At 48.6% G+C, this 71,400-nt stretch overlaps 10 non-coding genes across 10 annotated transcripts; all 10 read right to left on the reverse strand.

Annotated features, from left to right (window-relative positions):
* Nucleotides 1–24,759: 24,759 nt before the first annotated feature.
* Trnar-ucu (transfer RNA arginine (anticodon UCU)) lies at nt 24,760–24,831 on the reverse strand. Its single transcript has one exon. It is a non-coding gene; the product is annotated as a tRNA-Arg (tRNA).
* Nucleotides 24,832–29,080: 4,249 nt separating this feature from the next.
* Nucleotides 29,081–29,152, reverse strand: Trnat-ugu (transfer RNA threonine (anticodon UGU)). The gene has a single exon. It is a non-coding gene; the product is annotated as a tRNA-Thr (tRNA).
* A 1,850-nt stretch (nt 29,153–31,002) lies between these two features.
* Nucleotides 31,003–31,074, reverse strand: Trnar-ucu (transfer RNA arginine (anticodon UCU)). Its single transcript has one exon. It is a non-coding gene; the product is annotated as a tRNA-Arg (tRNA).
* Nucleotides 31,075–33,885: 2,811 nt separating this feature from the next.
* Trnas-uga (transfer RNA serine (anticodon UGA)) lies at nt 33,886–33,957 on the reverse strand. Its single transcript has one exon. It is a non-coding gene; the product is annotated as a tRNA-Ser (tRNA).
* An 888-nt stretch (nt 33,958–34,845) lies between these two features.
* On the reverse strand, nt 34,846–34,917 carry Trnat-agu (transfer RNA threonine (anticodon AGU)). Its single transcript has one exon. It is a non-coding gene; the product is annotated as a tRNA-Thr (tRNA).
* Nucleotides 34,918–50,369: 15,452 nt separating this feature from the next.
* On the reverse strand, nt 50,370–50,441 carry Trnar-ucu (transfer RNA arginine (anticodon UCU)). The gene has a single exon. It is a non-coding gene; the product is annotated as a tRNA-Arg (tRNA).
* Nucleotides 50,442–51,817: 1,376 nt separating this feature from the next.
* Nucleotides 51,818–51,889, reverse strand: Trnar-ucu (transfer RNA arginine (anticodon UCU)). Its single transcript has one exon. It is a non-coding gene; the product is annotated as a tRNA-Arg (tRNA).
* Nucleotides 51,890–55,180: 3,291 nt separating this feature from the next.
* Trnat-ugu (transfer RNA threonine (anticodon UGU)) lies at nt 55,181–55,252 on the reverse strand. The gene has a single exon. It is a non-coding gene; the product is annotated as a tRNA-Thr (tRNA).
* A 1,847-nt stretch (nt 55,253–57,099) lies between these two features.
* Nucleotides 57,100–57,171, reverse strand: Trnar-ucu (transfer RNA arginine (anticodon UCU)). Its single transcript has one exon. It is a non-coding gene; the product is annotated as a tRNA-Arg (tRNA).
* Nucleotides 57,172–59,018: 1,847 nt separating this feature from the next.
* Trnar-ucu (transfer RNA arginine (anticodon UCU)) lies at nt 59,019–59,090 on the reverse strand. The gene has a single exon. It is a non-coding gene; the product is annotated as a tRNA-Arg (tRNA).
* Nucleotides 59,091–71,400: the final 12,310 nt, after the last annotated feature.

The following is a 71,400-nucleotide window of genomic DNA, read 5'->3' on the forward strand; positions in this document are numbered from 1 at the left end:
TTCTGGGTGCCACATAGCTCCCCTTCTTTCAAAAATATATTTTTCCATTCAATATACCATCATTACAAGATTTGGAATGCATTGTAAGAAAATCGAATAAACCAGGATGTAGTCAAAATATACACAGTTTTCAAAACAAACGGTTTTGAATTTGAATCTTTTGTTGTATGCCCAGCAGCCGCGAGGTCACATCCTACCAGGAAAAGAGCCTCTTAATAATGTGTACTACAGCCACTCCTGCGCTCTGGCGCCTTTGTTTTATAGCTGGGCACTAGAGGTGACGAAGTAAGAGGGAAACGCGGATTTTCGTAGGTTAAAGAAGATATTTTCTACCGCGATTAGGAAAAGACAGATTTGGTGGATGGATAAAATAACATGGTGTTACTTGAACAACCCCTTTTGCAATCTGTGGGGCTTCGTTATACATGATCTTGCTGTTTTAACCACATTGATTGCAACTCTTGCTGACAAACATATTTTGTGTACTCTCTGTGTAAGTCAACAAAAAACATTTTCCGTTTGGTGTTCCTGGGTGGCGCTGTTGGGAAAGGTCTTGCAATGTTAGAACTTTAGAAGTATCTCTAGCAGCAGCTCAAGTATTGGTGTAGAAGGAGCTGCAGTGGTTTATATAGGTTCCATGGAGCCTTCTGACCTGTGGTAAAGCTCCAGCAGACGGGCTCCCTTTCTGTCTACCAAGCCAGTAGCTCCGAGACGAAACACATCAACAGGCTAAATTCAATTCAGCGAAAAATGCATTAGCCCTGTACGGGGCACTTTGAGTAATCTTGGTGACGGTGTTGGCGACACCGCGGACCTCGATCCCTCATACTCACGCTCTAACCGACCGTGGCAATGAGTTCTAAAGTGAAAGGTAGAAACCTCAAACGGTGGCCGTCGGATTCGTGGTCAAGCTCCGGCGGATGGGCTCCCTATCTGTTTACCAGGCAGAGAGCTCCAGGACCTCTTTGACCATCAGGGTAAAGTCAAAAAAGAAAATACCCCCGTCCCCTGCTTTATACTATGGCGCATGGTATTATCTAAACTCCTTCTTCAAAATGATTGGTACCCGAAAAGGGCCCGCACCGAAGCAATCTTTAAACCCCTACCGAAGCTCGCCTTCAATAACTCTGACAACTTTACTCGCTCCCTAGTTATGCAGACAGTTGACAAAGCCACCCCAATAACTTCGAAACCCGCGTTCCTGATCGCCAAGTTCATTGAAGGAATAGTTGGGAAAAACTATGACGCAAAGAAACTTCCATCTGGTGACTTGCTAATTGAGGTCCGAACTAAGGAATAATCTGCTAAACTTCTAAAACAAACAAGTAAGGAGTGACTGGTGTTAGACGGATCACATTAGGTGCGATGGAAATGAGATCAAAACCAAACATATCATCTTGACTTTCGATCGTAGTACGCTCCCCGAATCTGTGAAAGTCTGGTTTCTCTACTGTCAGATAAGGGTGTACATCCCAAACCCGTGACGTTGATTCAAATGTCAAAGGTGCGTGCACAGTAGCAACAACTGGCGAGGGCAAAACACATGTGCAAAGTGCTCAAAGCACGACCATGAGACAGGTGCAATGCAATTTCAGATGCAATGCAATTTCACTGTGATAACTGTGAAGGATCCCACCCCGCGTACTCCCGTTCTTGCTAAAAATTCAAAAATGAGAAAGAGATCACAAACCTCAAAGTGCCCCACAACCTGTCTTAACCAGATTCTCGAAAAAGACATTCTATGCTTCCCTCAGGAAGTTACGCTGACCCTGCTCACCGGGGAGTGAGGAGGCGTCAGGTTTCGGTGGCGACCCATTGCATCAACACTGACCCGGTCCCACCCCCGCCCCCTACTGGGCTGGGTTCTGCTGCCCAAAATGTTGTACCACAGCCTGTGGATTCCACTGCGGCTGCCCTGGCACCGCACACTGTAGGTGTAGACGGCTTACCTTCTGCTATTCCTGCGCTGTCGCCTTTGGGCACAGTAGGCAGCGAGGTGGGGATACTTGTAGCCACATATGCACGCACAACGCGCTGCAGCCGTCATTGGCTCTCACGGCAAACACGAGTGCAACTCTCCGAGGTGCACAGCAAACGGAGGGAGATCCTGCATTTACTCCTTTGCCGTCGGATGAAGAGATGGACGTAACACCCACGCCAGCTGGTGCAGCTGTTCAGCCAAACGAGCAGCGTGGCAACATCGGCCGCGGTTAAAAACCAACTCCGCACATAACTGGCCCTAACGCAGGCTCAGTAACATAGATAACACCACCCGTCTGCAACACGCAGATACACGCTGCACTCTCTCTTTAAACACTTATGGTAAAACAATGCATTACGCAATGGAACGTCCGGGGCATAATGAAAAACTTCGATGACATATACGAAATTCTTCATAAAAGGTGACCACTTCCCTGTCACTTTTAAGTGTATAGATACACTCCCTGACAATTTATTTACCATAAAAAGTTTTAAGAATCTCGTGCACACTGGGTGGCTTTTAAGCCAAAATTACAGCTGTCCTACACATTCATAAAACGCCTAAATATCAATGAAGCTTGTAAAATTGTCACCGCCCACATTATAGAGGCTGCGAAGAGTTCAATCCCTCAAATCTCCGGTACTCCTCAAAATCCCAGAAGGCCGTGGTGCAATGAGGAGTGTCGAAATGCACAGAAAGCGCAAATCAAGGCCTGGGGAAACTTCCGAAGGTACCCAACGGCACGGAATCTAATTGCTTTCAAGCGGGCCAAGGCAGTTGGAAGGCGTATTCGCCGCAAAGCCAAAACCAACAGCTGGAGGACTTTTGTGGCTTCTATTAACTCTTACACTGACACAAGCAAGGTGTGGAACCGAATAAGAAAGTTCAAAGGGGACAAAACAACCTTACCCCTTGTTAGCACCACTGGCACCACATTCGAAGACTAGGGAAACACACTAGCCAAACACTTTGAACTTATATCAACCTCTTCACATTACACATACAGATTTATCAGGTACAAAAGATCTGCTGAACGTAAATCCATTAGGGACATCAAGCAATCGTCACAAGACTCTTAGAACTGTCCATTTTCCATCCACGAGCTTAAGGTTGCCTTGGCGACTTTTAAGACATCAGCACCAGGTGCATACCAAATCACATATACAATGATTCAACACCACCATGCAGACACCCTCGAAACACTCCTTTATTTGTTTAACAAGATATAGAGTGCAGGACAGCTACCACGGGCTTGGAAAGAGGCAATTTTGGTACCATTACTTAAAAAAGGAAAAGATGCCTCTTCCTCTTCTAGATATCGGCCAATAGCGATTACCAGTTGTTTTAAGTAAACTGTTTGAGAAGAAGGTCAATAGAAGGCTCATGTACTTTTCAGAATACCGCGGTATTCTAGATAGCTGCCAGGCAGGTTTCCATTCGGGAAGATCTACAACCGACCAGCTTGTGGCCTTGAAATCATACGTTAAAGATGCCTTTGTGCACAGGCAGCACTATATGTCTATTTTCTTTGACGTGGAGAAGGCGTACAATACTGCATGGCGCTATGGCCTCCTGCGTGACCTCAAAGCTTACAGTGTATCTGGAAATAGGCTCAACACTATAGAAAGCTACCGGTCTGAGCAAACTTTCAGCGTAAGGGTTGGAGCATCACTTTCTAGAATACACACAGAAGCAAACGGGGTCCCGCAGGGTGGAGTATTGAGCTGTACACTTTTCATTGCCAAAATAAACTCACTCCAAAAGGCACTGCCACCCAACATTTTCTACTAAGTCTACGTTGTTAATATTCAAATCAGCTATAAGTCTTGTAATCCCTTAATCTGCGAGCGGCAGTTACAACTTAGTGCTAATAAACTGGAAAAGTGGGCCGATGAAAAAGGTTTTAGGATAAATCCTGAAATTACCACATGAGTACTGTTTTCTAGGCAGCGTGGAGTCGTCTTACCCTGAATTCCGTATTAATAATGTCACAATTATCCCCCACATAAACAACTCAAATCTAAGTGCACCAAAACCATGAACAATTTAAAAACACTATCCAACCAATCATACGGCACAGATAAGACATGCTTGCTCGATCTTTTCAATAGTTTAGTGTGATGGCGCATATACTACGGCAGTGTGGTTTATGGTTCTGCTCCAAAAACAGCTTTAAAATGCTCGACCCAGTGTTGCATTAAGTGCTCCGCTTTGCGTCTTGGGCTTTTCGGACAAGCCCTATAGAAAGCCTGTATGTTGAAAACGACCACTGCTGCTTAAAGCACCAACGCACATACATGGCACTTTAGTACTGCGTGAGAGCAACGTCGTTGAGGAATCACCCGTTTAATACTATTGTTCTAAATACATCTGAAAGGTTGATTATGAGCCGTCCTTCACTCCCTCTGCCTTTTTCCCTCCGAGTGCGAGCAGAGGCAGAGTACCTTTGTGCCACCAGGACCGACACCTAGAAAACAAACATCACTGGGTTTATTGCACCTTGGAATCTACTCCCTGTCATCTGGACGTGTCTTTCAAGGAAATGTACAAAATACACGCATCAAAGGAACTGATTTTGCAACACTTTCTACACTTAAAATACAAGTATACCCGTATATTTCATTTTATACGGATGCCTCAAGTCTTCCACTGCAGTGTCATGGGCGGCACATGATCCACACTTTTCCAGCACAAGAACGCTTAACAGGAACACAGGTTTCTTTAAGGCAGAGGCACACGCAATATTAATAACTGTAGAACACACAACACACACAAAAACATAACAATCCATTAGATTGTTATGTTTTTGTGACTCCTTAAGCGTTGTAACACCATTACGCCCTGGCAAAGAAAGCATAAATGCGATATTGAACGTGGTGATTAAAGAAATCATGTCAGCGTATGGTTTAAAAAAAACCATAATAGTGTGCTGGGTGCCTGGACACTGCGTAAACCTGGCAATGAACTCGCTGACCAGAGCGCCGCCGCAGCAGCACTGCGCTGTGAAATCGATGTTCCTCAGCTGTCCTATCTTGACATAAAACCGCTCATTCGTAAGGCACTACTGAAACGCTGACATCAACGTTGGGGCCACAGAGAGAAAACAAACTCCCTACTATAAAACCCCAAATTGGCAGCTACTACACAGAAAAACATCACAGAAAAACAGAAGTGTACATGAGCAGACTACGTATAGGTCATACATATGCCACTCAGTCCCATCTTTTAAATGGAGCCCCACCGCCACGATGCAACAGTTGTGGACATCAACTGTCAGTAATGCATGCTTTCATTGAATGTCTGCACTTCCACAGAGCGAGAAATAATCATTTCCGGGAACTGTACTCCAACATAATTCCAATTCACCCATCATTGTTTTTAGGCGATAAACCCTTCATTCCAAGTAATTCGCTCTTTGCTTACCTTGGAGACATTGAATTTTTAAAATACATCTCATACCACATATGTTTGCAAAGCACCTCAGTGGGGGTAGCTTTGATTGAACATTCATTCTTTAATCTAACATCATACCCATCTGGCTCACTCCAGAGTGTTTTTTTAAATAAGGGGCTCTATACACCCCGCAGTAGTCTATCACATTTCTATTTTACCTAACCTTTTACACCAGAAACGACACAATCATTGTGTTAGTGCTCTTTGGCCTTCGTTGCCCTTGCGCAAGAAAACAAACATCGTCATCATCATCATCAAAATGGTTTAGGCTAATTTTATTACAGGCTACACAGGCTAACTAAACTACCCGAGTTCCTTGCAAATTCAAAGCCGTGTCATTTTTCTTAACTTCTCTAGTCTTAATGGTGCGCATTGATTGTGCGTGCACCAAAACTGAGTTTTCTGTTCTACTACACGAGCCCACTGACAATGACACTGCTTCATCCGCTGCAAAACTGGTAGCAGCCGCCGACAAGAACATTCTTGCCCAGACCGCCGTTATTGTGCCACTCTTTTGTAATTCTTTCGGGGATGCAACTTCCATTATCACTCCAACCCAGGTCTTCCTCCGCCACAGATGCATACCGCTGCCTTTCGCTGTGCTGACGATTCATTCTCGCAAAACTGCCATGACTGTTACCCACCCATCCGCAAGGCCGTTGTCCTTGCTACGGGGAGAATGCTTAGCATTATCGAGCTCATGGACTCCTGTCGGGTCGTTTACGTCTTAGACAATATTCCTGATCACGCCATTGCTGCCCTCACCACTTCTACAACTACAGAACTTTCCAACAACGTGTTTCGTGCTTCAATTGACAGCGCTCTCGAGCCCGCGCAGTAATGTCAACTTCTAAAAATCCTGTACTGTTTCCTTTCGTAGTTCGACGGCACACAACCCTCGCTTGGCGTTATTTCTATCGTCACCCATTCCATCGACACTGAATCGCAAGCGCCACTGCGGCAGCGACCGTATAGGGTGTCTCCTACCGAGCGTCAAGTAATAGATGAGCAAACACATGTCAAGCTCCAAAGGGACATCATTCCCCCTTGAACAGTCCGTGGGCCTCCCCCGTTGTTCTAGTAAAGAATAATGATGGCTGGATTAGATTTAGTGTAAAATATCGGCGCCTAAACACCATTGCGCGCAAGGACGTATATCCTGTACCCCTCATTATTGATGCCCTGGATTGCTTACGAGGAGCTGAATTCTTTGTAGGTGCACAGTAGCTTAGGACCACACAACCTCCATCCACGTCCGTGTGGAGAGCTTTTACAATCGCAAAAAATAACACAGGCACCGGCAAGATTCGAGCCTGTGTCTAGTAGACCAGACAGAGTTAGTGTCCGTCGTCTTATCCATGGGGCTACTACCATAAGTTAGTACCCGAGAGTGAAAAGGCTTACTCTCTCCCCTGTAACGGTGCGAAGTATCGGAACACCTCAAAATGTCCGGCCGCAACCCACCTGCGCGCACCACCATGAAGCGAAAATGAAGCGAAAATCGATTTGAGCCGTGAGTTGCAGTTTCAATAAAGGATTAATCAAGGTGCAACTCATGGCTCAAATCGAATAACGGTCGGGGCGCAAATTGTATGTAACTCGGGACGCAAAATGGATGTCATTTGGAATCCCCCTACTCTTCATCCTCGCCATCATCCACGGAGTGGAGATTCTGCCATTTTCTCATCCCTTGACTTACGCCGGTGATCTATCGGCCAGGTCGCCAGCGTGCGAATATGCATTCGCGAACTTGGGACGCCTCCTTCTTTCACCGCCTATCCTTCGTCACTTCAATCCGGGCGCTCCCACGGAGATCCACACTGACACCAGTGGAGCTGGCCTCAGAGCAGTGGTGGCACCACGGAAACCTGGGTTCAGCTAGTAGGTTCTCGCATATGCGAGGCACACGTTGACAAAATCGGAATACAACTCCTACGCGACGCAAAAGGATGTCTGGCCATTGGACAGCCGCATGGAAAGTTTCATCCATATTTGTACGGCCCACCTGTCTACGTCGTTGCGGACCCCCATGAGCTCTGCTGGCTGTCTTCCGTAGACGATCCAACTGGCTGCCTTGGTCAATGAGCTCTGCATCTTCAAGAGTTTGACATGAGCGTCATTTACCGGTCGGACCAAAAACATCAAGACACTGACGCTCTGTCCAGATCGCCGCTTCATCCTGAGGTTTCCTGTATTTTGACTGATGATGGTGTTCTTTCTGCTTTCTCCTTGGCAGATTTATGCACTGTGCAACCAAAGATGAAGGCATCTCTTCTATTATTTCCGTCCTCTCTGGTCTGTTGCCTCATCAAGCATCCCGTGCCTATCGCAGACAAGCTCCCCAATTCGCACTCCTTGACGGCCTTCTCTGCCGCCGTAACGACCACAATGGAGGATGGAAATGTAATTATTATCCCGCGTACTTGTCATGCCACGTACTTGTTGTCCGACGTCATTATCGTGCTGAAATTTGTGCTTCTCACGCCAACCCAACCTGCGCTCACGCTGGGGCCTTCCATAGGTACCATCGGGTCCGTACGCGTTGTTACTGGCATGGCATGTACAACCTTATTAGGAAGTACGTCCATTCATTGGCCATGTGCCAGCACCACACGTCTACACCCGTACTTCAGTCAGTCCCTTAGAGCCACTACCGTGTGCAGCGAATCCCTTGGATCGTGTCGGCATTGACCCCTGTGTACCTCGGCAGGTACCCCCTCTGGCACCCGGTGGACTACTGTTGCTATCGACAACCTGACGCGCTATGCCGAGACTGCTGCATTGCCAGCGGTTGCAGAAAGAGCCGTCGCTTCTTTTATTCTCAGTCACTTCATTTTGCGACATGGAGCTCCTCGCGAGCTTCTTAGTGATCGAGAACGTGCGTTCTTGTTCCAAGTGGTTGAAGCACAGCGGAAGGCCTGCCGCATGGTGCATCGCATGATGCGGCATGCGGCCTTCCACCCTACGAAAAACGGCCTGCCGTAGCCCTTCAATCGCACACTAGGGGACATGCTTGCCATGTACGTCGCCGACGATCACCAGAACTGGGACCTCGTACTACCCTATGTCACCTACGCATATACTACCGCCACCCAAGCTACGACGGGTTTTTCTCCCTCATTTCCCCTCTATGGCAGTGAGCCCTCGTGCATTCTTGACACCATCCTGCCCTGCAGACCAGATTCTTCAGAGTGTACTTCCCTTTCTGAAGCCATGAAGTGCGCAGAAGATTGCCCACAGCTCATGCGACGTTTCACTGCCGAAGAACAGTGGGGACGAAAATCTCGTCATGATGACGTTGCTGCAGCCACGACAAATTTACCTGGCTCCCTGGTGTGGCTTTCGGTGTCATCTAGAACACTGGATTGTCGAGCCAGCTCCTGCCGAAATATCATGGACTTAACCGTGTCATTGAACGGGTTTCCCCAGTCAACTAAGTTGTAAAGCCTACGACCCTTCTGCGCACCTCCGAAGGCGTGGTGGTGAAACTCTGCATGGGCAACGTTTGAAGCGTTATCACGAACCGAAGGTTTCTTCGGCGCCATTAGGTAATAGCCAGGATGGCCATCTCTCCTCCAGGGGGGCAGCGGGGCAGATAATTGTAATAAGAATTTTGTTCAACCACTGGCCAACCAACCCGTAAGGCAACTCATCCATCACTGTGATAACCTGCCCTCAGCAATCATCGCTAGCAGTTGCTGCGAAACAGAAGAAGCTGAAGGCTAGTCTGTCCGACATACCCTGGTCTACTCATTCCGGTGGTTGCACTTGGCTACCAATAAACCCCGTTGCAACATATTTTTATAACGTGCTCACGGACCTAGCCGCAAAGGGAAATGACGCGAGGGGGGGGGTGTTCAGCTTTAGGTATCACGAAAACCCCCCAAGATGTTTTTAATGTATCGGCCTTATGTCTCTCCTTTTCAATGCCACATTTTGTTTAAACTGCTCACACTCCGCATAGGTATAAATATACAGTCGAGCCCCCTTATAACAAACCTGATCGTCACGCGGCCTCCGTTCGTTGTATCCCGAAGTCCGAAGTAAATGAACCAGAGTGAAAAGAATAAGAAGTCCATACACAATTTATTTTTTTGCCAACACGTCCGTGATGCCTGTTTCTTTCTGCAGTGCAGAATTGATTGGGGCGGTCTACAGTTTATTTAGAGCAGCCGTGTGATCTCCGCCGATGCCATTCGCGCAAACAAGTTTATTAAGGTTCTCTATGTAGCTCATTGAAACAGGCGTGCTTATAAAAGCAGGCTGAAAAGTTTCTTCGTCGTCGGCGTCTGATTCCTCCACAGCGCCCTTGCAAGGCACTTCATTACAATACCCTCGTTCGTCCATGGTTCCGCAGTGTGAGCATCTTCATCGGCACAAACGAAATCGTCCCAGCCGATGTCATGGCCATCATGCAGGAGTCGATAACTCGCTGCCACAAATCGCCGCCGGTCTGACCATCGGAAGCATCAGGTTCGGCTTCACGTTGTGTGTCGACGAAGCCGGCCCTGCGTAAACACTTTCGCACGCAAGTGGCTGTCACCTCCGACAAGGCAGCTTTCGCGACCTCTACAGCTGAATACAGCGAACCTGGAAGCGGCAAGTTGGCTGCCAGGCGGTCAACAGCTATGACCAAGTGCTCCACAACGCGGCGCCTATACGATGCCTTGAAGACAGGTATTATTCCCAAATCAGCGGCTGCACTTTCGAAGTGGTATTGGGTGGCAGGACAAGTACGGTCACTGACGTCAGGGAAGTTGGCACGTGGTGAGCTGAGCCGTTATCCATTCCGAGCAACACGCGCCTGCCTTGACTGCATGTCACGTTCGAACTCGCTCGGTCACTCCGTGAATAAATCTCGCATCATCCACGCCTTACCGTTGTTCTTGTAGCACACGGGCACTAGCTCCAAAAGCAACCCGGCTTCGACTTTTCGATGACAAAGGGCACGCGGTGGTTGCTGCTATCCATGTTAGTGCACAGAAGAGCTTTGACGCGCACTTTGCTATGCTTCACGCCAGCCATGTGTCGCCTTTCATAACGTACTTTTTTTCGGCCACATCTGGTAAAATAACGCAATTTCATCTGCGTTGTAGACGCAGCGCTCCGCATAACTTGAAATAACATATCCGTTTTTCAAAGCCACGCTGCAGCATATTGGTCACTTGCGGATTCCGCGTCGCCGACAATTGACTTCAAAAAATGCCGTGCCGCACCTTGAAACAATGTAGCCAGCCATTGCCTCGGCAGAAGTCGGGAAAATCCCGGTTTGCCCGTTACGCTTGCGAGGAGGTCGGGAAAGTGACCTGCGCCAGCAGCGCTGGAGAGCTGACGTCATTTCGACCCACACCGCGGCCGTTCGCTGTAACGGATCGGCAGAGCTCAAAGACATTCGTTGTAAGTGAGACTTTATGCCATTGAAACAAATTATATTTGTATGGTCATGCGGGTTTTTTTCGTTGTAAGCCAAAGTTTGTTTTAAGTGGGGCTGTTATATGTGGGCTTGACTGTATGTAAAATAAAATAAGTAAATTTTGGTAACTTACCATAAAGTATTGTTTGCTTGCAAGCTATCTTTCTTTTGAAATTTTTTCGGCGCCTCTAACCCCTGATAAATATTTGTGGGGCCCACGCTGCTACCCCCACTTTGCAGCTGCTTTAGTTCAAATCAAATGATGGTAAACGCTTTATGACGGCGATATCTAAGCTTCATCACCCTTTTCGGTGAACTGTGAAGTGAATCGAGGTATATTAACGCATCTTGGCCGCCGTTCTTTCTGCGCAGCTTAGTCTATTTTTGCAAAGCAGGAGAAACAGCAGAATGGGGTCGACACAGCTTCCCCCCACGCTGACAGCGGCTTCCAGGAAAGAGCGAGTAGCCGGATCCACGCTGTGCTAACTAGTCTTGGATCGCACCGTAAGGCAAAGACCAGTAAAATATGTACATATTTTATTTAATAGAAATCATCTTCATCCTTTTTGTCGTCATCTCTCGAAGTCAAATTCTCTTGGAGCGCGTACTCGCCTAAATAGACCTTCATGTCTTCATCAGCTGTCCCGGTGACCGTCTCCAAGGTGAATAGTGGAGGGATGGCTTTAAGATTCGTCGTCATCATCTCCGGCGTGGTGAACGCATAGCTCGCCGGTCGCTACACATCGCTGACGGTGAAGGCGGCAGTTCCTTATTTGGTGCGCAAGCCTGGACAACGCTGAGGGGTGGAGGGGGCGCCGCAAGTGGCGGGCTCCGGACCGCTTGGTTTTTTTTCAAAGCCACAACGGTAACGTTGTGCCAGGTGCCTCCCGTCGCGGCGGCGTGCCGCCGTATCGACACACGCGCTCACATGCGTTCAGGGATTTCTGTCACACCGAACAGGCATGTGTTAGCCTGAACAGCTGCGGTGCTCGAATGTAGGTCCGGTTTGCGAAAACGTTCCATACTGATACCTTTTGAATTCGCAGTTCCATAGGGTCCGCTGCAGTTCGGAGGACTGAAATATGGCTGGATACATCGTAGAAAGGCAGGCAGAACAGTCGTTATAAATGGTATCCCTGATAGTCCCATTAAAATTCACGCTAACCTGGTGTAGCATAAGCGGAAAAAGGATGTTAAGAGTGCATTGCACCTCTTTACTTGAATCTCAACCCCTTTTTCTAGCTCTACACACTTTTTGTGTGTTAAAAAGGGCGTTGATCAACTTCCACACCCTGGTTTTTTTTTTGAAGGGGGTGGAAAAGGTGTTCAGCTGTTCATTGAATAAAGCCATGCGTGCATGTTTAATTCAATTTTAAAGAACAAGACATCCCCTCATAACCTCCTGCACAGGAAAGAAATGTTTAAAAGCAAAAACATTTTTCGTCTGCAATGATCGCTCATTTCCATAAACGGTGCGCCCCATGCCCCAAGTTCAGCTTTCGCACATAAATTATCCATTGGAAATTTAAAATTAGAAAATGAACTATAGTTCTTTAGCAAAAACAGTGTCGAATGACTGCAACACGCTTGGCTTTCTCTAGCGGGACGCCGTCTTGAAACAGCGCAAAATAGGTGTTAGTTGCAAAAAAAAACAAAGTGCAGCTGCAGCTTTGCCTAGTTTCATACCGGTTGTGGTCATATTTATAAGGTCTACTATGCTTTGAAATGTTCTTGTAAGCCAGGATAGCGGCTTAGGAGGGAGGCCATGTTGAACCGTATTTTACAAGGCTGTTCCGGTGTGTCAACCACACAGTCAGCGAATCCAACAAGAAAACGAGCTAGGTCGACTCCTAGCTATGTAGTAGCATAGCACCACCGTTGCAATCTGCGGCAATGTTTTTGCGTTTTAAAGTCCCAAAAAGACTAGTACATTTGAAATGATATAGTAAAAGGGGCGTATACTGCTTGCGCTTTCTATGATCACACTAGAACAGGCTCTAAAGCCGCCTTCACTGTTTTAATAGCTATCTGTGGTTGTGCACCGTTTACAGGGGGAGCACTTCTTTTTCTGTCTTTTTTTATAACAGCACCGAACCTAGTTCAAGCTTCAGCAGCTGTACTTGTAATATATTATGCCAATTTATATTCTGTAAAGCATTGTGGTACAATGGTTCTGTCCACCCGTGTAAAGAAATATGAAATACCACCTGAGTGGGAGGTTTCTTACACCCTTTTCCTTCACTCCCCTTTTTTTAAGTTCCAACACCATAATTTGTAGGTGTACATCCTTTCGGGATAGAGGATGTTGAAATATTGAAGACGCATCTTGAAGGGTGCTTAGGTGGTAGGGAATATTTGTTTGGTATTTAATAAAATTTCACGGCCTATTGAACATAATGACTACCTCGCGATTGAACAGCCTTTGCAAATCCGCAAGAATAATTGTATAGGCTTACACTAAAATGCATAAATTTCAAATTTTGGTGCCCGAATATATAATTTTTGCGACCAGCTCACCGACTCTATAGGAGGACTTTTCTCTGCTGGCTGTAAAGGCATTACGAGCAGATGTATTTTTAAGTTTCATAATTTTCTTGCTCAATTGATTTGATGCTCAAGCGTCACTTGGGCGTGCTGGATGTGTCTGCATGTCATGCTGCACTCTTTGCCCATCCACACCGTCACACATAGCTCCGCTGCCCGCACCCTTATTGTAGGCTGTTCAACAATTTTACACCCGTTAATGGTGTTCACACGGTCACCTTTTTTTTTCATCCTTACACCATTTTTAGCCAAAACATCATTCAAAGATGTTTGCCATAGGACGAGATTCTTACACCCTTTCTGGCCGGAAATGGTGTAGGAATGTTAAGTGAGTTGGGTACAGAAAATCAAGGCTATTTAGAAATTTTTCATCATTTTACATTTAAAATACTCCTCAGCAGCGCAACAAAACTACCCATGTTTGGAGAAAGTTTGCCTCAAAGCCTTCGATTATAATATCTGATAGAAGCAGTTTTAAAGGTGCAACTTTTTTTGTTGGCCGGACACTAAAACCCATCTGTAATTGAACCGCTGGGCATTGTGCCGAAGAAAGAGACAGCAGCGGCGACACATAAATAAACCGACCAAAGGAACAACGTGAAGAAAAAACTGGGACATAGCGAGCAGGAAAAGGCGCTCAAGAGGAGGAAAAAAATCGGTCGTGGAATTTCACTCCCCGTCGGACGTCTGGTTCGACGAACGAAACCTCTGCGGCAGTCGACCGGACTGCCCGTTGACAATGCTGACGCCAGACAGAATGAACAGGTACAGCCTGCACAAATGGCGACCCGCACAGTGCTTCAACCAACACACCGCAATGAGCTTCGACAACACTGCTGCCTCCACGAATGCAATCTTCGCCACAGAACAAAAGCTACCAAATTTTGGCCTAAAAATCTAACATTTTGGTTGATCCAAGTGGAGGCCCGTTTTCAGCTCTGGCATATCACCTCGCAGCCGACGAAGGAACTTCGCATCGTCACAGCACTGCCCCCCGAAATCACAGACGCTATCGACGACGTTTTCGTTTCACCCCCCATGTGGTGATAGCGCCTATGCCGCGTATCGTGTGCCTGCGTTATCTGCTGCTTTCGCCCCGACGCGCCACGTGCAGTTTGTACGTGATGTCACTGGTCACATGTGTGTTTGTTATATATGTGCGCTGGTGGTATGGAATAGAGGTGTTCATTATTTCGCCCACATCGTCGGCGGCTCGGTCCATTTCTCCGTTCTTGCTGCAGCCCAGCTGCACTCGGCCTCCTTCGAGGCTGCAACACGACATTGTGTCAGAAGATTGCGTCTTCTGATATTCAAGGGGCGTTGCCCCAATCGTCAAGCGCCGCCATGTCAGAAGGCAACGTAGTCAAGTCATTCCACGGCATGTTCGCTGCTCCAGCTCCGCCAACGTTTGAGTTCGAGCGCACATCCGAATGGCCTACTTGGATGCAGCTCTTGAATGACTACCGCTCGGATTCGGGCCTAAATGAGCGCAGTGAAGAAGCACAAGTCCGGAGTCTGCTTTATACGATGGGAATGCAAACCAGAGGAATCTTATAAACTTTCGCTTTATTTGAAGAGCAACACAAGCAGTACGAAGTCGTCAAAAATACGTTCGACAGCCAATTCGTGTCCGCACGGAACCTAGTATATGAGAGCGCATGTTTTCACCGACGCATTCAACAACCTGGCGAATCAGTCGACCAATTCATCACTGCATTGCACACGCTGGCGGACGGGTGCGACTGCCAGGAAAAGAAACGCAAGATCCGCGACAGTTTTGTCGTCGGCCTCAGTGATGCGAAGCCCTCCGATTCGCTACAAATGGATGCAAGTTTGACACTCGCCAGTGCTTTGCAAAAGATAGCTTGAAGGAGACCGTCCAACGACAGCAGCAGCAGCTTCGAGAAACCAGCGACGAATCTTCGGCAGCGCCAGCCAGCAACCTGGACGCGGTCAGCAACCAAGGGCAGCCCCGGAAGATCTCTTCAGAACTGCGTCCCGGAAGCTCGTCAAGGAATAGTGCACCTGACATACAAGGTCAGCGCACCAGAGAACAGTCCTTCCAACCACGCACCGCAGGTCTATGCCCCAATTGCGGCCAAGGAGCACGCTCCAGGACCTTCTGCCGGAAAAAAGCTGCGAAATGCTACTACTGTGGTTGTTCCGGACATTTTGAAGTGGTGTGTTGGAAAAAGGCTGCAGGCGACCGAAAGGAGGTACAACGTTCTTCTCTTCATATGGACAAGGGGGCGTATTTTGTTGGCGCGGTGCACGGGGAGCACTCTAATTCCCGGTATGCTCAGGTCATCATAAACGGCACTCCAGTGTTCGCTAAACTAGACTCTGGTGCAGAAGTTTTCCTGGTACCCTCAACGTTTCCTGGATTGCCTACAAGGTTAGACAAGTGCGACAGAACCTTAACAGCACCCGCGAATGAGCCGCTTCATATTCTCGGAAACTTTGTTGCTAACATCCAGTGGAAACAACGCACGGTCCGACAGACTGCGTACGTTGTCTCACCTTACGCTCCATACTTTTGGGTCTCCCAGCTCTCGAAGCTCTCGAGCTTTTTATGTTCGCTGACTCGGTCAGTTGCACATCAGCTATCGAGGCTTGCTACCCGCAGCTTTTCAGTTCCGTGAGCTATGAAAGGCGAATACAATATTCGACTGAAGCCGAACACGATTCCCTTTGCAATTCAAGTTGCGCGTCGCGTTGCCTTGCCCTTGCGGCACCGAGTAAAGCAGGAGCACGAGCGTATGGAGCGGGATGATGTAGTCTGCAAAGTAGAAGAACCTACAGAATGGTCCTCGGGTATTGTGCCAGTACTGAAACCGTCTGGAGATGTTCGTATTTGCGTTGACTTGACGCAATTATGAGAAGTGTACTTCGCGAGCGCTATGTCTTGCCACCGGTAGAGGATAACATCGGTCTGTTAAGTGGGTCATCCGTGTTTTCAAAGCTAGATGCCAACTCCGGTTTTTATCAGATCAAAGTTTCGCCCGAAAGTCAATTGTTAACGACCGTCATAACGCAATTTGGGCGATAGTGTTTTCAGAGACTACCGTTTGGGATAACGTCAGCACCTGCATTTTTTCAAACGAAAATGTCGCAGATTCTCTAAGGAATCCCAGGTGTGGTGAACATGATGGATGATGTGCTCATTTATGACTACGACAAGGCTCAACATGACGAGCGTCTGCGTCTAACTTTAGACTTCCTCACGAGTGCTGGCGTTACGCTAAACAACGAAAAGTGTTGTTTTGGAGTAACCGAGATAAAGTTTCTTGGTTGTGTGATCAGTCGAGATGGAATCAAGTCGGGCCCTGAAAAGGTTCGGGCCATCGAAGAATTGGCGACGCCAACTAACGTATCTGACGTTCGACGGGAGCTCGTTATGACTAATCATCTGGCAAGGTTGGCTTCGAAAACAGTGCCCTTACGCCACTTGCTTTTGAGGGGTTCTGAATAGACGTTGGGACCAGCTCAAGAGCAAGCGCTGTCATACGTCATAGACGTTATCAGTTTTGCGCGCGTCATGGCTAACTATAATGCAAAGTACCCTACGATTCTTTCCGCTGACGCGTCATCATTCGGTTTGCCGGCAGTACTTATGCAAACTCAACCAAACAAAGAAAAACGACTAGTTGCATTTGCCTTGTACTCGTTGACGACTGCCTATACCAGGTATTGCCAAATTGAAAAGGAATGATTGACAAAGACATGGGCGGCAGAAAGATACGAAGGGTACATCAAAGGTCTTGAAAGTGTGTGTGAAACCGACTACAAACCACTTGTATCCTTGTTGGGAAAATCTCCTTTAGATGTTTTACCGCCTCGCCTTCAGCGTTTTCGCATGAAGCTCGTGCGGTTCAGCTATGAGGTTGTGCATATCCCAGGTAAAAGTCTTGTTACTGCAGATATGTTGTCCAGAGCCCCGATTCGGGGTAAACAAATGGATCATGCACTGTGTGCTGGTGACGTAAGCAAGCACGTTTCTGGCTCTTTGTCAAACGCCATCGAAGCTGACTTTTTGAAAAAGTGAAAGCAGAACAAGCAGCTGATGTCTGTCAAACACTCATGAGATTCAGCCGGAAAGGGTGGCCGAAGTTGTCGTCCCTTTCGACGGTTTTGCGTTCATACTGGCAGGAAAGAGCCGCGCTGGCAGTCTTAGAAGGCGTGCTACTGAAAGGTGCACGGCTTGTAGTTCCACAGAAAGTGCGAGCAGGCATATTGAAACGCTTGCATGTAAGTCACCAGGGAATCGAGAAATGCAGAGCTCGAGCCAGAGAGTCAGTATAGTGGCCTAGGCTGAGTTGTCAGCTGAGACCTTTGGTGACCGATTGCCGCGTATGCGCACAGCACAGACAGCAGTCAGAACCAATGATCCCGACAACCACTCCACAATGTCCTTGGCAAAAGCTAGGTGCTGATCTCTGCCGTATTCAAGGAAAATGGTATTTGGTGGTCGTGGATTATTCTTCTAGATACCCAGAGATAGCCTTGCTATATTCCATAACAAGTGCCACTGTCATCATGCACCCGAAAAGTTTATTTGCAAGACGTAGCATACCAGAGATCGATATGTCTGACAACGAAGCGCAATTTGTGTCGCAGGAAAACAGGTTTTTCGCTCGCAGATACGGATTTAGCACTGTGACATGGAGTCCCAGATACCCCCAAGCAAATGGGGAAGTAGAGAGGATGGTGCAAACAGTTGAATGTCTGATTACAAAAGCGAAGGACCCATATCTTTCTCTCCTAGCGTACAAAGACACTGCGGGGCCACAGGGAAAAAGCCCGGCAGCACTTCTAATGTGCAGGCAGCTACGCACAACGATACCTGTCAATCCAAAGAGCCTTCTGTCTCAGAACGTGAGCCTGAGCAGAATGAGAAACCACGATACAACCACTAGACAGCGACAGCGTACGTATTTCAAACGTCACCACAGAGCTACTTCGTTGCCAGCGCTCGAACCAGGCGCGGAAGTCTGGGTGACAGACTGCAAAGCGAAAGCGCGAGTCATGCATACTGCTGATCGCTCGAGGTCGTATGTGGTTAAAACTTCCACCGGCGTAGTTCTGGAGAGAAACACGAAACTACTTGTTCGCATTGTTTCGCAGCCGTATGATGGTGAGGACGATGGAGGAAGCTATGATTTCTTTCAGACAGACAGTCGGGTAGAAACCCAACAGGGATCGATGCGTGTTACTGACAGCACGGTACCTGACGATTCATCTAGCCCTTTATTACCGCGAACTGACACCCCAGACTATAGAACGCGATCTGGTCGTCTCGTTCGACAGCCAGACCGCTACGGTTTGAGTAATTGAATGTTATTTCCTTTTGTTGCGCATTGTTTCTGTCTTTCATAAGGTTCCTCTTTCGCTGGCGGTGCGGCTACGTTTCGTTGCAACTGTGAGCGTATTTTTTAAGAAGGGTAGATGTGGTGATAGCGCCAATGCCGCGAATCGTGTGCCTGTGTTATCTGCTGCTTTCGCCCCGACGTGTCACGTGCAGTTTGTACGTGACGTGAGTAGTCACATGAGTGTTTGTTATATATGTACGCTGGTGGCATGGAATAAAGGTTGTCATTATCTCGCCCGCATCGTCGGCGGCTCTGTCCCTTTCCCCGTTCTTAGCGGTAGCCCAGCTGCCCTCTCCCTACTTCTAGGCCTCAACAGACACCCCACACAAGGGGAATACGACACTCTCAAAAAAACGGTGCTGCACCGCCTGGAGCCGTTTGAAGAAAAAGGACTTAAGCAGCTCTTATTGCGCAAAGATCTGGGCGACAAACGACCTTACCAACTGCTGCACCGGATGCGGCAACAAACTCGTTGCGCACGCGCGTTAGGACGGCCAGCTCCTCCTTCGTGAACATTTTCTGCAACGGCTGTCGCAATCGGTGCGCGTGGCACTCGCGGGTTCAGATGAGACGTACTGTGATCGACTGGCGCAAGTGGCCGATGGCATCACGGAATACTCAACTCTAAAATTCGCGCCCAATGCTGCTACAAGAACAGACGAAAAACCAGATCGTCTGTCACGCCTTGAGGAGAAAGTGCAACAACTGACCGACACCATGCAGCAACTTTTGCTATCTGGCGCTCCCCAACAGGGCCAGCAACGACGCAACCAATCCCTTTCAAGGCAGCCAAGCTCTTTCCAGAGAAACCAGTCACGGGATAGCATGGACTTTGCTGGTACCATCGTCGTTCCGGCACGGGTACTAGCCGCTGCACTCAACCTTGCTCGTTTCTGAGAAACGCTCCGGCCCGCCGTTAACGGCGTCTTGCGACATAGGCCCTGCACCATGCCGCCTGTTCTTTCTAGTCGGCGACGTAAGCAACAACCTCCTGCTAGTTGACACAGGACCAGAAAGCTGTATTCTCCCGGCCACGCCCGAGTATCGCAGACGTAGCAAGAACATATCGTTGGTGCAGGCGGTGAACCACACTTCCATCGTTATGTACGATTTCCGCTCCCTGACAATAGAAGTCAGACTCAGGCGCCTGTTTCGCTGGGTCTTTGTGGTAGTGCACGTTAATTTCGCCATAATCAGAGCAGACTGTCTTAGCCACATCAACCTAAATGTGAGCATCCATGACCGTTGCCTCAAGGATAGTAGCACATCCCTCAAAGTACGTGGTTAGGAGTCAGACATCTGCTAAATCTGGCATCTGCGCCTTCCAGCTAGTATCTGCCTACCACCATATCTTGTCCGAATTTCCCTCTCTCAGCAAGCCCCGCAACACGGAACAGCCGGTAAAACATAACGTTACTCAACACATCATTACCACCGGGCCTCCAGTCACCGCCCGGCAACGAAGGCTGTCCAGCAACAGGCTTCAAGCTGCACGCAGTGGGTTGGAGCTTGTGCTGCAGCTGGGAATTGTTCGCCCTTAGTCTACCAACCATTCATCGCCACTGCACATGGTGAATAAAGACGACGGGGGAGACTGGCGTGTTTGCGATGACTACAGAGCCTTGAAAAAATCGACAATGCCGGACCAGCAACCTCTACAACACATTCACAATTTTAGTGCTCGTCTGGCAGGTACAAAATTAAACAGCGACATTGACCTCGTAGCGGCATACCACCAAATGTCCGTCGAACCGGAGGACATACCGAAAACAGCTATAACAACTCCATTCGCCCTGTTTAAATTCGTCCGTGTGCCCTACGGCTTGAAAAATGCCGCGCACACCTTTCAAAGGTTCATGGATGAGGTCACCTGGGGTCTTCCTTTCGTCTTTTAACCCTGGATGACATTTCGGCAAGAAGAATGCCTAGCAACCACGAACAGCACCTCCGCCAGCTCTTTCAACGTCTGGATGAGCACCGTCTGGTGTTCAAACCTCAAACATGCATGTTTGATGTCAAGGCTCTCAACTTCATCGGCCACAACATCACTGCTGAAGTCATTATGCCATTCGAATCGAGAGCAGGATCTGTGGATACGTTTGCTGCTTCTTTCTTCCGCAAGCTGAGGTCGTTCCTCATGATCTTAAAGCGCTGGACACATGTACGACTGGTACACGCGATTCGCATGCGACTGATCGTTACGATTGATCGTTAGGACCCGTTTTGGCGTCGATCGCTGGTCGGAGGAAGCTCACGACGTGCGTCTGGCAAGCCAGATGCAGTCGTGCCATCGTTGCAATCGTCGTGAGGCCACAGCCAATGAGAGCCCGCTGAGCCCCAACACCCCGCAACCGGCGTGCGTTGCTCTGGTCGGCTCGGGTGTTGGAAACTCTAGGCTTAGCATCCTGGCGGATATTTGATTGCCGCTATCTGTGTAACTGCGAATGACAGTCCGTAACAGAACTTTTCACCACACTATCATCCCTTTTCTCGCATAAGCTACTTCTTTTTAGCGATCAGAGTGATTCAGAAGAGCAGCGACAAGCGCGGTTGCTACCGTGGTCTGCGCCGGTTCGAGCCGCTGAGTGTGCCGAGCTGGCAGGCGCGACCGGCGTGTGCGCGGACTGTTTCCGAAGGCAGAAAACACTTCGCGATTGCCTGCTTTATCAATTTCTTGCGAACAAACGCGCGGAATCTACAAATTCAGCTCAGCGATCGTCGTAGTTGAACATCTGCGTAGCCTGTTTCGATGCTTCCGCGCAGGTATTGCCATCTCTCGACCGGTCGGCGCACCGCGCGCCGCGCGCCGCGGGGGCCGGTCAGCGTATACGCTTGCATCGCGGCAGATATCTGATCGCCGCTTTTAAAATAAGCCCTGATAACAATCCCAAGCACAATTTTTCACCACACTAACACCTACTTTCTCGCATGTGGAACTTCATTTTAACGACCAGATTGATTCAGAAGAGCAGCGACAAGCGGTTGCTACCGTGGTCTGCGCCTGTTCGAGCCGCTGAGTGTCCGAGCTGGCAGGCGCGGCCGGCGTGTGCGCGAACTGTTTCCGAAGGCAGGAAACGCTTCACGATTGCCTGCTTTATCCTTTTTTTGCGATTAAACGCGCGGAATCTACAAATTCAGCTCAGCGATAGTCGTAGTTGACCATGGAGCAAAAACGGTGGGCGGAGCGACGCCGACGACGCATCGCATGCACGCATCGGGTCATGTGTCTCAAATTCACGCGTACGACTAGTCGTGGTGACAGTCGTGACGACCAGTCGCATGCGAATCGCGTGTACAAATCGTACATGTGTCCAGCGCTTAAACCTCCACCGCCGGTTCATTCCGTCTTGTGCTCAAGCACTCCCGCCATTGACCGACATGCTGCGCCGAGACGACCAAAAGGCCCCAGAACTTTGTTGGTCTGACTAACACCCGAACACTTTCCAGAAAGCTAAGGACGAGCTGGCCGCGGCTACCTTTCTCATTCATCCACTCCCTGACGCGCCTACACCCTCATGGTGGAAGCCTCCTCCACATCCGTCGGAGCAGCGCTGCAGCAACAGGAGAGTACACAGTGGAAGCCAGTGGGCTTCTTTTACAAACGCCTTAATCCTCCAGAAGTACGGTACAGCACTTTTGGAAGGGAGATTCTCGCAATTTATTGCTCCATTAAGCATTTTAGCTACTTCATCGAAGGCGTGAGTTCTACATCTTGACAGAACAGAAGCCCCTCACCGACGTATTCAACACAACAGTTCCTCGTACTCACAACGAGAATTTTTTCAGCTCTCATTCATCTCTCAGTTTTCTACAGACAACAGCAACTTTCCCGGGGCCGAAAATGAAGCAGCCGACGCCTTGTCTCGCATCAACGCTACTGGCATAAAATCCTGGACTTCGAGGCGATGGCCGCGGCTCAGAGGGAGGACAATAAGTTGACGAGACAAAAAGATGGAGGATCTTCACTGGTGGTTTCTGAGGTGGCACTTCTCTACGTCCAGGGCACAAAAACCTGCGATACTGCCCAGGCAACCCCACGACCTATCGTCCCACTGAATTGTCGCCGAGTGGTATTCAACACTTTCCACTCCATCAGCCACCCTGGTGTCCGCGCCACCCAGCGGCTCAAAATAGAACGCTTCGTTTGGCCCGGCGTCAACGCGGACGTGCGACGTTTGGCTCGGACATGTGAAACGTGTCAGCAAGGGAAGTTAGCTCGCCATACTCGGGTTGCACTACAGGAATTTCGACTCCTGAGTCGCGGTTTGACCACGTTCCCCTCGACTTGGGGGGACCGCTACCGCCTTGCCAATGTTTTAGTTACCTGCTCACATGCATCGACAAATACAGCGGATGGCCCGAAGCTGAGATCGTCGCGCATGCCTTTATTCAGACATGCATGTCCCGCTTTGGCTGCCCCACCCGCATAACAACTGACCGGGGACGGCGATTCCAGAGCAACCGCTTTTCCGCGCTTTCGACCTTCCTCGGCACGAGGCTGCAGCATACAACCGCCTACCAACCTGACAAAAACGAAATGGTGAAACGCTTGCACAGGCAACTGAAAGCTGCACTTACAACGAAACTCAATCGCCAGCACTAGGTGGGAAAGCTTCCGCTCATTCTTCTTTGGCTACGCTATATTTGGCTACGCTATATTTATATTTACTAGAAGTGTATCTGATGCTTGAGGGTGGTATCCAGCGCCACTCTGACTACACGGGGAGAAGGGGACCTTCTTTGCTACCCCCGGGGCGTGACTCAAACGTCTAAAGCCTGTCATGAGCGGGTAACTAGCGTGAAGCCCTCTCATGCTACCTAGGCATCAAGGCTGCCAGAACCGAGACCCTGGCTAGGCTTTTGCAGAATAATATAGTAAGGAAATGAGGGGCTTGTTGAGGAAATACAGAAAGTTAGGTCAGCAGTCTACAACGCCAAAGAAGGCATAGGGGTGTGGTTAGGCTCTTTTCTTTTTCACTACGGTTAATAAAGTAAACATTTTTTTTAATATACAGAAGAAAAAAAGAAAGAAAAACACGCGCCCAGAGTGGGGACCGAAACCACACCTTTCGATTACATGTCGAATACCTTACCAATTCGGCTATCTGGGCGACAGTGTTCTCCTTCACTTTCTGGGGTATTTATATTTACTAGAAGTGTATCTGATGCTTGAGGGTAGTAGCCAGCGCCACCCTGACTACACGGGGAGAAGGGGACCTTCTTTTCAACCCCCGGGGCGTGACTCAAACGTCTACATCCTGTCATGAGCGGGTAACTAACGGGAAGCCCACTTATGCTACCTAGGCATCAAGGCTGCCAGAACCGAGACCCTCGCTAGGCTTTCGCAGAATATTATAGTAAGGAAATGAGGGGCTCGTTGAGGAAATACAGAAAGATAGGTCAGCAGTCTACAACGCCAAAGGAGGCATAGGGGTGTGGTTAGGCTTTTTTCTTTTTCACTACGGTTAATAAAGTAAACATTTTTTTAATATACAGAAGAAAGAAAGAAAGAAAACACGCGCCCAGAGTGGGGACCGAACCCACGCCTTTCGATTACATGTCGAATGCCTTACCAATTCGGCTCTCTGGGCGGCTGTGTTCTCCTTCACTTTCTGGGCTATTTATAGTTACTAGAAGTGTATCTGATGCTTGAGGGTGGTAGCCAGCGCCACTCTTACTACACGGGGAGAAGGGGACCTTGTTTTCAACCCCCGGGGCGTGACTCAAACGTCTACAGCCTGTCATGATCGGGTAACTAGTGGGAAGCCCTCTTATGCTACCTAGGCATCAAGGCTGCCAGAACCGAGACCCTCGCTAGGCTTTCGAAGAATAATATAGTAAGGAAATGAGGGGCTCGTTGAGGAAATACAGAAAGATAGGTTAGCAGTCTACAACACCAAAGGAGGCATAGGGGTGTGGTTAGGTTCTTTTCTTTTTCCCTCGGGTAATAAAGTAAACATTTTTTTAATGTATAAAAGAAAGAAAGAAAGAAAAACACGCGTCCAAAGTGGGGACCGAACCCACGCCTTTCGATTAGATGTCGAATGCCTTACCAATTCGGCTATCTGGGCGACTGTGTTCTCCTTCACTTTCTGGGCTATTTATATTTACTAGAAGTGTATCTGATGCTTGAGGGTGGTAGCCAGCGCCACTCTGACTACACGGGGAGAAGGGGACCTTCTTTTCAACCCCCGGGGCGTGACTCAAACGTCTACAGCCTGTCATGAGCGGGAAACTAGCGGGAAGCCCTCTTATGCTACCTAGGCATCAAGGCTGCCATGAACCGAGACCCTCTCTAGGCTTTCGCAGAATAATATAGTAAGGAAATGAGGGGCTCGTTGAGGAAATAGAGAAAGATAGGTCAGCAGTCTACAACGCCAAAGGAGGCATAGGGGTGTGTTTAGGCTCTTTTCTTTTTCACTACGGTTAATAAAGTAAACATTTTTCTTAATATACAGAAGAAAAAAAGAAAGAAAAACACGCGCCCAGAGTGGGGACCGAAACCACACCTTTCGATTACATGTCGAATGCCTTACCAATTCGGCTATCTGGGCGACAGTGTTCTCCTTCACTTTCTGGGGTATTTATATTTACTAGAAGTGTATCTGATGCGTGAGGGTGGTAGCCTCCGCCACCCTGACTACACGGGGAGAAGGGGACCTTCTTTTCAACCCCCGGTGCGTGACTCAAAAGTCTACAGCCTGTCATGAGCAGGTAACTAGCGGGAAGCCCTCTTATGCTACCTAGGCATTAAGGCTGCCAGAACCGAGACCCTCGCCAAGCTTTCGCAGAATAATATAGTAAGGAAATGAGGGTCTCGTTGAGGAAATACAGAAAGATAGGTCAGCAGTCTACAATGCCAAATGAGGCATAGGGGTGTGGTTAGGCACTTTTCTTTTTCACTACGGTTAATAAAGTAAACATTTTTTTTAATATACGGAAGAAAGAAACAAAGAAAAACACGCGCCCAGAGTGGGGACCGAACCCACGCCTTTCGATTACATGTCGAATGCCTTACCAATTCGGCTATCTGGGCGACTGTGTTCTCTTTCACTTTCTAGGCTATTTATATTTACTAGAAGTGTACCTGTTGCTTCAGGGTGGTAGCCAGCGCCACCCTGACTACACAGGAGAAGGGGACCTTCTTTTCAACCCCCGGTGCGTGACTCAAACGTCTACAGCCTGTCATGAGCGGGTAACTAGCAGGAAGCCCTCTTATGCTACCTAGGCATCAAGGCTGCCAGAGCCGAGACCCTCGCTAGGCTTTTGCAGAATAATATAGTAAGGAAATGAGGGGCTTGTTGAGGAAATACAGAAAGTTAGGTCAGCAGTCTACAACGCCAAAGAAGGCATAGGGGTGTGGTTAGGCTCTTTTCTTTTTCACTACGGTTAATAAAGTAAACTTTTTTTTAATATACAGAAGAAAGAAAGAAAGAAAAACACGCGCCCAGAGTGGTGACCGAACCCACGAATTTCGATTACATGTCGAATGCCTTACCAATTCGGCTATCTGGGCGACTGTGTTCTCCTTCACTTTCTGGGCTATTTATATTTACTAGAAGTGTATCTGATGCTTGAGGGTGGTAGCCAGCGCCACTCTGACTACCCGGGGAGAAGGGGACCTTCTTTGGAACCCCCGGGGTGTGACTCAAACGTCTACAGCCTGTCATTGGCGGGTAACTAGCGGGAAGCCCTCTTAGGCTACCTAGGCATCAAGGCTGCCAGAACCGAGACCCTCGCTAGGCTTTCGCAGAATAATATAGTAAGGAAATGAGGGGCTCGTTGAGGAAATACAGAAAGATAGGTGAGCAGTCTACAAAGCCAAAGGAGGCATAGGGGTGTGGTTAGGCTATTTTCTTTTTCCTTGGGGTAATAAAGTAAACATTTTTTTAATGTATAAAAGAAAGAAAGAAAGAAAAACACGCGTCCAAAGTGGGGACCGAACCCACGCCTTTCTATTAGATGTCGAATGCCTTACCAATTCGGCTATCTGGGCGACTGTGTTCTCCTTCACTTTCTAGGCTATTTATATTTACTAGAAGTGTATCTGATGTTTGAGGGTGGTAGCCTGCGCCACTCTGACTACACGGGGCCAAGGGGACCTTCTTTGCAACCCCCCGTGCGTGACTCAAACGTCTACAGCCTGTCATGAGCGGGTAACTAACGGGAAGCCCTCTTATGCTACCTAGGCATCAAGGCTGCCAGAACCGAGACCCTGGCTAGGCTGTCGCAGAATAATATAGTAAGGAAATGACGGGCTCGTTGAGGAAATTCAGAAAGATAGGTCAGCAGTCTACAATGCCAAAGGAGGCATAGGGGTGTGGTTAGGCTCTTTTTTTTCACTATGGTTAATAAAGTAAACTTTTTTTTAATATACGGAAGAAAGAAAGAAAGAAAAACACGCGCCCAGAGGGGGGACCGAACCCACGCCTTTCGATTACATGTCGAATGCCTTACCAATTCGGCTATCTGGGCAACTGTGTTCTCCTTCACTTTCCGGGCTATTTATATTTACTAGAAGTGTATCTGATGCTTGAGGGTGGTAGCCAGCGCCACCCTGACTACACGGGAGAAGGGGACCTTCTTTTCAACCCCCGGTGCGTGACTCAAACGTCTACAGCCTGTCATGAGCGGGTAACTAGCGGGAAGCCCTCTTATGCTACCTAGGCATCAAGGCTGCCAGAGCCGAGACCCTCGCTAGGCTTTTGCAGAATAATATAGTAAGGAAATGAGGGGCTCGTTGAGGAAATAGAGAAAGATAGGTCAGCAGTCTACAACGCCAAAGGAGGCATAGGGGTGTGGTTAGGCTCTTTTCTTTTTCACTACGGTTAATAAAGTAAACATTTTTTTAATATACAGAGGAAAGAAAGAAAGAAAAACACGCGCCCAGAGTGGGGGCCGAACCCACGCCTTTCGATTAGATGTCGAATGCCTTACCAATTCGGCTATCTTGGCGACTGTGTTCTCCTTCACTTTCTGGGCTATTTATATTTACTAGAAGTGTATCTGATGCTTGAGGGTGGTAGCCAGCGCCACTCTGACTACACGGGGACAAGGGGACCTTCTTTGCAACCCCCGGAGCGTGACTCAAACGTCTACACCCTGTCATGAGCGGGTAACTAACGGGAAGCCCTCTTATGCTACCTAGGCATCAAGGCTGCCAGAACCGAGACCCTGGCTAGGCTTTCGCAGAATAATATAGTAAGGAAAGGAGGGGCTCGTTGAGGAAATAGAGAAAGATAGGTCAGCAGTCTACAACGCCAAAGGAGGCATAGGGGTGTGGTTAGGCTCTTTTCTTTTTCACTACGGTTAATAAAGTAAACATTTTTTTAATATACAGAGGAAAGAAAGAAAGAAAAACACGCGCCCAGAGTGGGGGCCGAACCCACGCCTTTCGATTAGATGTCGAATGCCTTACCAATTCGGCTATCTTGGCGACTGTGTTCTCCTTCACTTTCTGGGCTATTTATATTTACTAGAAGTGTATCTGATGTTTGAGGGTGGTAGCCTGTGCCACTCTGACTACACGGGGCCAAGGGGACCTTCTTTGCAACCCCCCGTGCGTGACTCAAACGTCTACAGCCTGTCATTAGCGGGTAACTAGCGGGAAGCCCTCTTATGCTACCTAGGCATCAAGGCTGCCAGGACCGAGACCCTGGCTAGGCTTTCGCAGAATAATATAGTAAGGAAATGAGGGGCTCGTTGAGGAAATAGAGAAAGATAGGTCAGCCGTCTACAACGCCAAATGAGGCATAGGGGTGTGGTTAGGCTTTTTCCTTTTTCACTACGGTTAATAAAGTAAACATTTTTTATATACAGAAGAAAGAAGAAAGAAAAACACGCGCCCAGAGTGGGGACCGAACCCACGCCTTTCGATTACATGTCGAATTCCATACCAATTCGGCTATCTGGGCGACAGTGTTCTCCTTCACTTTCTGGGCTATATATATTTACTAGAAGTGTATCTGATGTTTGAGGGTGGTAGCCTGTTCCACTCTGACTACACGGGGCCAAGGGGACCTTCTTTCCAACCCCCCGTGCGTGACTCAAACGTCTCAGCCTGTCATTAGCGGGTAACTAGCGGGAAGCCCTCTTATGCTACCTAGGCATCAAGGCTGCCAGAACCGAGACCCTGGCTAGGCTTTCGCAGAATAATATAGTAAGGAAATGAGGGGCTCGTTGAGGAAATACAGAAAGATAGGTCAGCAGTCTACAATGCCAAAGGAGGCATAGGGGTGTGTTTAGGCTCTTTTTTTTTCACTATGGTTAATAAAGTAAACTTTTTTGAATATACGGAAGAAAGAAAGAAATTAATACACGCGCCCAGAGTGGGGATCGAACCCACGCCTTTCGATTACATGTCGAATGCCTTACCAATTCGGCTATCTGGGCGACTGTGTTCTCCTTCACTTTATGGGCTATTTATATTTACTAGAAGTGTATCTGATGCTTGAGGGTGGTAGCCAGCGCCACTCTGACTACACGAGGAGAAGGGGACCTTCTTTTCAACCCCCGGGGCGTGACTCAAACGTCTACAGCCTGTCATGAGCGGGTAACTAGCGGGAAGCCCTCTTATGCTACCTAGGCATCAAGGCTGCCAGAACCGAGACCCTGGCTAGGCTTTCGCAGAATAATATAGTAAGGAAATGAGGGCCTCGTTGAGGAAATAGAGAAAGATAGGTCAGCAGTCTACAACGCCAAAGGAGGCATAGGGGTGTGTTTAGGCTCTTTTCTTTTTCATTACGGTTAATAAAGTAAACATTTTTCTTAATATACAGAAGAAAAAAAGAAAGAAAAACACGCGCCCAGAGTGGGGACCGAAACCACACCTTTCGATTACATGTCGAATGCCTTACCAATTCGGCTATCTGGGCGACAGTGTTCTCCTTCACTTTCTGGGGTATTTATATTTACTAGAAGTGTATCTGATGCTTGAGGGTGGTAGCCAGCGCCACCCTGACTACACGGGGAGAAGGGGACCTTCTTTTCAACCCCCGGTGCGTGACTCAAACGTCTACAGCCTGTCATGAGCAGGTAACTAGCGGGAAGCCCTCTTATGCTACCTAGGCATCAAGGCTGCCAGAACCGAGACCCTCGCCAGGCTTTCGCAGAATAATATGGTAAGGAAATGAGGGTCTCGTTGAGGAAATACAGAAAGATAGGTCAGCAGTCTACAATGCCAAATGAGGCATAGGGGTGTGGTTAGGCTCTTTTCTTTTTCACTACGGTTAATAAAGTAAACATTTTTTTAATATACGGAAAAAGAAACAAAGAAAAACACGCGCCCAGAGTGGGGACGGAACCCACGCCTTTCGATTACATGTCGAATGCCTTACCAATTCGGCTATCTGGGCGACTGTGTTCTCTTTCACTTTCTAGGCTATTTATATTTACTAGAAGTGTATCTGTTGCTTGAGGGTGGTAGCCAGCGCCACCCTGACTACACAGGAGAAGGGGACCTTCTTTTCAACCCCCGGTGCGTGACTCAAACGTCTACAGCCTGTCATGAGCGGGTAACAAGCAGGAAGCCCTCTTATGCTACCTAGGCATCAAGGCTGCCAGAGCCGAGACCCTCGCTAGGCTTTTGCAGAATAATATAGTAAGGAAATGAGGGGCTTGTTGAGGAAATACAGAAAGTTAGGTCAGCAGTCTACAACGCCAAAGAAGGCATAGGGGTGTGGTTAGGCTCTTTTCTTTTTCACTACGGTTAATAAAGTAAACTTTTTTTTAATATACAGAAGAAAGAAAGAAAGAAAAACAGGCGCCCAGAGTGGGGACCGAACCCACGAATTTCGATTACATGTCGAATGCCTTACCAATTCGGCTATCCGGGCTACTGTGTTCTCCTTCACTTTCTGGGCTATTTATATTTACTAGAAGTGTATCTGATGCTTGAGGGTGGTAGCCAGCGCCACTCTGACTACCCGGGGAGAAGGGGACCTTCTTTGGAACCCCCGGGGTGTGACTCAAACGTCTACAGCCTGTCATTGGCGGGTAACTAGCAGGAAGCCCTCTCATGCTACCTAGGCATCAAGGCTGCCAGAACCGAGACCCTCGCTAGGCTTTCGCAGAATAATATAGTAAGGAAATGAGGGGCTCGTTGTGGAAATACAGAAAGATAGGTGAGCAGTCTACAACGCCAAAGGAGGCATAGGGGTGTGGTTAGGCTATTTTCTTTTTCCTTGGGGTAATAAAGTAAACATTTTTTTAATGTATAAAAGAAAGAAAGAAAGAAAAACACGCGTCCAAAGTGGGGACCGAACCCACGCCTTTCGATTAGATGTCGAATGCCTTACCAATTCGGCTATCTGGGCGACTGTGTTCTCCTTCACTTTCTAGGCTATTTATATTTACTAGAAGTGTATCTGGTGTTTGAGGGTGGTAGCCTGTGCCACTCTGACTACACGGGGCCAAGGGGACCTTCTTTGCAACCCCCCGTGCGTGACTCAAACGTCTACAGCCTGTCATGAGCGGGTAACTAACGGGAAGCCCTCTTATGCTAATTAGGCATCAAGGCTGCCAGAACCGAGACCCTGGCTAGGCTGTCGCAGAATAATATAGTAAGGAAATGAGGGGCTCGTTGAGGAAATACAGAAAGATAGGTCAGCAGTCTACAATGCCAAAGGAGGCATAGGGGTGTGGTTAGGCTCTTTTTTTTCACTATGGTTAATAAAGTAAACTTTTTTGAATATACAGAAGAAAGAAAGAAATTAATACACGCGCCCAGAGTGGGGACCGAACCCACGCCTTTCGATTACATGTCGAATGCCTTACCAATTCGGCTATCTGGGCGACTGTGTTCTCCTTCACTTTATGGGCTATTTATATTTACTAGAAGTGTATCTGATGCTTGAGGGTGGTAGCCAGCGCCACTCTGACTACACGAGGAGAAGGGGACCTTCTTTTCAACCCCCGGGGCGTGACTCAAACGTCTACAGCCTGTCATGAGCGGGTAACTAGCGGGAAGCCCTCTTATGCTACCTAGGCATCAAGGCTGCCAGAACCGAGACCCTGGCTAGGCTTTCGCAGAATAATATAGTAAGGAAATGAGGGGCTCGTTGAGGAAATAGAGAAAGATAGGTCAGCAGTCTACAATGCCAAAGGAGGCATAGGGGTGTGTTTAGGCTCTTTTCTTTTTCACTACGGTTAATAAAGTAAACATTTTTTTTAATATAAAGAAGAAAGAAAGAAAGAAAAACACGCGCCCAGAGTGGGGACCGAACCCACGCCTTTCGATTACATGTCGAATGCCTTACCAATTCGGCTATCTGGGCGACTGTGTTCTCCTTCACTTTCTTTGCTATTTATATTTGCTAGAAGTGTATCTGATGCTTGAGGGTGGTAGCCAGCGCCACTCTGACTACACGGGGAGAAGGGGACCTTCTTTTCAACCCCCGTGACGTGACTCAAACGTCTACAGCCTGTCATGAGCGGGTAACTAGCGGGAAGCCCTCTTATGCTACCTAGGCATCAAGGCTGCCAGAACCGAGACCCTCGCTAGGCTTTCGCAGAATAACTTAGTAAGGAAATGAGGGGCTCGTTGAGGAAATACAGAAAGATAGGTCAGCAGTCTACAACGCCAAAGGAGGCATAGGGGTGTGGTTAGGCTCTTTTCTTTTTCACTGCGGTTAATAAAGTAAACTTTTTTTCAATATACAGATGAAAGAAAGAAAGAAAAACACGCGCTTAGAGTGGGGACCGAGCCCACGCCTTTTGATTACATGTGGAATGCCTTACCAATTCGGCTATCTGGGCAACTGTGTTCTCCTTCACTTTCTTCGCTATTTATATTTACTAGAAGTGTATCTGATGCTTTAGGGTGGTAGCCAGCGGCAGTCTGACTATACGGGGAGAAGGGGACCTTCTTTTCAACCCCCGGGGCGTGACTCAAACGTCTACAGCCTGTCATGAGCGGGTAACTAGCGGGAAGCCCTCTTATGCTACCTAGGCATCAAGGCTGCCAGAACCGAGACCCTGGCTAGGCTTTCGCAGAATAATATAGTAAGGAAATGAGGGGCTCGTTGAGGAAATAGAGAAAGATAGGTCAGCAGTCTACAACGCCAAAGGAGGCATAGGGGTGTGTTTAGGCTCTTTTCTTTTTCACTACGGTTAATAAAGTAAACATTTTTTTTAATATAAAGAAGAAAGAAAGAAAGAAAAACTCGCGCCCAGAGTGGGGACCGAACCCACGCCTTTCGATTACATGTCGAATGCCTTACCAATTCGGCTATCTGGGCGACTGTGTTCTCCTTCACTTTCTTTGCTATTTATATTTGCTAGAAGTGTATCTGATGCTTGAGGGTGGTAGCCAGCGCCACTCTGACTACACGGGGAGAAGGGGACCTTCTTTTCAACCCCCGTGACGTGACTCAAACGTCTACAGCCTGTCATGAGCGGGTAACTAGCGGGAAGCCCTCTTATGCTACCTAGGCATCAAGGCTGCCAGAACCGAGACGCTTGCTAGGCTTTCGCAGAATAACATAGTAAGGAAATGAGGGGCTTGTTGAGGAAATACAGAAAGCTAGGTCAGCAGGGTACAACACCAAAGGAGTCATAGGGGTGTGGTTAGGCTCTTTTTTTTCACTACGGTTAATAAAGTAAACCTTTTTTTAATATACAGAAGAAAGAAAGAAAAAAAAAACACGCGCCCAGAGTGGCGACCGAACCCACGCCTTTCGATTACATGTAGAATGCCTTACCAATTCGGCTATCTGGGCAACTGCGTTCTCCTTCACTTTCTGGGCTATTTATATTTACTAGAAGTGTATCTGATGCTTGAGGGTGGTAGCCAGCGCCAGTCTGACTATACCGGGAGAAAGCGACCTTCTTTTCAACCCCCCGGGGTGTGACTCAAACGTCTACAGCCTGTCATGAGCGGGTAACAATCGGGAAGCCCTCTTATGCTACCTAGGCATCAAGGCTGCCAGAACCGAGACGCTTGCTAGGCTTTCGCAGAATATTATAGTAAGGAAATGAGGGGCTCGTTGAGGAAATACAGAAAGATAGGTCAGCAGTCTACAACGCCAAAGGAGGCATAGAGGTGTGGTTAGGCTCTTCTTTTTTACTACGGTTAATAAAGTACACATTTTTTTAATATACAGAAGAAAGAAAGAAAGAAAAACACGCGCCCAGAGTGGGGACCGAACCCACGCCTTTCGATTTCATGTCGAATGCCTTACCAATTCGGCTATCTGGGCGACTGTGTCCTCCTTCACTTTCTAGGCTATTTGTATTTACTAGAAGAGTATCTGATGCTTGAGGGTGGTAGCCAGCGCCACTCTGACTACACAGGGAGAACGGGACCTTCTTTTCAACCCCCAGGGCGTGACTCAAACGTCTACAGCCTGTCATGAGCGGGTAAGTAGCGGGAAGCCCTCTTATGCTACCTAGGCATCAAGGCTGCCAGAACCGAGACCCTCGCTAGGCTTTCGCAGAATAATATAGTAAGGAAATGAGGGGCTCGTTGAGGAAATACAGAAAGATAGGTCAGCAGTCTACAACGCCAAAGGAGGCATAGGGGTGTGGTTAGGCTTTTTTCTTTTTCACTACGGTTAATAAAGTAAACATTTTTTTTTAATATACAGAAGAAAGAAAGAAAGAAAAACACGCGCCCAGAGTGGGGACCGAACCCACACCTTTCGATTACATGTCGAATGCCTTGCCAATTCGGCTATCTGGGCGACTGTGTTCTCCTTCACTTTCTGGGCTATTTATATTTACTAGAAGTGTATCTGATGCTTGAGGGTGGTATCCAGCGCCACTCTGACTACACGGGGAGAAGGGGACCTTCTTTGCTACCCCCGGGGCGTGACTCAAACGTCTAAAGCCTGTCATGAGCGGGTAACTAGCGTGAAGCCCTCTTATGCTACCTAGGCATCAAGGCTGCCAGAACCGAGACATTCGCTAGGCTTTCGCAGAATAATATAGTAAGGAAATGAGGGGCTCGTTGAGGAAATACAGAAAGATAGGTCAGCAGTCTACAACGCCAAAGGAGGCATAGGGGTGTGGTTAGGGTCTTTTTTTTCCTCGGGTAATAAAGTAAACATTTTTTTAATATACAGATGAAAGAAAGAAAGAAAAACACGCGCCCAGAGTGGGGACCGAACCCACACCTTTCGATTACTTGTCGAATGCCTTACCAATTCGGCTATCTGGGCGACTGTGTTCTCCTTCACTTTCTGTGCTATTTATATTTACTAGAAGTGTATCTGATGCTTGAGGGTGGTAGCCAGCGCCACCCTGACTACACGGGGAGAAGGAGACCTTCTTTTCAACCCCCGGTGCGTGACTCAAACGTCTACAGCCTGTCATGAGCGGGTAACTAGCGGGAAGCCCTCTTATGCTACCTAGGCATCAAGGCTGCCAGAACCGAGACCCTCGCTAGGCTTTCGAAGAATAATATAGTAAGGAAATGAGGGGCTCATTGAGGAAATACAGAAAGATAGGTCAGCAGTCTACAACGCCAAAGGAGGCATAGGGGTGTGGTTAGGCTCTTTTCTTTTTCACAACGGTTAATAAAGTAAACTTTTTTCTAATATACAGAAGAAAGAAAGAAAGAAAAACACGCGCCCAGAGTGGGGACCGAACCCACGCCTTTCGATTACATGTCGAATGCCTTACCAATTCGGCTATCTGTGCGACTGTGTTCTCCTTCACTTTCTGGGCTATTTATATTTACTAGAAGTGTATCTGATGCTTGAGGGTGGTAGCCAGCGCCAGTCGGACTACACGGGGAGAAGGGGACCTTCTTTTCAACCCCCGTGACGTGACTCAAACGTCTACAGCCTGTCATGAGCGGGTAACTAGCGGGAAGCCCTCTTATGCTACCTAGGCATCAAGGCTGCCAGAACCGAGACCCTCGCTAGGCTTTCGCAGAATAACATAGTAAGGAAATGAGGGGCTCGTTGAGGAAATACAGAAAGATAGGTCAGCAGTCTACAACGCCAAAGGAGGCATAGGGGTGTGGTTAGGCTCTTTTCTTTTTCACTGCGGTTAATAAAGTAAACTTTTTTTCAATATACAGATGAAAGAAAGAAAGAAAAACACGCGCTTAGAGTGGGGACCGAGCCCACGCCTTTTGATTACATGTGGAATGCCTTACCAATTCGGCTATCTGGGCAACTGTGTTCTCCTTCACTTTCTTCGCTATTTATATTTACTAGAAGTGTATCTGATGCTTTAGGGTGGTAGCCAGCGGCAGTCTGACTATACGGGGAGAAGGGGACCTTCTTTTCAACCCCCGGGGCGTGACTCAAACGCCTACAGCCTGTCATGAGCGGGTAACAATCGGGAAGCCCTCTTATGCTACCTAGGCATCAAGGCTGCCAGAACCGAGACGCTTGCTAGGCTTTCGCAGAATAACATAGTAAGGAAATGAGGGGCTTGTTGAGGAAATACAGAAAGCTAGGTCAGCAGGGTACAACACCAAAGGAGTCATAGGGGTGTGGTTAGGCTCTTTTTTTTCACTACGGTTAATAAAGTAAACCTTTTTTTAATATACAGAAGAAAGAAAGAAAAAAAAAAACACGCGCCCAGAGTGGCGACCGAACCCACGCCTTTCGATTACATGTAGAATGCCTTACCAATTCGGCTATCTGGGCAACTGCGTTCTCCTTCACTTTCTGGGCTATTTATATTTACTAGAAGTGTATCTGATGCTTGAGGGTGGTAGCCAGCGCCACTCTGACTACACGGGGAGAATGGGACCTTCTTTTCAACCCCCGGAGCGTGACTCAAACGTCTACAGCCTGTCATGAGCGGGTAACTAACGGGAAGCCCTCCTATGGTACCTAGGCATCAAGGCTACCAGAACCGAGACCCTCGCTAGGCTTTCGCAGAATAATATAGTAAGGAAATGAGGGGCTCGTTGAGGAAATACAGAAAGATCGGTCAGCAGTCTACAAAGCCAAAGGAGGCATAGGGGTGTGGTTTGGCTCTTTTCTTTTTCACTATGGTTAATAAAGTAAACTTTTTTTAATATACAGAAGAAAGAAAGAAGGAAAAACACGCGCCCAGAATGGGGACCGAGCCCACGCCTTTTGATTACATGTCGAATGCCTTACCAATTCAGCTATCTGGGCAATTGTGTTCTCCTTCACTTTCTGGGCTATTTATATTTACTAGAAGTGTATCTGATGCTTGAGGGTGGTAGCCAGCGCCAGTCTGACTATACGGGGAGAAAGCGACCTTCTTTTCAATCCCCCGGGGCGTGACTCAAACGTCTACAGCCTGTCATGAGCGGGTAACAATCGGGAAGCCCTCTTATGCTACCTAGGCATCAAGGCTGCCAGAACCGAGACGCTTGCTAGGCTTTCGCAGAATATTATAGTAAGGAAATGAGGGGCTCGTTGAGGAAATACAGAAAGATAGGTCAGCAGTCTACAACGCCAAAGGAGGCATAGAGGTGTGGTTAGGCTCTTCTTTTTTACTACGGTTAATAAAGTACACATTTTTTTAATATACAGAAGAAAGAAAGAAAGAAAAACACGCGCCCAGAGTGGGGACCGAACCCACGCCTTTCGATTACATGTCGAATGCCTTACCAATTCGGCTATCTGGGCGACTGTGTCCTCCTTCACTTTCTAGGCTATTTGTATTTACTAGAAGAGTATCTGATGCTTGAGGGTGGTAGCCAGCGCCACTCTGACTACACAGGAAGAAGGGGACCTTCTTTTCAACCCCCAGGGCGTGACTCAAACGTCTACAGCCTGTCATGAGCGGGTAAGTAGCGGGAAGCCCTCTTATGCTACCTAGGCATCAAGGCTGCCAGAACCGAGACCCTCGCTAGGCTTTCGCAGAATAATATAGTAAGGAAATGAGGGGCTCGTTGAGGAAATACAGAAAGATAGGTCAGCAGTCTACAACGCCAAAGGAGGCATAGGGGTGTGGTTAGGCTTTTTTCTTTTTCACTACGGTTAATAAAGTAAACATTTTTTTTAATATACAGAAGAAAGAAAGAAAGAAAAACACGCGCCCAGAGTGGGGACCGAACCCACACCTTTCGATTACATGTCGAATGCCTTGCCAATTCGGCTATCTGGGCGACTGTGTTCTCCTTCACTTTCTGGGCTATTTATATTTACTAGAAGTGTATCTGATGCTTGAGGGTGGTATCCAGCGCCACTCTGACTACACGGGGAGAAGGGGACCTTCTTTGCTACCCCCGGGGCGTGACTCAAACGTCTAAAGCCTGTCATGAGCGGGTAACTTGCGTGAAGCCCTCTTATGCTACCTAGGCATCAAGGCTGCCAGAACCGAGACATTCGCTAGGCTTTCGCAGAATAATATAGTAAGGAAATGAGGGGCTCGTTGAGGAAATACAGAAAGATAGGTCAGCAGTCTACAACGCCAAAGGAGGCATAGGGGTGTGGTTAGGGTCTTTTTTTTCCTCGGGTAATAAAGTAAACATTTTTTTAATATACAGATGAAAGAAAGAAAGAAAAACACGCGCCCAGAGTGGGGACCGAACCCACACCTTTCGATTACATGTCGAATGCCTTACCAATTCGGCTATCTGGGCGACTGTGTTCTCCTTCACTTTCTGTGCTATTTATATTTACTAGAAGTGTATCTGATGCTTGAGGGTGGTAGCCAGCGCCACCCTGACTACACGGGGAGAAGGGGACCTTCTTTTCAACCCCCGGTGCGTGACTCAAACGTCTACAGCCTGTCATGAGCGGGTAACTAGCGGGAAGCCCTCTTATGCTACCTAGGCATCAAGGCTGCCAGAACCGAGACCCTCGCTAGGCTTTCGAAGAATAATATAGTAAGGAAATGAGGGGCTCATTGAGGAAATACAGAAAGATAGGTCAGCAGTCTACAACGCCAAAGGAGGCATAGGGGTGTGGTTAGGCTCTTTTCTTTTTCACAACGGTTAATAAAGTAAACTTTTTTCTAATATACAGAAGAAAGAAAGAAAGAAAAACACGCGCCCAGAGTGGGGACCGAACCCACGCCTTTCGATTACATGTCGAATGCCTTTCCAATTCGGCTATCTTGGCGACTGTGTTCTCCTTCCCTTTCTGGGCTATTTATATTTACTAGAAGTGTATCTGATGCTTGAGGGTGGTAGCCAGCGCCACTCTGACTACACGGGGAGAAGGGGCTTTCTTTTCAACCCCCGGGGCGTGACGCAAACGTCTACAGCCTGTCATGAGCGGGTAAGTAGCGGGAAGCCCTCTTATGCTACCTAGGCATCAAGGCTGCCAGAACCGAGATCCTCGCTAGGCTTTCGCAGAATAATATGGTAAGGAAATGAGGGGCTCGTTGAGAAAAAACAGAAAGATAGGTCAGCAGTCTACAACGCCAAAGGAGGGAAAGGGGTGTGGTTAGGCTCTTTTCTTTTTCACTACGGTTAATAAAGTAAAAATTTTTTTTAATATGCAGAAGAAAGAAAGAAAAACACGCGCAGAGTGGGGACCGAACCCACGCCTTTCGATTACATGTCGAATGCCTTACCAATTCGGCTATCTGGGCGACTGTGTTCTCCTTCACTTTCTGGGTTATTTATATTTACTAGAAGTGTATCTGATGCTTGAGGGTGGTAGCCAGCGCCACTCTGACTACACGTGGAGAAGGGGACCTTCTTTGCTACCCCTGGGGTGTGACTCAAACGTCCACAGCCTGTCATGAGCGGGTAACTAGCGTGAAGCCCTCTTATGCTACCTAGGCATCAAGGCTGCCAGAACCGAGACCCTCGCTAGGCTTTCGCAGAATAATATAGTAAGGAAATGAGGGGCTCGTTGAGGAAATACAGAAAGATAGGTCAGCAGCCTACAATGCCAAAGGAGGCATTGGGGTGTGGTTAGGCTTTTTTCTTTTTCACTACGGTTAATAAAGTAAACATTTTTTTAATATACAGAAGAAAGAAAGAAAGAAAAACACGCGCCCAGAGTGGGGACCGAACCCACGCCTTTCGATTACATATCGAATGCCTTACCAATTCGGCTATCTGGGCGACTGTGTTCTCCTTCACTTTCTGGGCTATTTATATTTGCTAGAAGTGTATCTGATGCTTGAGGGTGGTAGCCAGCGCCACTCTTACTACACGGGGAGAAGGGGACCTTCTTTTCAACCCCCGGGGCGTGACTCAAACGTCTATGGCCTGTCATGAGTGGGTAACTAGCGGGAAGCCCTCTTATGCTACCTAGGCATCAAGGCTGCCAGAACCGAGACCCTCGCTAGGCTTTCGAAGAATAATATAGTAAGGAAATGAGGGGCTCGTTGAGGAAATACAGAAAGATAGGTCAGCAGTCTACAACGCCAAAGAAGGCATAGGGGTGTGGTTAGGCTCTTTTCTTTTTCACTACGGTTAATAAAGTAAACTTTTTTTTAATATACAGAAGAAAGAAAGAAAGAAAAACACGCGCCCAGAGTGGCGACCGAACCCACGCCTTTCGATTACATGTTGAATGCCTTACCAATTCGGCTATCTGGGCGACTGTGTTCTCCTTCACTTTCTGGGCTATTTATATTTACTAGAAGTGTATCTGATGCTTGAGGGTGGTAGCCAGCGCCACTCTGACTACATGGGGAGAAGGGGACCTTCTTTTCAACCCCCGGGGCGTGACTCAAACGTCTACAGCCTGTCATGAGCGGGTAAGTAGCGGGAAGCCCTCTTATGCTACCTAGCCATCAAGGCTGCCAGAACCGAGACCCTCGCTAGGCTTTCGCAGAATAATATAGTAAGGAAATGAGGGGCTCGTTGAGAAAATACAGAAAGATAGGTCAGCAGTCTACAACGCCAAAGGAGGCATAGGGGTGTTGTTACGCTCTTTTCTTTTTCACTACGGTTAATAAAGTAAACTTTTTTTTAATATACACAAGAAAGAAAGAAAGAAAAACACTTGCAGAGTGGGGACCGAACGCACGCCTTTCCATTACATGTCGAATGCCTTACCAATTCGGCTATCTGGGCGACTGTGTTCTCCTTCACTTTCTGGGCTATTTATATTTACTAGAAGTGTATCTGATGCTTGAGGGTGGTAGCCAGCGCCACTCTGACTACACGGGGAGAAGGGGACCTTCTTTGCTACCCCCGGGGCGTGACTCAAACGTCTACAGCCTGTCATGAGCGGGTAACTAGCGTGAAGCCCTCTTATGCTACCTAGGCATCAAGGCTGGCAGAACCGAGACCCTCGCTAGGCTTTCGCAGAATAATATAGTAAGGAAATGAGGCGCTCGTTGAGAAAATACAGAAAGATAGGTCAGCAGTGTACAACGCCAAAGAGGCATAGGGGTGTGGTTAGGCTCTTTTCTTTTTCCCTCGGGTAATAAAGTAAACATTTTTTTACAATACAAAAGAAAAAAAGAAAGAAAAGCACGCGCCCAGAGTGGGGACCGAACCCACGCCTTTCGATTACATGTCGAATGCCTTACCAATTCGGCTATCTGGGCGACTGTGTTCTCCTTCACTTTCTGGGCTATTTATATTTACTAGAAGTGTATCTGATGCTTGAGGGTGGTAGCCAGCGCCACTCTGACTACACGGGGAGAAGGGGACCTTCTTTTCAACAACCGGGGCGTGACTCAAATGTCTACAGCCTGTCATGAGCGGGTAACTAACGGGAAGCCCTCCTATGCTACCTAGGCATTAAGGCTGCCAGAACCGAGACCCTCGCTAGACTTTCGCAGAATAATATAGTAAGGAAATGAGGGGCTCGTTGAGGAAATACAGAAAGATAGGTCAGCAGTCTACAGCGCCGAAGGAGGCATAGGGGTGTGGTTAGGCTTTTTTATTTTTCACTAATGTTAATAATGTAAACTTTTTTTTAATACACAGAAGAAAGAAAGAAAGAAAAACACGCGCCCAGAGTGGGGACCGAACCCACGCCTTTCGATTACATGTCGAATGCCTTACCAATTCGGCTATCTGGGCGACTGTGTTCTCCTTCACTTTCTGGGCTATTTATATTTACTTGAAGTGTATCTGATGCTTGAGGGTGGTAGCCAGCGCCAGTCTGACTACACGGGGAGAAGGGGACCTTCTTTTCAACCCCCGGGACGTGACTCAAACGTCTACAGCCTGTCATGAGCGGGTAACTAGCGGGAAGCCCTCTTATGCTTCCTTATGCTACCTAGCCCTCTTATGCTACCCTCGCTAGGCTTTCGCAGAAAAACATAGTAAGGAAATGAGGGGCTCGTTGAGGAAATGCAGAAAGATAGGTCAGCAGTCTACAACGCCAAAGGAGGCATAGGGGTGTGGTTAGGCGCTTTTCTTTTTCACTACGGTTAATAAAGTAAACAGTTTTTTAATATACAAAAGAAAGAAAAGAAAACACGCGCAGAGTGGGGACTGAACCCACGCCTTTCGATTACATGTCGAATGCCTTACCAATTCGGCTATCTGGGCGACTGTGTTCTTCTTCACTTTCCGGGCTATTTATATCAGGCTGCTTTCCTTCGACTAGCTGCCTCACGTCGGCTCCTGCTTTAATGACAATTAGCGAGCGCCAATTAGCCATCAGCACGGTTTCGTTATTACCATCAAACGCAGTAAGGTACACGGACCACGCCGATACCGAATTTCGACCGGAGACCAGAGAATTTGGCAAGTTATCGCCGATTTTCTGATCCCGGCGTGGCCGCCCTACTAAGCCTAACCTAGGCTTAGCACGAGTACGGCTACGAGCTGCAGCGGCGACGGCCGCCCAGCCCCGCCTGTGAGCCCACGGATGGACCCTGCAGCCGTAACGATGGACATGGACACCGGTGCTAATACTACTACCGAATCAGCGACAACGGAGCAAGAGCTACGAGTGGACCGAAGCTCTGGACGAACAGCCGTCGCCGTTACCGGAGTCGAGCTCTCGTCGTCGGACGACGCCGGAGGGTGGACGGTCACCGGCAAGCAAGTACGACAACGGCTATCAGCGAACAACGACATCCGCGGTGAGTCGCCCCCACCATTGATTGTGAAGCCAGCGGTTCTGAATCGCGCAGCCTACGCGAAGAGGATAGCGACCCGTCTCGTTAAAGCGGCAAGCATGCCACGCACGTTGCCGAGGGAAGACATTAAGATCGTGATGCGGCCACGTGGCGGCTTGAACGTCGCCCGGACTGAGGCGTCAATATTAATTTCGGCGGTTCTAGGTGCTGTGGGAATGCCCAAAACGCAAACGCAAGGGGATACGATCTGCACGAATGGGGCCCAAAATATCATAATCGTGAGTACCCCCGACGAGGAACGGGCACGGCGGTACGCCGGCGCTCGGAGCCTCCACGTAGGCGGTCGGAACTACGAGATCAGTGCGTATCGCTCGGCTCCCAACGGAACGGCGAAGGGCATCATACGAGGCATTGCCGTCGACGACACGGCCGAAGAAATTGTCGCAAACATTGTGAACCCGGCCAATCCACTGGCGTTAGATGCACATCGCATTGGCACCTCAACCACAATCATAGTCTTGTTCGTGGGCCAGAGAGTCCCGAACTACGTCAAATACGGGTCTATACTCGTCAAGTGCAGCCTATACAGGCAACATTACGAAGTGTGTCGGCAATGCGGCAAAGTGGGCCACCGCAACGACGTGTGCCCGTTCCCCAATACAAAAGTATGTTTCGCCGGCGGAACACCAAACCCGGGCGTAAACCACGACAAAGACTGTAAGCCTAAATGTAAACTGTGCGGCGGCCCGCACCCCACGGGGGCGACGGGCTGCACGAACCATTACAAGATCCCGTACGTCGTTACACGCCGCCGATGGGAGCGCCTGAACGAAGCCCAGGAACCGCCGCCTTTAGGCCTAGCGGAATACCCGCAGCTGCAACCAAAGACATCGGGCGGCAAAGGGCGCAGCCATTCCCGCCAACGCAGCGGCAGCCGCCGACGCAGCAGCAGCCAGCGCCGGAGTGTGAGCCGAGGTCCGAGCCGTAAAGGGCACGCGTCGCGATCAAAGGAGCGCGTCGCGTGGGTTGACATTGTCAAGCCTCCTGCCGCCGCGACCGCCATCGCCGCAGCTGATGTTATTCCTCCCAAGCAAGCGCAAATGTCACAAGCCAAGCAGTCGCCACAAAACAGTGAAGTGCACGCGCTGCGCGTCGAGAATGAACGCCTCAAGCAGCGCATAGCCGAGCAAGATGCAACCATTGCCGAGATCAATGAGAAGCTTACGCGCCTCATCGAACTGCAGCAACGGCAGTCAGTGCCGTCAAGCCGATCGTCATCCGTCGAAACCGAAGAAGGCACATGCAACCAAGAATGCACGGTCCGCAAAGCCTGCGCCAAGCGCCGCGCCCCCGACTCGTCGGGTGAAAGTGGAACCGACCTCGAAGAACGATTGGACCGGTTTGAAGCAGCCACAAACAGACGCCTCGCAGCACTCGAAGCGACCAAGGCCAATATCAACACGCGTCTCACGGCACTTGAGCAGACGTGCCAGACAATGCAGGCAGACATCAAGTCACTGCAGGTAGCCGCCCAGTCACTAGAGACAACCGTCCAGTCAATGCAGGAAACCCTACTACAGATTCAAGCCACCATTGCTACCCTCGGCGCCGGTCCCCACAATCCATCATCTTCTGTGTAACGCCCAGTATGGCTAGACAACCACTGAATTCTCCACGTAACCTACTGATCTGGCATTGGAACTGCAACGGCTTTCACTTCAAGCGAGCAGTCTTACAACAGCATATCCAACAAGCCCCACGACCACCCGATGTCATCCTTCTTCAGGAGACGCACAGCGAAGCACCTTCACCCTCCCTGGCTATCGATCACATGCCAGCCCGCCTAGCGCTCGCGCGGCCGGGAAAGGCACCAGCCAGGGGGTATGTACCTTCGTGCGCAAGGGAATCACCTTCGTAGAACATGCGCTCCTGAGCAAGAGTGCCATCGAACACTGCGTCGTCGAACTCGTTACCGGCAAGAAGCGCAAAGAAAGCACGTACATCGTCAACATCTACAGCAATCCCAAGCACTACCAACAACGATTTCGCACACTCATGCACAAGACCCCACAGCTGGCCACGGACAATACGATACTTTTGTGTGGTGACTTTAACGCTTCCCACCAAGACTGGGGCTACACCGTGACCAAGGCCAAAGGGCGAAACCTCTCGGACGAAGCCACAGACGCCGGATTTCACATACTCAACGACTTCGCCGCATTTACTCGCATCGGCACGTCGGTCCACCGAGACACGAACCCAGATCTCACGATCTACAGACCCGCTCGCAACGGCATGCACGCCCGGTGGCGAAACACGGGACAGAGCCTCGGCAGCGATCATTTCATCGTCGAGGTGCTCGTGCCACTACGGTCGGCAATGCAGGCCCCAAATACGCGCAAGCACAACATCACGGACTGGAACGCCTTCCGCACGTCCATGGAAAGCGTGCCAACAGACATTGAAGACATCGAGCAGTGGACGCAGGCGCTGCGGACGGCGACGGAAACGGCTACCTCAGAGATCGAAACGGACGAATCCGTTACTAACGTCGACAGTCGCTTGGCGCATTTGATCGAGGCGAGTCAATCCTTACGACGGCGCTGGAAGGGCCAGCGCCACAACACCAAGCTACGAAAGAAAATCGCCAAGATCAACCGCGAGATCGAGAAGCACTGCGCCGTTCTGTGTCGGCAGCAGTGGCACGCTGTCTGCCAGGAAGCGGTCGGACAGATGCATAAGAGCCGCACCTGGAACCTCCTACGCTATCTACTTGACGAGACTAAATCCAAGGGTACGCAACGCCACAGTTTGGCACGAACCCTGCACCGAACCACGAAAGAGCTCGGAGAAGCCGAAGTCCGAAAACGCTTAGATGCACGTTACCTGCCTGCCACCCCACCCGAGGCGTTCCCGGGATACGCGGGGGACGAGAACGCCCTTCTCGATGGGGAAATTGAAGAGTGGGAGGTACGAGCGGTATTACAAACTATAAACTGCAAGTCGGCGGCTGGTCCCGACAACGTCACAAACAAGATGCTGCGAAATTTTACCGGACTCGGGCGTTACAGCGCTCACTCGTTGCTTCAATGAGTGCTGGCGTTCGGGCAGGCTACCTAGACAATGGAAAGAAGCAAAGACGGTCCTGATCCCCAAACCTGGCAAACCCCCGCACGTCGACAATCTTCGTCCGATATCGCTCACGTCCTGCGTGGGTAAAGTGCTCGAACACGTGTTACTGAACAGATGGCAGCTACACCTAGAAACGGCAGAACTGTACCCCAACACCCTTGTGGGCTTCAGAGCAAAGCTAGGCACGCAAGACGCGATGCTACTGCTCAAACACGAGATAGTCGACTCCCCGACCCTCGACAATCGAGCGGTGCTGGGGTTAGATCTACAAAGCGCCTTCGACAGGGTCCGCCACGCGGCGATACTGACCCAGGACTCGCGGCTAAACATGGGTGAAAGATCATTTATTTACATCAAAGACTTCCTGTCAAACCGCACCACAACCATCAATGCCGGAGACACCCAACTATCACCTAAGACCTTAGGCAGTGTTGGGACCCCGCAAGGCGCGGTGATCTCCCCCATTTTGTTCAATTTAGTAATGATCGACCTGGCCAACCACCTCGCAAGCATCCCGGACCTTGGTCATACCATCTATGCCGACGATATTACGCTCTGGGTAGCGAAGGGAAGCGACGGCCACATCGAAAAAACCCTGCAACGTGCCATTGAAGTAGTGGAGACCCGCCTAGAAGGCACGGGTCTGGTCTGTTCGCCGGCCAAATCAGAGTTCCTAATCCTACCGCATCGAGAACGCAAGCCATGCGCTTCCGCGGCTGACAACATAAGACTACACACAAGAGACGGTACCACCATCCCACGGGTCCAGACCCTGCGCGTCCTAGGCCTCTACCTCGACGCCCATCGACGGAACGATCTGACGATCCACAAGTTGGAGGCGAAGACCACGGCGGCCATTCGACTCATACGCAAAATCTCCAACCGCCACGCCGGAATGAAAGAAGCAAACCTTCTGCGCCTGGTTGAATCGTTCGTCGTCAGTCACATTGCATACGTCGCGGCCTTCCACAACTGGCAAGCCGCCTAGCGAACGAAGATTGCGGCGCTCATCCACAAAGCATACAAGGCAGCCCTGGGGCTATATGCTTGTACTCGCACAGACAAGCTCCTAGAACTAGGGGTACACAAGACCCTAGAGGAGATTGCCGAAGCACAGCAAACAGCACAACTCGAGAGGCTGACCACCACTCGGACAGGCCGTTACATCCTACAGCGCCTGGGCTTGCACCCACAGCAGCAACCAAGGCAGCTCTAGACTGACCACGCAGCCTCCCTGCCTAAGGGCACGCACGAGAGACTGTACGTGCACCCGCTGCCCAAGCATATGCACTCGGAACACAACAAAGAAAGACGGCTCGCTCGGGCCAGGGCCCTCACATCTAGGTACGCCGCAGACACTGGCGCTTACTACGTGGACGTGGCGGCCTATCCGGGAAGACCAAATACCTACGTTGCCGTGGCGATGGCGGCCACGGACGGTGCAGTAAAGTCAGCTAGCAGCTTCAAGGCGCAGAATGTGAAGGAAGCCGAAGAGATGGCTATAGCCTTGGCCATCGTGGACCCGCAAACAACCACGGTACTAAGTGACTCCAAGTCGGCAATGCTGGCCTACGCAACCAACCAAGTGAACCCAAACACTGTGAAAGTGCTGTGCAGTGCGCGTACCAACGCGCTGCCGGTGGCACTCCGATGGTTCCCCGCCCACGTAGATCCCTTGCGCCTCCGCAGCGGACTGACGAACCGGAACGAGGAGGCCGACTCCGCCGCGCGCGAGCTCACCAGACGTGCGGCGTCCACGAGTCTGGCCTCCTCACGGGACCCGTCCGGCGACGTAGAGATGCCCGCCCCCTCTCCACATACGGGGAAATCTTGGAGTGGTACCGGCAGACCCGAAGACGACGTCCGCCTCCTCACCCAAATCTAAATCGGGAAGAAGCAGTTCTCTATAGACAATTACAGACCGAATCACCCCTTACCCCAGTGCTTGCAAAACATCTGTGGCCCGGTGTATACGAAAGTGAAATGTGCCGTGTATGTGATAGTGCGCGTGCGACACTCAGCCATATACTCTAGAACTGCAGGACACAGCCTGCTGAGGCAGTGCAAGGAACTATGCCCTCTCATATCACAGAGGCCATGAACGCTAAAGACAGCAGTGCACAAATCCAGGCCGTCCAGCAGGCGAAGGCTGCCCTGGCACGCCAGCGGCCCGAAAACGCAGCCCCACCTGGGAAGCGTGAGTAGGCCCGGGCACCAGGCAGGTCTCCGCGACGTAGCGGCCGCGTCCTAGCTGCCGGTGATTTTAATAAAGTTGTTCCTCCTCCTTCTCCTTACTAGAAGTGTATCTGATGCTTGAGGGTGGTAGCCAGCGCCACTCTGACTACACAGGGAGAAGGGGACCTTCTTTTCAACCCCCGGGGCGTGACTCAAACGTCTATAGCCTGTCATGAGCGGGTAACTAGCGGGAAGCCCTCTTATGCTACCTAGGCATCAAGGCTGCCATGAACGGAGACCCTCGCTAGCCTTTCGCAGAATAATATAGTAAGGAAATGAGGGGCTCGTTGAGGAAATACAGAAAGATAGTTCAGCAGTCTACAACGCCAAAGGAGGCATAGGGGTGTGGTTAGGCTCTTTTCTTTTTCACTACGGTTAATAAAGTAAACATTTTTTTTAATATACAGAAGAAAGAAAGAAAGAAAAACACGCGCAGAGTGGGGACCGAACCCACGCCTTTCGATTACATGTCGAATGCCATACCAATTCGGCTATCTGGGCGACTGTGTTCTCCTTCACTTTCTGGGCTATTTATATTTACTAGAAGTGTATCTCATGCTTGAGGGTGGTAGCCAGCGCTACTCTGACTACACGGGGAGAAGGGGACCTTCTTTGCAACCCCCGGGGCGTGACTCAAACGTCTACAGCCTGTCATGAGCGGGTAACTAGCGGGAAGCCCCCTTATGCTACCTAGGCATCAAGGCTGCCAGAACCGAGACCCTCGCTAGGCTTTCGCAGAATAATATAGTAAGGAAATGAGGGGCTCGTTGAGGAAATACAGAAGGATAGGTCAGCAGTCTACAACACCAAAGGAGGCATAGGGGTGTGGTTAGGCTCTTTTCTTTTTCCCTCGGGTAATAAAGTAAACATTTTTTTAATATACAGAAGAAAGAAAGAAAGAAAAACACGCGCAGAGTGGGGACCCAACCCACGTCTTTCGATTACATGTCGAATGCCATACCAATTCGGCTATCTGGGCGACTGTGTTCTCCTACACTTTCTCGGCTATTTATATTTAGTAGAAGTGTATCTGATGCTTGAGGGTGGTAGCCAGCGCCACTCTGACTACACGGGGAGAAGGGGACCTTCTTTGCAACCCCCGGGGCGTGACTCAAACGTCTACAGCCTGTCATGAGCGGGTAACTAGCGGGAAGCCCTCTTATGCTACCTAGGCATCAAGGCTGCCAGAACCGAGACCCTCGCTAGGCTTTCGCAGAATAATATAGTAAGGAAATGAGGGGCTCGTTGAGGAAATACAGAAGGATAGGTCAGCATTCTACAACACCAAAGGAGGCATAGGGGTGTGGTTAGGCTCTTTTCTTTTTCCCTCGGGTAATAAAGTAAGCATTTTTTTTAATATAAAAGAAAGAAAGAAAGAAAGAAAGAAAGAAAAACACGCGCCCAGAGTAGGGACCGAACCGACGCCTTTCGATTACATGTCGAATGCCTTAACAATTCGGCTATCTGGGCGACTGTGTTCTCTTTCACTTTCTGGGCTATTTATATATACTACAAGTGTATCTGATGCTTGAGGGTGGTAGCCAGCGCCACTCTGACTACACGGGGAGAAGGGGACCTTCTTTGAAACCCCCGGGGCGTGACTCAAACGTCTACAGCCTGTCATGAGCGGGTAACTAACGGGAAGCCCACTTATGCTACCTAGGCATCAAGGCTGCCAGAACCGAGACCCTCGCTAGGCTTTCGCAGAATATTATAGTAAGGAAATGAGGGGCTCGTTGAGGAAATACAGAAAGATAGGTCAGCAGTCTACAACGCCAAAGGAGGCATAGGGGTGTGGTTAGGCTTTTTTCTTTTTGACTACGGTTAATAAAGTAAACATTTTTTTTAATATACAGAAGAAAGAAAGAAAGAAAACACGCGCCCAGAGTGGGACGAACCCACGCCTTTCGATTACATGTCGAATGCCTTACCAATTCGGCTATCTGGGCGGCTGTGTTCTCCTTCACTTTCTGGGCTATTTATAGTTACTAGAAGTGTATCTGATGCTTGAGGGTGGTAGCCAGCGCCACTCTTACTACACGGGGAGAAGGGGACCTTCTTTTCAACCCCCGGGGCGTGACTCAAACGTCTACAGCCTGTCATGAGCGGTAACTAGTGGGAAGCCCTCTTATGCTACCTAGGCATCAAGGCTGCCAGAACCGAGACCCTCGCTAGGCTTTCGAAGAATAATATAGTAAGGAAATGAGGGGCTCGTTGAGGAAATACAGAAAGATAGGTTAGCAGTCTACAACACCAAAGGAGGCATAGGGGTGTGGTTAGGTTCTTTTCTTTTTCCCTCGGGTAATAAAGTAAACATTTTTTTAATGTATAAAAGAAAGAAAGAAAGAAAAACACGCGTCCAAAGTGGGGACCGAACCCACGCCTTTCGATTAGATGTCGAATGCCTTACCAATTCGGCTATCTGGGCGGCTGTGTTCTCCTTCACTTTCTGGGCTATTTATAGTTACTAGAAGTGTATCTGATGCTTGAGGGTGGTAGCCAGCGCCACTCTTACTACACGAGGAGAAGGGGACCTTCTTTTCAACCCCCGGGGCGTGACTCAAACGTCTACAGCCTGTCATGAGCGGGAAACTAGCGGGAAGCCCTCTTATGCTACCTAGGCATCAAGGCTGCCATGAACCGAGACCCTCTCTAGGCTTTCGCAGAATAATATAGTAAGGAAATGAGGGGCTCGTTGAGGAAATAGAGAAAGATAGGTCAGCAGTCTACAACGCCAAAGGAGGCATAGGGGTGTGTTTAGGCTCTTTTCTTTTTCACTACGGTTAATAAACTAAACATTTTTCTTAATATACAGAAGAAAAAAAGAAAGAAAAACACGCGCCCAGAGTGGGGACCGAAACCACACCTTTCGATTACAGGTCGAATGCCTTACCAATTCGGCTATCTGGGCGACAGTGTTCTCCTTCACTTTCTGGGGTATTTATATTTACTAGAAGTGTATCTGATGCTTGAGGGTGGTAGCCAGCGCCACCCTGACTACACGGGGAGAAGGGGACCTTCTTTTCAACCCCCGGTGCGTGACTCAAACGTCTACAGCCTGTCATGAGCAGGTAACTAGCGGGAAGCCCTCTTATGCTACCTAGGCATCAAGGCTGCCAGAACCGAGACCCTCGCCAAGCTTTCGCAGAATAATATAGTAAGGAAATGAGGGTCTCGTTGAGGAAATACAGAAAGATAGGTCAGCAGTCTACAATGCCAAATGAGGCATAGGGGTGTGGTTAGGCACTTTTCTTTTTCACTACGGTTAATAAAGTAAACATTTTTTTTAATATACGGAAGAAAGAAACAAAGAAAAACACGCGCCCAGAGTGGGGACCGAACCCACGCCTTTCGATTACATGTCGAATGCCTTACCAATTCGGCTATCTGGGCGACTGTGTTCTCTTTCACTTTCTAGGCTATTTATATTTACTAGAAGTGTACCTGTTGCTTGAGGGTGGTAGCCAGCGCCACCCTGACTACACAGGAGAAGGGGACCTTCTTTTCAACCCCCGGTGCGTGACTCAAACGTCTACAGCCTGTCATGAGCGGATAACTAGCAGGAAGCCCTCTTATGCTACCTAGGCCTCAAGGCTGCCAGAACCGAGACCCTGGCTAGGCTTTCGCAGAATAATATAGTAAGGAAATGAGGGGCTCGTTGAGGAAATACAGAAAGATAGGTGAGCAGTCTACAACGCCAAAGGAGGCATAGGGGTGTGGTTAGGCTATTTTCTTTTTCCTTGGGGTAATAAAGTACACATTTTTTTAATGTATAAAAGAAAGAAAGAAAGAAAGAAAAACACGCGTCCAAAGTGGGGACCGAACCCACGCCTTTCGATTAGATGTCGAATGCCTTACCAATTCGGCTATCTGGGCGACTGTGTTCTCCTTCACTTTCTAGGCTATTTATATTTACTAGAAGTGTATCTGATGTTTGAGGGTGGTAGCCTGTGCCACTCTGACTACACGGGGCCAAGGGGACCTTCTTTGCAACTCCCCGTGCGTGACTCAAACGTCTACAGCCTGTCATGAGCGGGTAACTAGCGGGAAGCCCTCTTATGCTACCTAGGCATCAAGGCTGCCAGAACCGAGACCCTGGCTAGGCTTTCGCAGAATAATATAGTAAGGAAATGAGGGGCTCGTTGAGGAAATAGAGAAAGATAGGTCAGCAGTCTACAACGCCAAATGAGGCATAGGGGTGTGGTTAGGCTCTTTTCTTTTTCACTACGGTTAATAAAGTAAACATTTTTTTAATATACAGAGGAAAGAAAGAAAGAAAAACACGCGCCCAGAGTGGGGACCGAACCCACGCCTTTCGATTAGATGTCGAATGCCTTACCAATTCGGCTATCTTGGCGACTGTGTTCTCCTTCACTTTCTGCGCTATTTATATTTACTAGAAGTGTATCTGATGCTTGAGGGTGGTAGCCAGCGCCACTCTGACTACACGGGGACAAGGGGACCTTCTTTGCAACCCCCGGAGCGTGACTCAAACGTCTACACCCTGTCATGAGCGGGTAACTAACGGGAAGCTCTCTTATCCTACCTAGGCATCAAGGCTGCCAGAACCGAGACCCAGGCTAGGCTGTCGCAGAATAATATAGTAAGGAAATGAGGGGCTCGTTGAGGAAATACAGAAAGATAGGTCAGCAGTCTACAATGCCAAAGGAGGCATAGGGGTGTGGTTAGGCTCTTTTTTTCACTATGGTTAATAAAGTAAACTTTTTTGAATATACGGAAGAAAGAAAGAAATTAATACACGCGCCCAGAGTGGGGACCGAACCCACGCCTTTCGATTACATGTCGAATGCCTTACCAATTCGGCTATCTGGGCGACTGTGTTCTCCTTCACTTTATGGGCTATTTATATTTACTAGAAGTGTATCTGATGCTTGAGGGTGGTAGCCACCGCCACTCTGACTACACGAGGAGAAGGGGACCTTCTTTTCAACCCCCGGGGCGTGACTCAAACGTCTACAGCCTGTCATGAGCGGGTAACTAGCGGGAAGCCCTCTTATGCTACCTAGGCATCAAGGCTGCCAGAACCGAGACCCTGGCTAGGCTTTCGCAGAATAATATAGTAAGGAAATGAGGGGCTCGTTGAGGAAATAGAGAAAGATAGGTCAGCAGTCTACAACGCCAAAGGAGGCATAGGGGTGTGTTTAGGCTCTTTTCTTTTTCACTCCGGGTAATAAAGTAAACATTTTTCTTAATATACAGAAGAAAAAAAGAAAGAAAAACACGCGCCCAGAGTGGGGACCGAAACCACACCTTTCGATTACATGTCGAATGCCTTACCAATTCGGCTATCTGGGCGACAGTGTTCTCCTTCACTTTCTGGGGTATTTATATTTACTAGAAGTGTATCTGATGCTTGAGGGTGGTAGCCAGCACCACCCTGACTACACAGGGAGAAGGGGACCTTCTTTTCAACCCCCGGTGCGTGACTCAAACGTCTACAGCCTGTCATGAGCAGGTAACTAGCGGGAAGCCCTCTTATGCTACCTAGGCATCAAGGCTGCCAGAACCGAGACCCTCGCCAGGCTTTCGCAGAATAATATGGTAAGGAAATGAGGGTCTCGTTGAGGAAATACAGAAAGATAGGTCAGCAGTCTACAATGCCATATGAGGCATAGGGGTGTGGTTAGGCTCTTTTCTTTTTCACTACGGTTAATAAAGTAAACATTTTTTTTAATATACGGAAGAAAGAAACAAAGAAAAACACGCGCCCAGAGTGGGGACCGAACCCACGCCTTTCGATTACATGTCGAATGCCTTACCAATTCGGCTATCTGGGAGACTGTGTTCTCTTTCACTTTCTAGGCTATTTATATTTACTAGAAGTGTATCTGTTGCTTGAGGGTGGTAGCCAGCGCCACCCTGACTACACAGGAGAAGGGGACCTTCTTTTCAACCCCCGGTGCGTGACTCAAACGTCTACAGCCTGTCATGAGCGGGTAACAAGCAGGAAGCCCTCTTATGCTACCTAAGCATCAAGGCTGCCAGAGCCGAGACCCTCGCTAGGCTTTTGCAGAATAATATAGTAAGGAAATGAGGGGCTTGTTGAGGAAATACAGAAAGTTAGGTCAGCAGTCTACAACGCCAAAGAAGGCATAGGGGTGTGGTTAGGCTCTTTTCTTTTTCACTACGGTTAATAAAGTAAACTTTTTTTTAATATACAGAAGAAAGAAAGAAAGAAAAACACGCGCCCAGAGTGGGGACCGAACCCACGAATTTCGATTACATGTCGAATGCCTTACCAATTCGGCTATCTGGGCTACTGTGTTCTCCTTCACTTGCTGGGCTATTTATATTTACTAGAAGTGTATCTGATGCTTGAGGGTGGTAGCCAGCGCCACTCTGACTACCCGGGGAGAGGGGGACCTTCTTTGGAACCCCCTGGGTGTGACTCAAACGTCTACAGCCTGTCATTGGCGGGTAACTAGCGGGAAGCCCTCTCATGCTACCTAGGCATCAAGGCTGCCAGAACCGAGACCCTCGCTAGGCTTTCGCAGAATAATATAGTAAGGAAATGAGGGGCTCGTTGAGGGAATACAGAAAGATAGGTGAGCAGTCTACAACGCCAAAGGAGGCATAGGGGTGTGGTTAGGCTATTTTCTTTTTCCTTGGGGTAATAAAGTAAACATTTTTTTTTAATGTATAAAAGAAAGAAAGAAAGAGAAACACGCATCCAAAGTGGGGACCGAACCCACGCCTTTCGATTAGATGTCGAATGCCTTACCAATTCGGCTATCTGGGCGACTGTGTTCTCCTTCACTTTCTAGGCTATTTATATTTACTAGAAGTGTATCTGGTGTTTGAGGGTGGTAGCCTGTGCCACTCTGACTACACGGGGCCAAGGGGACCTTCTTTGCAACCCCCCGTGCGTGACTCAAACGTCTACAGCCTGTCATGAGCGGGTAACTAACGGGAAGCCCTCTTATGCTACCTAGTCATCAAGGCTGCCAGAACCGAGACCCTGGCTAGGCTGTCGCAGAATAATATAGTAAGGAAATGAGGGGCTCGTTGAGGAAATACAGAAAGATAGGTCAGCAGTCTACAATGCCAAAGGAGGCATAGGGGTGTGGTTAGGCTCTTTTTTTTTCACTATGCTTAATAAAGTAAACTTTTTTGAATATACAGAAGAAAGAAAGAAATTAATACACGCGCCCAGAGTGGGGATCGAACCCACGTCTTTCGATTACATGTCGAATGCCTTACCAATTCGGCTATCTGGGCGACTGTGTTCTCCTTCACTTTATGGGCTATTTATATTTACTAGAAGTGTATCTGATGCTTGAGGGTGGTAGCCAGCGCCACTCTGACTACACGAGGGGGACCTTCTTTTCAACCCCCGGGGCGTGACTCAAACGTCTACAGCCTGTCAAGAGCGGGTAACTAGCGGGAAGCCCTCTTATGCTACCTAGGCATCAAGGCTGCCAGAACCGAGACCCTGGCTAGGCTTTTGCAGAATAATATAGTAAGGAAATGAGGGGCTCGTTGAGGAAATAGAGAAAGATAGGTCAGCATTCTACAACGCCAAAGGAGGCATAGCGGTGTGTTTAGGCTCTTTTCTTTTTCACTACGGTTAATAAAGTAAACATTTTTCTTAATATACAGAAGAAAAAAAGAAAGAAAAACACGCGCCCAGAGTGGGGACCGAAACCACACCTTTCGATTACATGTCGAATGCCTTACCAATTCGGCTATCTGGGCGACAGTGTTCTCATTCACTTTCTGGGGTATTTATATTTACTAAAAGTGTATCTGATGCTTGAAGGTGGTAGCCAGCGCCACCCTGACTACACGGGGAGAAGGGGACCTTCTTTTCAACCCCCGGTGCGTGACTCAAACGTCTACAGCCTGTCATGAGCAGGTAACTAGCGGGAAGCCCTCTTATGCTACCTAGGCATCAAGGCTGCCAGAACCGAGACCCTCGCCAGGCTTTCGCAGAATAATATAGTAATGAAATGAGGGTCTCGTTGAGGAAATACAGAAAGATAGGTCAGCAGTCTACAATGCCAAATGAGGCATAGGGGTGTGGTTAGGCTCTTTTCTTTTTCACTACGGTTAATAAAGTAAACATTTTTTTTAATATGCGGAAGAAAGAAACAAAGAAAAACACGCGCCCAGAGTGGGGACCGAACCCACGCCTTTCAATTACATGTCGAATGCCTTACCAATTCGGCTATCTGGGCGACTGTGTTCTCTTTCACTTTCTAGGCTATTTATATTTAGTAGAAGTGTATCTGTTGCTTGAGGGTGGTAGCCAGCGCCACCCTGACTACACAGGAGAAGGGGACCTTCGTTTCAACCCCCGGTGCGTGACTCAAACGTCTACAGTCTGTCATGAGCGGGTAACTAGCAGGAAGCCCTCTTATGCTACCTAGGCATCAAGGCTGCCAGAGCCGAGACCCTCGCTAGGCTTTTGCAGAATAATATAGTAAGGAAATGAGGGGCTTGTTGAGGAAATACAGAAAGTTAGGTCAGCAGTCTACAACGCCAAAGAAGGCATAGGGGTGTGGTTAGGCTCTTTTCTTTTTCACTACGGTTAATAAAGTAAACTTTTTTTTAATATACAGAAGAAAGAAAGAAAGAAAAACACGCGCCCAGAGTGGGGACCGAACCCACGAATTTCGATTACATGTCGAATGCCTTACCAATTCGGCTATCTGGGCGACTGTGTTCTCCTTCACTTTCTGGGCTATTTATATTTACTAGAAGTGTATCTGATGCTTGAGGGTGGTAGCCAGCGCCACTCTGACTACCCGGGGAGAAGGGGACCTTCTTTGGAACCCCCGGGGTGTGACTCAAACGTCTACAGCCTGTCATTGGCGGGTAACTAGCGGGAAGCCCTCTTATGCTACCTAGGCATCAAGGCTGCCAGAACCGAGACCCTCGCTAGGCTTTCGCAGAATAATATAGTAAGGAAATGAGGGGCTCGTTGAGGAAATACAGAAAGATAGGTGAGCAGTCTACAACGCCAAAGGAGGCATAGGGGTGTGGTTAGGCTATTTTCTTTTTCCTTGGGGTAACAAAGTAAACATTTTTTTAATGTATAAAAGAAAGAAAGAAAGAAAAACACGTGTCCAAAGTGGGGACCGAACCCACGCCTTTCGATTAGATGTCGAATGCCTTACCAATTCGGCTATCTGGGCGACTGTGTTCTCCTTCACTTTCTAGGCTATTTATATTTACTAGAAGTGTATCTGATGTTTGAGGGTGGTAGCCTGCGCCACTCTGACTACACGGGGCCAAGGGGACCTTCTTTGCAACCCCCCGTGCGTGACTCAAACGTCTACAGCCTGTCATGAGCGGGTAACTAACGGGAAGCCCTCTTATGCTACCTAGGCATCAAGGCTGCCAGAACCGAGACCCTGGCTAGGCTGTCGCAGAATAATATAGTAAGGAAATGAGGGGCTCGTTGAGGGAATTCAGAAAGATAGGTCAGCAGTCTACAATGCCAAAGGAGCCATAGGGGTGTGGTTAGGCTCTTTTTTTTCACTATGGTTAATAAAGTGAACTTTTTTTAATATACGGAAGAAAGAAAGAAATTAATACACGCGCCCAGAGGGGGGACCGAACCCACGCCTTTCGATTACACGTCGAATGCCTTACCAATTCGGCTATCTGGGCAACTGTGTTCTCCTTCACTTTCTGGGCTATTTATATTTACTAGAAGTGTATCTGATGCTTGAGGGTGGTAGCCAGCGCCACCCTGACTACACGGGAGAAGGGGACCTTCTTTTCAACCCCCGGTGCGTGACTCAAACGTCTACAGCCTGTCATGGGCGGGTAACTAGCGGGAAGCCCTCTTATGCTACCTAGGCATCAAGGCTGCCAGAGCCGAGACCCTCGCTAGGCTTTTGCAGAATAAAATTGTAAGGAAATGAGGGGCTCGTTGAGGAAATAGAGAAAGATAGGTCAGCAGTCTACAACGCCAAAGGAGGCATAGGGGTGTGGTTAGGCTCTTTTCTTTTTCACTACGGTTAATAAAGTAAACATTTTTTTAATATACAGAGGAAAGAAAGAAAGAAAAACACGCGCCCAGAGTGGGGACCGAACCCACGCCTTTCGATTACATGTCCAATGCCTTACCAATTCGGCTATCTGGGCGACTGTGTTCTCCTTCACTTTCTGGGCTATTTATATTTACTAGAAGTGTATCTGATGCTTGAGGGTGGTAGCCAGCGCCACTCTGACTACACGGGGACAAGGGGACCTTCTTTGCAACCCCCGGGGCGTGACTCAAACGTCTACACCCTGTCATGAGCGGGTAACTAACGGGAAGCCCTCTTATGCTACCTAGGCATCAAGGCTGCCAGAACCGAGACCCTGGCTAGGCTTTCGCAGAATAATATAGTAAGGAAATGAGGGGCTCGTTGAGGAAATACAGAAAGATAGGTCAGCAGTCTACAACGCCAAAGGAGGCATAGGGGTGTGGTTAGGCTTTTTTCTTTTTCACTACGGTTAATAAAGTAAACATTTTTTATATACAGAAGAAAGAAGAAAGAAAAACACGCGCCCAGAGTGGGGACCGAACCCACGCCTTTCGATTACATGTCGAATGCCATACCAATTCGGCTATCTGGGCGACAGTGTTCTCCTTCACTTTCTGGGCTATATATATTTACTAGAAGTGTATCTGATGCTTGAGGGTGGTAGCCAGCGCCATTCTGACTATACGGGGAGAAGGGGGCCTTCTTTTCAACCCCCGGTGCGTGACTCAAACGTCTACAGCCTGTCATGAGCAGGTAACTAGCGGGAAGCCCTCTTATGCTACCTAGGCATCAAGGCTGCCAGAACCGAGACCCTCGCCAGGCTTTCGCAGAATAATATAGTAAGGAAATGAGGGTCTCGTTGAGGAAATACAGAAAGATAGGTGAGCAGTCTACAACGCCAAAGTAGGCATAGGGGTGTGGTTAGGCTATTTTCTTTTTCCTTGGGGTAATAAAGTAAACATATTTTTTAATGTATAAAAGAAAGAAAGAAAGAAAGAAAAACGCGTCCAAAGTGGGGACCGAACCCACGCCTTTCGATTAGATGTCGAATGCCTTACCAATTCGGCTATCTGGGCGACTGTGTTCTCCTTCACTTTCTAGGCTATTTATATTTACTAGAAGTGTATCTGATGTTTGAGGGTGGTAGCCCGCGCCACCCTGACTACACGGGAGAAGGGGACCTTCTTTTCAACCCCCGGTGCGTGACTCAAACGTCTACAGCCTGTCATGAGCGGGTAACTAGCGGGAAGCCCTCTTATGCTACCTAGGCATCAAGGCTGCCAGAGCCGAGACCCTCGTTAGGCTTTTGCAGAATAATATAGTAAGGAAATGAGGGGCTCGTTGAGGAAATACAGAAAGATAGGTCAGCAGTCTACAACGCCAAAGGAGGCATAGGGGTGTGGTTAGGCTCTTTTCTTTTTCACTACGGTTATAAAGTAAACATTTTTTTAATATACAGAGGAAAGAAAGAAAGAAAAACACGCGCCCAGAGTGGGGACCGAACCCACGCCTTTCGATTAGATGTCGAATGCCTTACCAATTCGGCTAACTGGGCGACTGTGTTCTCCTTCACTTTCTGGGCTATTTATATTTACTAGAAGTGTATCTGATGCTTTGGGGGGGTAGCCAGCGCCACTCTGACTACACGGGGCCAAGGGGACCTTCTTTGCAATCCCCCGTGCGGGACTCAAACGTCTACAGCCTGTCATGAGCGGGTAACTAACAGGAAGCCATCTTATGCTACCTAGGCATCAAGGCTGCCAGAACGGAGACCCTGGCTAGGCTGTCGCAGAATAATATAGTAAGGAAATGAGGGGCTCGATGAGGAAATACAGAAAGATAGGTCAGCAGTCTACAATGCCAAAGGAGGCATAGGGGTGTGGTTAGGCTCTTTTTTTTTCACTATGGTTAATAAAGTAAACTTTTTTGAATATACGGAAGAAAGAAAGAAATTAATACACGCGCCCAGAGTGGGTACCGAACCCACGCCTTTCGATTACATGTCGAATGCCTTACCAATTCGGCTATCTGGGCAACTGTGTTCTCCTTCTCTTTCTGGGCTATTTATATTTACTAGAAGTGTATCTGATGCTTGAGGGTGGTAGCCAGCGCCACCCTGACTACACGGGAGAAGGGGACCTTCTTTTCAACCCCCGGTGCGTGACTCAAACGTCTACAGCCTGTCATGAGCGGGTAACTAGCGGGAAGCCCTCTTATGCTACCTAGGCATCAAGGCTGCCAGAGCCGAGACCCTCGTTAGGCTTTTGCAGAATAATATAGTAAGGAAATGAGGGGCTCGTTGAGGAAATAGAGAAAGATAGGTCAGCAGTCTACAACGCCAAAGGAGGCATAGGGGTGTGGTTAGGCTCTTTTCTTTTTCACTACGGTTATAAAGTAAACATTTTTTTAATATACAGAGGAAAGAAAGAAAGAAAAACACGCGCCCAGAGTGGGGACCGAACCCACGCCTTTCGATTAGATGTCGAATGCCTTACCAATTCGGCTAACTGGGCGACTGTGTTCTCCTTCACTTTCTGGGCTATTTATATTTACTAGAAGTGTATCTGATGCTTTGGGGGGGTAGCCAGCGCCACTCTGACTACACGGGGACAAGGGGACCTTCTTTGCAACACCCGGGGCGTGACTCAAACGTCTACACCCTGTCATGAGCGGGTAACTAACGGGAAGCCCTCTTATGCTACCTAGGCATCAAGGCTGCAAGAACCGAGACCCTGGCTAGGCTTTCGCAGAATAATATAGTAAGGAAATGAGGGGCTCATTGAGGAAATACAGAAAGAGAGGTCAGCAGTCTACAACGCCAAAGGAGGCATAGGGGTGTGGTTAGGCTTTTTTCTTTTTCACTACAGTTAATAAAGTAAACATTAGTTATATACAGAAGAAAGAAGAAAGAAAAACACGCGCCCAGAGTGGGGACCGAACCCATGCCTTTCGATTACATGTCGAATGCCTTACCAATTCGGCTATCTGGGCGACAGTGTTCTCCTTCACTTTCTGGGCTATATATATTTACTAGAAGTGTATCTGATGCTTGAGGGTGGTAGCCAACGCCACCCTGACTACACGGGGAGAAGGGGGCCTTCTTTTCAACCCCCGGTGCGTGACTCAAACGTCTACAGCCTGTCATGAGCAGGTAACTAGCGGGAAGCCCTCTTATGCTACCTAGGCATCAAGGCTGCCAGAACCGAGACCCTCGCCAGGCTTTCGCAGAATAATATAGTAAGGAAATGAGGGGCTCATTGAGGAAATACAGAAAGAGAGGTCAGCAGTCTACAACGCCAAAGGAGGCATAGGGGTGTGGTTAGGCTTTTTTCTTTTTCACTACGGTTAATAAAGTAAACATTAGTTATATACAGAAGAAAGAAGAAAGAAAAACACGCGCCCAGAGTGGGGACCGAACCCATGCCTTTCGATTACATGTCGAATGCCTTACCAATTCGGCTATCTGGGCGACAGTGTTCTCCTTCACTTTCTGGGCTATATATATTTACTAGAAGTGTATCTGATGCTTGAGGGTGGTAGCCAACGCCACCCTGACTACACGGGGAGAAGGGGGCCTTCTTTTCAACCCCCGGTGCGTGACTCAAACGTCTACAGCCTGTCATGAGCAGGTAACTAGCGGGAAGCCCTCTTATGCTACCTAGGCATCAAGGCTGCCAGAACCGAGACCCTCGCTAGGTTTTTGAAGAATAATGTAGTATGGAAATGAGGGGCTCGTTGAGGAAATACAGAAAGATAGGTCAGCAGTCTACAACGCCAACGGAGGCATAGGGGTGTGGGTAGGCTCTTTTCTTTTTAACTATGGTTAATAAAGTAAACATTTTTTTTAATATACAGAAGAAAGAAAAAAAGAAAAACACGCGCCCAGAGTTGGGACCGAACCCACGCCTTTCGATTACATGTCGAATGCCTTACCAATTCGGCTATCTGGGCGACTGTGTTTGATGCTTAAGGGTGGTAGCCAGCGCCACCCTGACTACACGGGGAAAAGGGGACCTTCTTTTCAACCCCCCCCTGCGTGACTCAAACGTCTACAGCCTGTCATGATCGGGTAACTAGCGGGAGGCCCTCTTATGCTACCTAGGCATCAAGGTTGCAGAGCCGAGACCCTCGCTAGGCTTTTGCAGAATAATATAGTAAGGAAATGAGGGGCTCGTTGAGGAAATACAGAAAGATAGGTCAGCAGTCTACAACGCCAAAGGAGGCATAGGGGTGTGGTTAGGCTCTTTTCTTTTTCAGTACATTTAATAAAGTAAACTTTTTTTAATATAAAGAAGAAAGAAAGAAAGAAAAACACGCGCCCAGAGTGGGGACCGAACCCACGCCTTTCGATTACACGTCGAATGCCTTACCAATTCGGCTATCTGGGTGACTGTGTTCTCCTTCACTTTCTGGGCTATTTATATTTACTAGAAGTGTATCTGATGCTTGAGGGTGGTAGCCAGCGCCACTCTGGCTACACGGGGAGAAGGGGACCTTCTTTTCAACCCCCGGGGCGTGACTCAAACGTCTACAGCCTGTCATGAGTGGGTAACTAGCGGGAAGCCCTCTTATGCTACCTAGGCATCAAGGCTGCAAGAACCCAGACCCTCGCTAGGCTTTCGCAGAATAATATAGTAAGGGAATGAGGGGCTCATTGAGGAAGTACACAAAGATAGGTCAGCAGGCTACAACGCCAAAGGAGGCATATGGGCGTGGTTAGGCTATTTTCTTTTTCACTGCGGTTAATAAGTAAACATTTTTTTTAATATACAGAATAAAGAAAGAAAGAAAAACACGCGCCCAGAGTGGGGACCGAACCCACGCCTTTCGATTACATGTCGACTGCCTTACCAATTCGGCTATCTGGGCGACTGTGTTCTCCTTCACTTTCTGGGCTATTTATATTTACTAGAAGTGTATCTGATGCTTGAGGGTGGTAGCCAGCGCCACTCTGACTACACGGGGAGAAGGGGACCTTCTTTTCAACCCCCGGGGCGTGACTCAAACGTCTACAGCCTGTCATGAGCGGGTAACTAGCGGGAAGCCCTCTTATGCCACCTAGTCATCAAGGTTGCCAGAACCGAGACCCTCGCTAGGCTTTCGCGGAATAATATAGTAAGGAAATAGGGGGCTCGTTGAGGAAATACAGAAAGATAGGTCAGCAGTCTACAACGCCAAAGGAGGCATAGGTGTGTGGTTAAGCTCGTTTCTTTTTCACTACGGTTAATAAAGTAAACATTTTTTTAATATACAGAAGAAAGAAAGAAAGAAAAACACGCGCCCAGTGTGGGGACCGAACCCACGCCTTTCGATTACATGTCGAATGCCTTACCAATTCGGCTATCTGGGCGACTGTGTTCTCCTTCACTTTCTAGGCTATTTATATTTACTAGAAGTGTATCTGATGTTTGAGGGTGGTAGCCTGTGCCACTCTGACTACACGGGGACAAGGGGACCTTCTTTGCAACCCCCCGTGCGGGACTCAAACGTCTACAGCCTGTCATTAGCGGGTAACTAACGGGAAGCCCTCTTATGCTACCTAGGCATCAAGGCTGCCAGAACCGAGACCCTGGCTAGGCTGTCGCAGAATAATATAGTAAGGAAATGAGGGGCTCGTTGAGGAAATACAGAAAGATAGGTCAGCAGTCTACAATGCCAAAGGAGGCATAGGGGTGTGGTTAGGCTCTTTTTTTTCACTATGGTTAATAAAGTAAACTTTTTTGAATATACGGATGAAAGAAAGAAATTAATACACGCGCCCAGAGTGGGGACCGAACCCACGCCTTTCGATTACATGTCGAATGCCTTACCAATTCGGCTATCTGGGCAACTGTGTTCTCCTTCACTTTCTCGGCTATTTATATTTACTAGAAGTGTATCTGATGCATGAGGGTGGTAGCCAGCGCCACCCTGACTACACGGGAGAAGGGGACCTTCTTTTCAACCCCCGGTGCGTGACTCAAACGTCTACAGCCTGTCATGAGCGGGTAACTAGCGGGAAGCCCTCTTATGCTACCTAGGCATCAAGGCTGCCAGAGCCGAGACCCTCGCTAGGCTTTTGCAGAATAATATAGTAAGGAAATGAGGGGCTCGTTGAGGAAATAGAGAAAGATAGGTCAGCAGTCTACAACGCCAAAGGAGGCATAGGGGTGTGGTTAGGCTCTTTTCTTTTTCACTACGGTTAATAAAGTAAACATTTTTTTAATATACAGAGGAAAGAAAGAAAGAAAAACACGCGCCCAGAGTGGGGACCGAACCCATGCCTTTCGATTAGATGTCGAATGCCTTACCAATTCGGCTAACTGGGCGACTGTGTTCTCCTTCACTTTCTGGGCTATTTATATTTACTAGAAGTGTATCTGATGCTTGAGGGTGGTAGCCAGCGCCACTCTGACTACACGGGGACAAGGGGACCTTCTTTGCAACCCCCGGGGCGTGACTCAAACGTCTACACCCTGTCATGAGCGGGTAACTAACGGGAAGCCCTCTTATGCTGCCTAGGCATCAAGGCTGCCAGAGCCGAGACCCTGGCTAGGCTTTCGCAGAATAATATAGTAAGGAAATGAGGGGCTCGTTGAGGAAATACAGAAAGATAGGTCAGCAGTATACAACGCCAAAGGAGGCATAGGGGTGTGGTTAGGCTTTTTTCTTTTTCACTACGGTTAATAAAGTAAACATTATTTATATACAGAAGAAAGAAGAAAGAAAAACACGCGCTCAGAGTGGGGACCGAACCCACGCCTTTCGATTACATGTCGAATGCCTTACCAATTCGGCTATCTGGGCGACAGTGTTCTCCTTCACTTTCTGGGCTATATATATTTACTAGAAGTGTATCTGATGCTTGAGGGTGGTAGCCAACGCCACCCTGACTACACGGGGAGAAGGGGGCCTTCTTTTAAACCCCCGGTGCGTGACTCAAACGTCTACAGCCTGTCATGAGCAGGTAACTAGCGGGAAGCCCTCTTATGCTACCTAGGCATCAAGGCTGCCAGAACCGAGACCCTCGCCAGGCTTTCGCAGAATAATATAGTAAGGAAATGAGGGTCTCGTTGAGGAAATACAGAAAGATAGGTCAGCAGTCTACAATGCCAAATGAGGCATAGGAGTGTGGTTAGGCTCTTTTCTTTTTCACTACAGTTAATAAAGTAAACTTTTTTTTAATATATGGAAGAAAGAAAGAAAGAAAAACGCGCCCAGAGTGGGGACCGAACCCACGCCTTTCGATTACATGTCGAATGCCTTACCAATTCGGCTATCTGGGCGACTGTGTTCTCCTTCATTTTCTGGGCTATTTATATTTACTAGAAGTGTATCTGATGCTTGAGGGTGGTAGCCAGCGCCACTCTGACTACCCGGGGAGAAAGGGACCTTCTTTGGAACCCCCGGGGCGTGACTCAAACGTCTACAGCCTGTCATGAGCGGGTAACTAGCGGGAAGCCCTCTTATGCTACCTACGCATCAAGGCTGCCAGAACCGAGACCCTCGCTAGGCTTTCGCAGAATAATATAGTAAGGAAATGAGGGGCTCGTTGAGGAAATACAGAAAGATAGGTCAGCAGTCTACAATGCCAAAGGAGGCATAGGGGTGTGGTTAGGCTCTTTTCTTTTTCCTTGGGGTAATAAAGTAAACATTTTTTTAATGTATAAAAGAAAGAAAGAAAAACACGCTCCCAAAGTTTGGACCGAACCCACGCCTTTCGATTAGATGTCGAATGCCTTACCAATTCGGCTATCTGGGCGACTGTGTTCTCCTTCACTTTCTGGGCTATTTATATTTACTAGAAGTGTATCTGATGCTTGAGGGTGGTAGCCTGCGCCACTCTGACTACACGGGGAGAAGGGGACCTTCTTTTCAACCCCCGGGGCGTGACTCAAACGTCTACAGCCTGTCATGAGCGGGTAACTAGCGGGAAGCCCTCTTATGCTACCTAGGCATCAAGGCTGCCAGAACCGAGACCCTCGCTAGGTTTTTGAAGAATAATGTAGTAAGAAAATGAGGGGCTCATTGAGGAAATACAGAAAGATAGGTCAGCAGTCTACAACGCCAAAGGAGGCATAGGGGTGTGGTTAGGCTCTTTTCTTTTTCACTATGGTAATAAAGTAAACATTTTTTTTAATATACAGATGAAAGAAAAAAAGAAAAACACGCGCCCAGAGTGGGACCGAACCCACGCCTTTCGATTACATGTCGAATGGCTTACCAATTCGGCTATCTGGGCGACTGTGTTCTCCTTCACTTTCTGGGCTATTTATATTTACTAGAAGTGTATCTGATGCTTGAGGGTGGTAGCCAGCGCCACCCTGACTACACGGGGAGAAGGGGACCTTCTTTTCAACCCCCGGTGTGTGACTCAAACGTCTACAGCCTGTCCTGAGCGGGTAACTAGCGGGAAGCGCTTCCTTTGCTACCTAGGCATCAAGGTTGCCAGAGCCGAGACCCTCGCTAGGCTTTTGCAGAATAATATAGTAAGGAAATGAGGGGCTCGTTGAGGAAATACAGAAAGATAGGTCAGCAGTCTACAACGCCAAAGGAGGCATAGGGGTGTGGTTAGGCTTTTTTCTTTTTCAGTACATTTAATAAAGTAAACTTTTTTTAATATAAAGAAGAAAGAAAGAAAGAAAAACACGCGCCCAGAGTGGGGACCGAACCCACGCCTTTCGATTACACGTCGAATGCCTTACCAATTCGGCTATCTGGGTGACTGTGTTCTCCTTCACTTTCTGGGCTATTTATATTTACTAGAAGTGTATCTGATGCTTGAGGGTGGTAGCCAGCGCCACTCTGGCTACACGGGGAGAAGGGGACCTCCTTTTCAACCCCCGGGGCGTGACTCAAACGTCTACAGCCTGTCATGAGTGGGTAACTAGCGGGAAGCCCTCTTATGCTACCTAGGCATCAAGGCTGCCAGAACCGAGACCCTCGCTAGGCTTTCGCAGAATAATATAGTAAGGAAATGAGGGGCTCATTGAGGAAGTACAGAAAGATAGGTCAGCAGTCTACAACGCCAAAGGAGGCATATGGGCGTGGTTAGGCTCTTTTCTTTTTCACTGCGGTTAATAAGTAAACATTTTTTTAATATACAGAATAAAGAAAGAAAGAAAAACACGCGCCCAGAGTGGGGACCGAACCCACGCCTTTCGATTACATGTCGAATGCCTTACCAATTCGGCTATCTGGGCGACTGTGTTCTCCTTCACTTTCTGGGCTATTTATATTTACTAGAAGTGTATCTGATGCTTGAGGGTGGTAGCCAGCGCCACTCTGACTACACGGGGAGAAGGGGACCTTCTTTTCAACCCCCGGGGCGTGACTCAAACGTCTACAGCCGGTCATGAGCGGGTAACTAGCGGGAAGCCCTCTTATGCCACCTAGTCATCAAGGTTGCCAGAACCGAGACCCTCGCTAGGCTTTCGCGGAATAATATAGTAAGGAAATGGGGGGCTCGTTGAGGAAATACAGAAAGATAGGTCAGCAGTCTACAACGCCAAAGGAGGCATAGGGGTGTGGTTAGGCTCTTTTCTTTTTCACTACGGTTAATAAAGTAAACATTTTTTTAATATACAGAAGAAAGAAAGAAAGAAAAACACGCGCCCAGTGTGGGGACCGAACCCACGCCTTTCGATTACATGTCGAATGCCTTACCAATTCGGCTATCTGGGCGACTGTGTTCTCCTTCACTTTCTGGGCTATTTATAATTACTAGAAGTGTATCTGATGCTTGAGGGTGGTAGCCAGCGCCAGTCTGACTACACGGGGAGAAGGGGACCTTCTTTGCAACCCCGGGGCGTGACTCAAACGTCTACAGACTGTCATGAGCGGGTAACTAGCGGGAAGCCCTCTTATGCTACCTAGGCATCAAGGCTGCCAGAACCGAGACCCTCGCTAGGCTTTCGCAGAATAATATAGTAAGGCATTCGCATTATAATCGAAAGGCGTGGGTTCGGTCCCCACTCTGGGCGCCTGTTTTTCTTTCTTTCTTTCGTCTGTATTTTAAAAAAATTGTTTACTTTATTAACCGTAGTGAAAAAGAAGAGAGCCTAACATACCCCTATGCCTCCTTTGTCGTTGTAGACTGCTGACCAATGTTTCTGTATTTCCTCAACGAGCCCCTCATTTTCTTACTATATTATTCTGCGAAAGCCTAGCGGGGGTCTCGGTTCTGGCAACCTTGATGCCTAGGTAGCATAAGAGGGCTTCCCGCAAGTTACCCGCTCATGACAGGCTGTAGACGTTTGAGTCACGCCCCGGGGGTTGAAAAGAAGGTCCCCTTCTCCCCGTGTAGTCAGAGTGGCGCTGGTTACCACCCTCAAGCATCAGATACACTTCTAGTAAATATAAATAGCCCAGAAAGTGAAGGAGAACACAGTCGCCCAGATAGCCGAATTGGTAAGGCATTACACATGTAATCGAAAGGCGTTGGTTCGGTCCCCACTCTGGGCGCGTGTTTTTCTTTCTTTCTTTCTTCTGTATATTAAAAAAAATGTTTACTTTATTAACCGTAGTAAAAAAGAAAAGAGCCTAACCACACCCCTATGCCTCCTTTGGTGTTGTAGACTGCTGACCTATCTTTCTGTATTTCCTCAACGAGCCCCTCATTTCCTTACTACATTATTCTGCGAAAGCCTAGCGAGGGTTTCGGTTCTGGCAGCCTTGATGCCTAGGTAGCATAAGAGGGCTTCCCGCTAGTTACCCGCTCATGACAGGCTGTAGACGTTTGAGTCACGCACCGGGGGTTGAAAAGAAGGTCCTCTTCACCCCGTGTAGTCAGGGTGGCGCTGGCTACCACCCTCAAGCATCAGATACACTTCTAGTAAATATAAATAGCCCAGAAAGTGAAGGAGAACACAGTTGCCCAGATAGCCGAATTGGTAAGGCATTCGACATGTAATCGAAAGTTGTGGGTTTGGTCCCCACTCTGAGCGCGTGTTTTTCTTTCTTTCTTTCTTCTGTATATTAAAAAAAATGTTTACTTTATTAACCGTAGTGAAAAAGAAAAGAGCCTAACCACACCCCTATGCCTCCTTTGGCGTTGTAGACTGCTGACCTATCTTTCTGTATATATATGTAACGCAGGAGACATGGCGTCCGTCGAACCAACACCTTTATTAACAACTTCTTCGTCTTCCACCACTATCGCACCACACCTTCTCTTGGTGGCTAATCTCCCATTCCGGCCAACTGCCCTGTACCATCCATCTGCGGGACGTCACACGCTTCTCCCTCCCCCCGAGAGAGTGTTTGGTGTAGGGGCGGATAATATCGTCTTAGCCTCCCTACATGGACAATGTTAGTCTGACGACCGAGTGGAGCCACGCTGCGGTCGATCTCGTAGTTTACTGCAGAGATCTTGCGTAGGACCGGATACGGCCCTTCCATTATCGCACAGAGTTTGCCGCGGTTGGGATGCCAGGGTGTCTCATATAACACACAGTCTCACACCTGGAGCTCTGACGGAAGAAACTTCTTGTCGTAGATGAGCTTATGCTTCTCGTGATACGCCAGGGAATTGCGGACTGCGTTTGCGCGAGCTTCTTGCAGGGTTTCGGCAGTGTTGGAGAGGAGGCAGGGGTTTGATGGTGTGCCATACATGAGAAAACATGGTGGGTAGCCGGTGACTTCATGAGGTGTCCTGTTGTACTCATCGACAACCCTTGGAAGATGGCGTGTCCATGGTTTTCGCGGTTCGTCATTGATTTAGCAGCGGAGGCGAGTAACTATGGGCTGATTATTGCGCTCGTTTAGGCCATTACATTGCGGTCGTTGAGAACTTGTGAAAAGCTGATGAATGTTGTTGTGTTTGAAGAACTGCTTGAATTTGCCTGCGGTGAATCCTGTTCCGCGGTCGGAGAGGAACTTTGGAGGCTTTCCAGAAGCGAAGATGCTCTTCAGGCCGGAAATGTACGCATCGCAGGTGTCATTTCGGTGCGAAAAAGCCCAAACATATCGAGTGGCATGATCAACGGCCAGGTGAATGAACCTTTTTGGAGAACCGCACTTCGCAAAACCTCCGATGGTGTCCATGGCCATAAGATCGAATGGTTGTTCAGCTGGGGGTAGTGACTCCAAAGATCCGAAACGCTTGGTCTTCGTCTTCTTGCAGCGCTGGCAAGTGTCACAGTGGCAAATGTATTTTGAGACATCGGTGATGATGTCAGGCCAATAATATTGGGGAGACAGAAGTCGCAATGTCGTCTTGACTCCAACGTGACAAAAGCGTCATGGGCCTTCTGAAGAAGAGAAGGTAGCAGAGCAGCAGGAACGTAGACTTTTCGAATCCCTCTGCGCGTCACTATGACCATTCCGTTCTCAATGACGTGCTTGCAAGGCGGTTTGGCGTTGGGATGCTCTTGCAGTTGGTTAGATGATAGAAGCTGAATAATCGGGTTTCGCGATAGTGCATCAGCTTCGATGTTTTCAGAGCCCTTTTGGTGCTTGATGTTTACATCATACATGGAGAGTTTCAAGGACCATCGAAACAGACGGGCCGCGGATTCTTGATGTTTTTTAGCCACTGTAGCGCAGCGTGATCGGTGACCACCGTAAAAGGTTTTCCACGTAGATAGCAGTGCCATTTGTCGATAGCGTCAATAATTGCCAAGCATTCAAGCTCTGTGATGGTGTAATTGACTTCATGCTTGAGCAGCTTCCGTGAGTGGTATGCAACTGGGTGCTCCCGGCCTGCTTCATCAGCCTGCTTCAAAACGGCTCCGATACCTTTGCTGGACGCATTGCAGTACAGCAGACAAGGTTTGGAGGCATCGTAGATGGCAAGAACCGGCTCTTCCGTGACACATTTCTTCAGCTTAGTGAAAGCCAGTTGGCAGTCAGAGTCCCACTTCCACGTAGCGTCTTTGCTGACTAGGCACGTCAGTGGATGGGCAATTTCACTGAAGTGAGCGATGTACCGACGGTAAACATTCACGGTACCGAGAAAACGCAGCAGCTCTTTCGGGCGCGATGGTGTGGGAAACCGCAAAATCGCCTCAACGTTGCTTCGTTTCGGAGTGACTGCGCCATTTGAAACCCTGTGTCCCAGGTACTCAATAGATGTTTGTGCGAACTGACATTTCTTCATTTTGAGCCTGACGCACTCGCTTTTAAAAGCGTTTAGAACGGCGTCGAGATGCTTCAGATGGTCAGAAAACGTGTCAGAATACACCACAATATCATCGAAGGAGTTTGTGACGTGCGCTAAGCGGTGTTTTGCTAGGATAGACTTGACAGCCCGCTCAAAAGTGGCTGGGGCGTTACGGAGACCGAAAGGCATAACAAGCCATTCGTAGTGACCGGTACGTGTCACAAAGGCTGCTTTCGGAATGTCTTCCGGGTGCATCTTGACATGCCAGTAATCCGACGTGATGTTTAATGTTGAAAAGTACGTCG

Source organism: Haemaphysalis longicornis, unplaced genomic scaffold, assembly GCF_048455015.1.
Source record: "Haemaphysalis longicornis isolate Haplotype H1 unplaced genomic scaffold, Haemaphysalis longicornis Haplotype H1 scaffold_13, whole genome shotgun sequence".
NCBI classification, from domain to species: Eukaryota; Metazoa; Arthropoda; class Arachnida; order Ixodida; family Ixodidae; genus Haemaphysalis; species Haemaphysalis longicornis.